This window comes from Tachypleus tridentatus, chromosome 7 (assembly GCF_004210375.1).
Source record: "Tachypleus tridentatus isolate NWPU-2018 chromosome 7, ASM421037v1, whole genome shotgun sequence".
NCBI lineage: Eukaryota > Metazoa > Arthropoda > Merostomata > Xiphosura > Limulidae > Tachypleus > Tachypleus tridentatus.
The window spans coordinates 43441269-43513357 of record NC_134831.1 but is presented as its reverse complement, the minus strand read 5'-3'; the positions used below and the strand labels follow the sequence as shown (position 1 = coordinate 43513357).

The following is a 72089-nucleotide window of genomic DNA, read 5'->3' as shown; positions in this document are numbered from 1 at the left end:
ATAAACGTAAAAAATAAAGATTAAAATGATGATAGTTGAAACAAAAACAAAAATAAACCCAAATAATAAGATATCATAAAACCTCGATCGAAATAAAAACTGAAATGAACCCCAAATGAAAAAGCATTACATAATAATAATTGAAACAAAAGCTGGAATAAATCTATATAATTAAGCATAAAATAACGATAATTGAAACCATAAGTGAAATAAATCCAAATATTAAGGTATAAAAATGAGAAGCATAATTAAATTAAGAGTGTGTATTTTTTCATAGCAAAGCCACATCTGCTGAGTCCACCGAGGGAAAGCGAACGCCTGGATTTTAGTGTTGCAAATCTGTCGACATACCGCTGTACTAGCAAAACTGTAATATACCCAAAGAATAACCCATAAACTAACAATAATCGAAATAAAAACTGAAACAAACACCATTACGATAGAGATAACTGAAAGCAAGAGAGAAATAAATCCAAATAACAAAAAAAATAAAATAATAATTATCGAAATCAAGTCTGTAATATACCTAAATAATAAGGTAATAGAAATCAAAATTGGAATATGCCGAAATACGAAAGAATAAAATACAGACAATAAAAACTTAAAGTGAAATAATATACCCTAAGAGTGCGTCGTGATATAAAGATAATCGAAATCAAACCTGGAACAAACTCATATAATAACATAATGTTAATTGAAACAAAAACTAAAATGAATCCAAATAACAAGGCATAAAATAATTACGATCAAAACCAAAACTGGAATAAACTAAAAGCTAAAATATAAGATGACGACAGAGTAAACTAGAATTCGAATGAATCCAAAAACTTAGGAATAGCATAACGATGATAGAGATCACGACTGGAATAAACCGAAAAAAGAAAACATAACATAGCGATAATAAAAAAAAGAATAATCTCTAACAATAAGGAATGGCTTGACAATAATCGAAACCAAAACTAGAAAAAATAAATGATAAAATCAAAACTGGAATATATTCAAATAACAAGTTATAACATAACAGTAATCGAAACCAATACTGGGATAAACTCGAATAATCAGAAATAACACAACGATAACTAAAATTAAAAATGGAATAATTTAAAATATAAAAACGTGATAAAATGATAATCAAAACAAAAATTGGGAAAGATCAAAATATTAAAGCATGAAATAACTATAAACGAAACCAAAACCATTAGAAACCCAAATAATCAATTATAAAAACGATAATCAAAAGAAAAACTAGTATGCACCAAATAATAAAGCATAAAATAACCTGAGTAAAGAAAAACAATATTGGAATAATGCGTAATAATAAATCATAAAATTATGAAAGCTGAAATCAAAACCAGAATAAACTCAAACAGGAATACACCCAATAATAAGGTATATCATTAGAATAATAGAAACTAATTCTAGAATAAACCTAAACAGAGCTGTTGTTCATTCAAAATAACGTGGCAATACTTTTACAACCATACCAGAGTATCAAAATTTAATCAGTAATATAAGACGAGTGATAATTTAAATACATATTGCATAAATTCAGATACATACATAATCTAAACATTATATTACTGGTTTGTAATATAATGCATTGCGAAGAAGTAAATAATAAACAAAAACAAATTATTTTTTTTCATCTATTAATAAAAGAAATTTTGATATCAAATTACTATTATTCTAAGGTTTGGCATCTCTTATAGTTTATCAAGTTAATAACACAAAACCATATTTTTCGCATTGCTTTGCATTGTTTCCCTGGTTTTATTTTTCTGCAAATTTCTTTTCCAAATATAATCTGATAGGAATAATTGATAATTATAATATAAATTATTTACAAATATTGAAAGTAAGTGCAGAAGTGGCAGCAATCTTAATATAATACAACGAAAATTGGCACCAAAACTGGAATAAACCAAATGGATATTATTTTTGTATAAACACTACTTGCATTTATATTTTAAAGTTGGCTTAAGGAGTCTACATTCTGTTTATCAAATTAAAGTAATATGTCTATGTATGTGTACTTGTAAATATACCTAATGATCATATAAACTATCTTTCAATGTTGCGCTACTGACGTTTTCAGTGTTATTCTTCTTCTCTCGATAATTTCCATCTTTAGGAATTGCCAGAAAAATTATTACTTTTATTTCAGCCACCAACTTATTCAAGCCATCTTGAATAACAACCACATTCGGGTCACTTGAATAGGTCAGCTACCAAGAATAGTTTATCAGAAAGTAAAGCCTTGGCCTGAATAAAATGTCCTAGATTTTTATAGAGAATTAAATTATGTTTAAAATAAAACTAATAATTAAAAATATCTTAGTCTTTGGTAAAATTAGCTGTAAAAGAGCTCCCAGTGATTGATGTCAGTTCATTAACTGAAAGGTCGCGCCACCTACATATAAACCTGTAAATGTCTATAAACACGTATGAACTCGATTTAAACGAACTAAAGAAAATCAATTAAACTTAACAGGTCAGAAAATACTTGATGACGAGAAACCCACTTGAAACAAAAATTTATTTCAGAACGGCTGGTATGGGTGTTAGCACTTTTATTGATAAGCAGAGAACAACTTTTCGACCTTTCTAGGTCATCTTCAGATTAAGAAAGAGAGAGTTTGAATGTTACCGTTGACGGACACAAGTCTTAAGGACGAGAGTATAAGCGGGTACGGGATGGTAGGGGACATTGCACATGGATGTTAGATTATTAATTAGTATAGGTATGAAGGTGTTCCTTTATATTGGTTATAGACAGAGGAATGACGATAAAAATCTAGAAACTTTTCAGAAAAGCCAAATGAAAATCGTTGCATATTTCTCTGGTGAAAAATATCACGTACAAAAAATAAATAAATGTAAATGTTATCAGGTTAAAAACAATTTTGATCAAGGGTTCTCAAACACATAAAATACACAACACCGTTAAAATACTCAACATCCTCATTTATGTATAGATGTTACTTGTAAATTATTTTAATTCTGGACTAGTTATCTGCAGCCAGTGGTTAACATGCTTAAACTGTGAATCAAAGGGTCATTGGCTTTTGGCCTGTTGCTCAAAACCATACTCTGTACTTTAAGGTCGTGGATGCGAATGACGGTAAAATCCAACTTTTCGATAAGAAAAGAGAAGTTCAACCATTAAACGAGGTTCGTTTCATTAACTGACATATCACTCCCACTCTGACCGCTCAAAATTAAGGACGGCTATCACATTAGCTGTATTTAAAGAAACATGGCCACAAAGCCTCCTTACTGCGTCTAGGATGGTTTGGTTTGTTTTTAATTTCGCGCAAAGCTACACGAGTGCTATCTCCGCTAACCATCCATAATTTAGCAGTGTAACACCAGAGGGAAAACAGCTAGTCATCACCACCCACTGCCAACTATTGGGCTACCCTTTTACCAACGAATAGTAGGATTGACGGTCACATTATATAGCCCCCAGGCTGAAAGGGTAGGCATGTTTGGTGTGCCGAGGATTCAAACCTGCAACCCTTAGATTACGAGTCGAGTGTCTTAACCACCAAGCCATGCCGGCCCATGAATGATAACGGCTAAAAATGCTTTTACTGCGTCTAGCATGATAAGGATGATAAATCAGAGATAAAATTCAGACCTTAATTCAACTTACATTTACCAGTGCCAACAAAGTTTGATCATGTCTGGTTACCAAGGTATTCTTAAATCACCCTCCCTCAAAGAACAGAAATAATAGAACAAAATCGCAAAAAATCTAAAATCAATGAGAAAAATGAACTAAAAAGAGTATTATTCAAAACTAGTCGATGATTGATTTGTTGTCTGAGGAATACTCCAGTGCCTCAACTAGCCAACCAGAGTTGAATGATAAAGATAAGTTAGAAATCCAACTATAATTTAAACAAATCGATCTTGAACAAGCTCGTATCGAAACCCAGAAAGAGCAAGCCCATATCAAACCTGAAAAAGAAAGTAAAAATCTCTAGACCAAACAAACTAGTATCCAAGTTGAAAGAGAAAATAAATGTCTAGAGGGCAAACGAGCTCATATCAAAGCCAAAAAAGAAATTAGGCTGAAAAAAATGGAAAATTGATTCATCTCCAATCGACCAAGGAAAAATTACAACTTTGAACTCGTTCGATGTATTAAATTACTACCATTTAATGAAAATGAAGTTGATAAATGCTTCCATCACTTTCAGAAGGTTGCCCAGACCATGGAATGGCCACCGAAAATGGTCATTACTATTACAAAGTGTTTTAACAGGTAAAACACAAGAAGCTTATGCCACTTTCTCCAGAAAAGACTGTATGGATTATGATATGGTTAAAGTAGCTATTCTTAAAAGATAGAAGTTAGTATTATAGGATTATCGCCAAAGGTTTCGGGGTTATCGCAAACAAGATAGTCAATCTTATATGGAATTCGTCCACGAAGAAAAGGGGTTTAGTTTATTGATGGCATAATTCTGTGCATGTTAGCAACAGTTTCGACAAGTCAAGACAATTTCTTCTAATTGAGGAGTTTAAGCGCTGTACAAGTAACGAGCTCAAAACTTACTTGGATGAAAAGGTAGTTGAACCATTACAGGAAACAGGTGCTCTTTTCAATGATTACACTTTAACACAAAACTCCTTTTCATGAAAAGAAATTCCTTCCATCTCAGCAAAAATCTGTATCTGATGAATTCACTAAACATGAGGAGTTTTATTTTAAAATATCAAGCTTCTCTAGTTTGAAATATTCTGACAGTCAGGACAAAACATCAACAAATTCAGCAAAGTCTGTCTGCCATTTCTGTTAAAAATCTGTCGCGTTATGTCTGATTTTTGGAGTTTGAAAAAGAAAAAGGAGTGGAGGCAACATCCAGTGCGTTGGTACCCACATGTAAACATAGTTACACCAGATCACCCAATGTTATCGATTTGACTACTGATAAAGAGGCTGAAGTAGTTAGACAGGAATTTATATCTCTTCTGTCTGTTAGTTCTGTGTTTCGATAAATGACACTGCTAATTCCACATTCATATGTATTATTCATGATAGTGGGGAGATTCAGTCACTGTTATTAGAAAGTAAACTGCCTCTAAGTTCGAGGTCTGCCACTGGTGAGTCTCTTTTTCTTCAAGGTATTGAGGATGAATTTGTTAATGTTCCTCTTCATAACATTTATTTAGCATCGTTCCTAATTTCGGGACCGGTTTTGGTTAGAGTAAAACTTACTCTGTCAATTATGGGTGTATCATTATTTTTGGGAAAGGATTTGACTGGGGGAAAAGTAGTTGCCGAACTTAAAGTGGGTAGTAAGCCGATCACAGTTTTATATAAGGATGATGTTGTTAGTGAAGAGAATCCAGGCGTATTTCTCTCGTGTGCTGTGACTCTAGCCCAGACTAAGAAATTAAATTCAAAACAAATAATAGACACGTATTTAGAGGACGATATCATACATTTGTCTCAGATAATTTTTGGATCTAACAGGGATATTGTGAATAATAGTTCTAATAGAAATTCTTCGGTGAGTGAGGAATCTGGTGAAGTTCCATTTGCTAGAATTAAACTGATTGCTGACTAAGAAAAAGATCCACAGCCTTTTCACTCTTTACTATACACTCCCAAACACTCCCAAATAGATGAGCTGGACAATGTTTCAAATGGTTACTTTTTCAAAAATGGTGTGCTCATGAGAAAATGGAGATCACCAAATTTGCCAAATTCAAGTGACTGGGTTGTAGTTAATCTAATATTTGTTCCAAAAGCACAGCGTTGTAATGTATTGAATGTACCCCATGAACTCCCCATGGGAGGTCATTTAGGTGTCGACGAGACTTGTGACAAAATTATGTAATATTTCTTTTGGCTTAAAATTAGGCAAGATGTTTCTCAGCTTTGTAAAAGTTGTCACACATGTCAATTTACTGGAAAACCTAATAAAAAAGTTCCTGTTGTTTTTTTAGCAACCTATCCCAGCTTTCGAAAAACCCTCAGTCGTGTGATTGATTGTCTCAAGACGAAAAGATAACGTTTTTAAGCACTTTCACGTGCTGTGTAATTTCATCATCATCAGGTTATTTGCATTGATTATGTTATATACTGTCATCGATACTGAAGTTCTATAAATCTTTGACAATGTAATATATTTAATGTGTTATTCGCAATGTATATGTGTATATATAACATTTGAGTGAAAAATTGTCTAACGCTAATGTTTAATTCTTTAAGGAAGGAGGTGCAAGGGATTTATCAATGTATAATTATATTAATTTATAAGTTTATTTCAGTTTAATATATATTTAGAACTGCATGTAAAATAATAAATCGGAAACTCGTCCAAGACAAATAAAAATACGCCACATATTCCATTCAGTTTGTTTTTTTCATGGTACTAACTTCCGGTAATTACTGGCTAAGTTGTTCCTGTATGTATTTGGGGTCAAATAACTTTTGATTGATTTGCAACCACCCAACTAAATCATAAGAGTTTAAACTCACTCACGTGTATATATTATTACTATATTTTCATATTAATAGTTAAAAAGCGTTATGAATGAAGGAAACTGAAGATGAGTTGTATTCTTGAAAAGAGCATGTGACCTACTAGCCAAAGTCCTGGGTGGTTGCAAATCAACCAAAAATTATTTGACCGTAAATACATAGATTAGTATGAAGTTTCATACTCATAGTTAAAGAGCCTTGTGAGCAAAGGAAATAATGGCGTCTGGAAGTGTTGGTTAGTTCAGTTGAATAATCAGATCTCTTAACTAAATGATCTGGATTCAGACCCCAGTCCTCGAGTTTCTTTTCATTGATTTGTGTTATGATATGCATTATTGACTTGCTTATATGCTGTTCATTGTGGGTGGAACCCACATGTTGCATCATATAGAGTAATTTTATGTTTTCGTCTGTTACAACACTCAGCTTAAAGCACTAACCAAACATAAAGGAGTGGGTTTCTGTTGATGTTGTTTTGTGGAACACAGAGAGATCCCTACATTAAATAGAGAAATTAATTGGAATGTCGGTGTTACTTTTGTTTAAACTATTTGTGTGACTTTTATGTTACGTTACGTAAGCAACATATTCTTGTGCCACAATAATAAAAAAAATGTGTTTATAAAACAAAGTTGATCTCTGTGGGCCGTTGTAGATAATCTCAAGATTTTGTGTAAAAACACTGTTATTGTGTAAAAGGTATTTAGTAGTTCGTGTTTATTCTTTTTAATCTATAGTTTCGCTTTTCCTTCACCTAACTTTTCCTTTAGAACTGATCCGTTCAGAACTCCAGGTATTTATTAATTAACAAAATGTTTTGTATACTTTATGTTTACAAATTAAGATCGTAACAAATATTCTCATTTAGATCATCAGTTTCTTCTGCTCTATTTTCCAAGAGGAGTTGAATAAAACTGTTGCTTATTTAACAACACAAATTACTTTGGTTGTTTTTGCGCAAAACTACACGAGAGCTATATGTACTAGCCGTCTCTAATTTAGCAGTATAAGGGAAGGCAGCTAGTTATCACCACCCACCACCAACTTGGGTTACTCTTTTACCAACTAATAGTGAAAATGACCGTTACATTATAACGTCCCCACAGCTGAAAGGCAGAGCAGGTGTGGTGTAATGGGGACATGAACCAACAACCCTCAGATTACAAGTCTAGCGCCTTAACCATCTGGCCATGGCAAGTCAAATACTTTTGATATAGTATGCACTTATGAACGAGTTGACACGGTAGTCAGTAAGTAAGTCTTAGTTAAATAAAATAATTAATAAATAAATAGTTATAAGAATTATAAATGAAATAAATAATGTTCCCTTTTTATTAATTCGTACCCTAAAAGTCTGATTTTTAAATGACATAACTAAATTAACCATGACTGTAAGTAATTTTCTTAATTTTGTTCAGCCCATAACAACTACTATTTATGAAAGATGATACTGTTTGTAGCGCCTATACTACTACCCTATTCTTTTCAGTGGCTCAGCGGTAAGTCTGTCGGGCTTGCAACGTTAAAATTGTGGTTTCGATAACTGCAGTGGGGCAGATTGCAGAGGGCCAACTGTGTAGCTTTTTTTTATTTAGTACGGGTTTTATTCTTCGTTTTTATGAGTTTCTTTCTTATACAGCTGAATGTTCGAAGCTGTTTCGTATTCTGTAAGCTATTATAACTACTATTACTTTACTACTGTTTGCTTTACGTGTAGTTTTATTAAATAGAGTTACGTCTACTGACATTGTTTGTTGCATTGTAACGTTTTTGTCAAATACACCGTGATTTATTGACCTAACACATAATTCCTGCAAGAAAGCGTAGGTTAAATGTGCATGAAAATGGTAGAATAAAGAAAATTCAAGCGAATGGCATGAAAACTACTACAAACACTTTACGGGTATCTGCTAGTACATATATATTTATATAGGTTCCATAATAACTGATTTTGTGTTCCGTTGTTTCTCAGTGGTTACATTGTTTTGTGTGGCCTTGCTTTGTGTTTTATATAGCTTTGAATTTCCCTGTTTTTCATTATTGTACTAATTATTGTATTAGTTTGTGCCTCCACGTTTCACAAATGTTTTGTATATTTTCTTGTGTCTCGACGTTGTACAAGCTTTCATTGCCTCCATTAACTTTTGAATGCGCTATTTTGTTTTGTGTTGTCATATTCGCAACAATCTGTGGCAATTTTATTCCATAATAATGAACTGTTTTATCATAACACAAGATAGTATAAAAACAGTTCATTTTTATGAAACAGAATAGTGTGATAATGAGCTGCTTTAAACCAACTTATGTCATAGTAATGACATTATATTTTGCTATAATGTTGGATTCTTTCTTGCACTGTACCGTATATTGGACAATTTTTATTAAATTTTTGCTAGAATGTCGCAAACGTTCGTATTGCATTGTATTGCAGTATTATACAACTTTTATTATATTTTTCCACAGGATTTAATTCTTTTATACTATGCCATGTTATAATACTGGATTGTTTTTGCTATGTTTTGCCACATTATTGAACTGTTTTGTGTCTGCTTCACATCACAATATGGCAGTAAACTGAATCTAGAATATTGCACTGTTTCGACAGAGATATATTATGCTGTTACCCATGCAGCATAATCTAGCATCATCTATACAGCTATAACAATTAATAATATTATTTTAAAAGTGTAGTGAGGTGTTCCGCACCATTACAAATAGGAAAAGTTTTCTATTCACGTAATGATACATAAGATCATTAGATAATTTACAATGATAGAATTTTGATCACAATCCTGTAAAACAACACTTAAGAGTAACTGTCACGTTTAATTTTGATACTTTTGTTTTTCTAAATTAATAACCTAACGTTTACTGAGAATTCGGCACGTAAGTGAAGACTTTGCTCAATCCACACTAGTATGACAAAGTAGGTTTAGGTTGAATAATAGCGATAAATAATTATATGAGACCCTAAAGAAAAGTAGAAACATATAAACATTGTCTTCAGCGAGCTGGAAACAGAAGATGTAGCCCTCTCCACTCCTCAAAAAAATAATTTGTATTTACTCGATATAAATCTTTTCATTTCCTGTTTAACAATCTATTCGTTAGGTGACATCTTCCTGTTCTCAACCCCAGTGCTCATATACTTTAGAATACTTCAACTGTAAAGAAAAAATTACCATTATTTTTTTTTCGGTAAACCAAACAGGTTCTCAAGGTCGACCCAAATGTTATAGAACTTAGCCTAACTATATTTTGTTGGAACCTTGAAAATGTTTGAAATGAAACAATAGTTACACTTAAGTTTAAAATACGCTCATTTATGAAGTTGCAAAATAAAATTGAAACTAGCCAATTACACATGATTTCAACCAAAAATTTTAGTTATATATAACATTTGGAATTACAGCGTCATAAGTTTGTCTGTTTATGTTTCAGTGCCTATGCAATAACCCCCCCCCCAGCCTCTCTCAAAAAAGAAAAAAAAACGATCTTCAAGTTTTGTTTTTGTAAAGTGTATTTTGTTATCCACATGTAAAGTTCATAGAGTGAATACAGAACGGCTAAGTTATAACCATTACTTACTAAATGATACAAATTGAAAGTCTAAGCTTAAGTTTAATAAAAAAAAAGAGTCAACTTTCAAAATCACGTGAAATAAAAATTCAATTGAAAATCACCAATGAAGTTCACCTAAAAATGAAAAGTTTAAATCACATAAAGATCGGTGTTGAAAGTTATGGGTGGTTTCTTATAACAAAGCCACATCGGGCTATCTGCTGAGCCCACCGAGAGGAATCGAACGTCTGATTTTAGCGTTGTAAATCCGTATACATACCGTCTGTACTAGAGGAAGCATTGAAAGTTATATAATAGATCAAAAGTTATAAGACCACATATAAACCACATATTTTGTTGCATACCCATAAGTCTGAAGTGTTTACCTGTTGTTTTCCATGAGCGTGTGAGAAAAATTGAAATTAATAAATAAGTCTTATTATGATAATATCCTACATGTGTTGTGCGATTACTATGGTAGTCGCTGAACTTGGTCTTGTAATCGTTTGGTTGTAATTCTATAAAAATGCTTTAGTGTAGATTACGTATGGATCAGAACGCGAAATTAACTTCAATAAAAACGTCGTGATATAAACAGGTTTTACTTAATTTTATCTGATGTTTCATGGAATTGGAATTTTGGTTCTTAATGATTACTCTGAAGTTATATGTACGTAGGCTGAACAACCAAGTTAAAGACCCTTAAACGCTTAAATTTATTCGTTCCTAATTTTCAACAACTGACTATAAGAAATACAGCCAGTTAGCTAGCAGCACGCGCCATCACGAGAGCTATCTCTGACTCCTTGAACCATATAACAGGACTAACTGTCGCTAAAACTTCAATTCGTATTCATCGGAATCTCTTCTCTAACCCTACGTTTTGCAGCTTCACATATTACCACTGGGTCACTTTGTAACGCAAGTACGAGAAACGCAAAGTTGTTTATGAACAAATGTTTTCTCAAATATTATTGTATATTTTCTGTCTTTATGCCACCCAAACACGAAAGGAACATTTTTCAAAATCTTAACAGTGTATACACGCATGCTTAAAAAAGAGACAAAACTTAAAACTTCAACGATGTTGAGCCCCGCATGGCCAGGTGGTTAAGGCACGCGAGTTGGCGTTGGGTGGTGATGACAAACTGCCTTTCCTCTAGTCTAGTCTTACACTGCTAAATTAAAGACAGCTAGCGCAGATAGCTTTCGTGTAGCTTTGCGAACTTCAAAATAAACCAAATCAAAATCAACAATGTTGACGCATTTACTCCTAGAAACATGTAATTTTTCAACCTTGTTTTTAATTGCTTTCCTAAGCCGTTTTCTTTCTCGATATTAAAGATGAACTACTGTTTGTTTGTTTTTTTGAATTTCGCACATAGCTACTCGAGGGCTATCTGTGCTAGCCGTCCCTAATTTTGCAGTGTAAGACTAGAGGGAAGGCAGCTGGTCATCACCACCCACCGCCAACTCTTGGGCTACTCTTTTACCAACGAATAGTGGGATTGACCGTCACATTATAACGCCGCCACGGCTGAAAGGGCGAGCATGTTTGGCGCGACCCTCGGATTACGAGTCGCACGCCTTACGCGCTTGGCCATGCCGGGCTTGTTTGTTTGTGAATTTCGCGCAAAGATAGCGCTACCGGGAGCTATCTGCGGCTAGCCGTCCCTAATTTAGCATTGTAAGACAAGAAGGAAGGCAGCTAGTCATCACCACCCACCGCCAACTCTTGGGCTACTTTTTTACCAACGAATAGTGGGATTGACTGTAACATTATAACGCCCCCACGGCTGAAAGAGCGAGCATGTTTGGTGCGAAAGGAATTCGAACATGCAACTCTCGGATTACGAGTCGAACGCCTTAACCCACCTGTCCATGCCGAGCCTACGAACTACTGTAAAGCAGACGTATATAATTCCTTATTACAAGGTCTTTTTTGTTTTTTATCTGTTCCACTGGGTAAATATATGGCTGGTATTTTGATGCCGAATGCTTTTAACTCAGAAGACGCTTCTTGTAAAACAGAAATCGAGAAGGCCTAAGGATGACTTTAATTTGTTGTCATATATATTTTTAACTTTTTGTTATTTAATAAGAATAACGTTAGATGAGCTGAATAGCTTTATTTTGCTTGAGCTAAACATAGGGACGGTGGTAAACAGAGTTTGCTGGAGCTGAAGCTATCTCAAAATGTGCCTCAGCGCCCTCTGTAGTATACGCACCCAGCGAACAATGCTTATCGTTAAAGTTTTAGTTCCTAAACTCTAGAATATGTGTTCCCAAAAACTATAGCTTGTAAACTTTCATCCCTTTCTCCGGGAAGAGACAGGAGACACCCCTAACTAAAGAAGACCAACATAAAAATTTGGAATGAAAAAAGTACAAAGATATACACATATATATATGTATATATATAAAACAAAAGTTAGATTTCTTCCAGAAAGTTCAAGGAGATTGTAGTCAACGCTGAAAGTAAAATTATAGTTTATAATTATTCTTGAGTATGCGTGAACACCCTCAAAATGGTATACATGTTCAGTATATTTACTAACAACGATAAATAATACGCTTTAATCTACTTTTGTATTCTGTGATAGTAATTTTTTACTAACCGTTCATTGTCGGTGGGGTCTATATATTATATTATATTGAATAATTTCATCCTTAAGCACGTTGTGTACAGAATGGGTCAAATAACTGGTTGAAATAACCTATTTTATAATAAAAAAATTTATTATGACATCTCGACAGTAATTAGAGAGATTAACTGTGATACAGTTAGTATTTTCTTTGCATTCCTGTGCGGCTCATATGTTATTGGAGACTTATAAACAATACAGACATGCTTCCACAAACATTTTAGTGCATAAATATTTTGGAAAACTGTTTAAACCTTCGATGAGGTCAATATATACTCTTCAAAAAAAGAAACGCAAAAGGCAAAATATGAGACAAATTGTTAACAAGTTTATTCCGGGTAGTTCTGTATGACATGTGTGAAACTTTGCACATTCACTGCTGAACATTCAAAGTCTGCAAAGGCGAAGTTCACGCTCACTAGGTGAAGTTTAACGTCACTCAACGTCAATAACGAGTATGCCCCCCGTGAGCATCAATAACTGCTTGGCATCTCCTGCCCATGGAAGCGATGAGATGACGAATCACATCCTGTGGAATGGCTGTCCACTCAGCCTGCAAAGCTGCTGCAAACTGAGGTAGAGTCTGCGGTTGAGGTTGTCGCCGTCGCAGACGTCGGTCCAACTCGTCCCAAAGATGTTCGATGGGGTTTAAATCTGGTGATCTGGAGGGCCAGGGAAGAACGTTGATGTTGTGGTGTCTCAAGAAAACAGTGGTGAGCCGGGCTGTGTGAGGACGGGCGTTGTCATGTTGAAAAACGTCGTTGACATTCACCATGATGGGTTGCACATGGGGCCTAAGAATCTCGTCGACGTATCGTTGATCCGTAAGATTCCCTCGAATGTGCAAAAGGTTTGTTCTGGCACTGTAGGCGATGGCAGCCCACATCATGAGGCAGCCACCACCAAATCTGTCAACATCCTGCACACAGTTTGCTGCAAAACGTTCACCTCAGCGATGGTAAACACGGGTCCTTCCATCCTGCCTACGAAGCATAAAACGTGATTCATCGCTGAACCAAACATGCCTCCATCGTCGATGAGGCCATACCCGATGTGCCCGAGTTCACTGCAGCCGTGCTTGACGATGTTGCTGGGTGAGGATGACGCCTCTGACTGGACGTCGAGGTCAGATTTCTGCATCTCGTAGACGGTTGCGTACGGTCTGATCGGAAATCCTACGCAGCCCTGGTATGGTTGAGGCAGTAGACGTCGCAGTGGTGGTCCTATCCCGAAGGTGACGTAACCGGATGTAGCGATCTTGTGCGGGCGTGGTCACACGAGGTCTGCCAGATCGTGGACGGTCACGAGTTGATCTATGTTGTTGGTGACGATTCCATAGTCTTGTGATGGTGCTTGGGTGGACATTCACAGCTCTGGCAACATCTGATCGAGATTCGCCTGCTTCCAAGCGACCAATGGCATTGATGCGTTGTGCTTCAGTCAGTCTTGACGTAACTGTATTGCGTGTCGGTGGCTTAACACTGAGCTATGGAAACCGAGAACCCGTCACTTTTATAGGGATTTTGCACATGTTGCACTTGCAGAACATGCAGATCACTCAAACAAATTTATTGGACACGCATGCGTTTTGGCGAAAAATCCGATGTTTTCCTCCGTTTTCAAAGTGCACAACTTTTATTGTCATTTTGGTCTGACAATCAGTGCCTTAACACGTGTAACATCACATACTCTGAGCTTGTAACGTTATTACATATATTTCTCTTTAAAATAAAAAAAATATCCCTTTTGCGTTTATTGTTTTGAAGAGTATACATCCCGTCGATCATTTTAGGATTAATATTCAACGAAGCTTAGTCTTAGCATGTCTCTAGGCCTAATGACTGTTGATATGAAGTTATAATACAAGCTTTGATATGCCAAAAAAAAAAAAAACATTAAATAGTATAAAAGCAGAAAACTTGTTTCTCACAGCTTTCTAAATGCTTATATACAGCAATGACCTCATGAACGAGCCATATTTAGTTGTGCGAAGTTGAAATGAATCGAAACTAGTTTTTCCTTATTGTAAATATTTATTAGTAATACGTGTGTGTGACGCTTTGCTCCAGCTAATAGGTTCTACCCAAGTAGGAACTATTTTTTTTTTTTTTATAAACAACAGTAATAACAAAAACAGGTTTAACTGAATTGAATCCTTTAAAACATATTTTTCTTTAGCGTTTTGCTCTTGCATTTACTTCAGTTAATATTAACAAGAAGGTTCACTTATTTCTACTTACGTAATAAAAGTAAATAACCTTTGTTTTTGTTTAAAACCTTCACATTCTTTATCACAGCGAGTGTCAAGTAAATGTAATGATGTTTCTACATTTATTTATTCAGTCTAAAACTATTTTTAGAAGATCAGATCTACTATTTCGTAAGTAGAAATATTATTTTTAATTACCAGTGGCGCAAGTGCATCAGATCCGCGTGTGACATTTCATGACGTCATATCTGCATCCTGAGAATAGATAAAAATAAAGTTCTCCGTGATGGGAAAGAAAAAGAGGTGAAACAGGAAAATCGTAACCCCTATTGCAAATTTACATGCACGCAGAATAAATACTTCGCGAAGTTGGGGGTTGCACATCGCGAAGTAAAAATGGTTTCCCAGTATCATATAAGCAAGGTTTCTATTATAATATCATATCTAATGCGTAGATTGAAAATATAAAAATAATTAAGTTTAAACTATTTCACTTGAACAACTTTTAGACTATATTAACTGGTATAAAAGACATGGAAATTTCTTCTTGCTGTCGTAAACTTAATTTCCTTTTACCAGTTGTTTATTTTAACTTTATTAATAGCCGGATACATTTATCTTAAAGCTGACGTATCAGTAGTATTAGCAGAAAAAAAATCATCGATTAACAACACTTAGCTGCCATAAGTTTATAAAAAAGAAACACTGTACACGTTTATTCTGAAGGTTCAAACGAAAACGACTGAATTGTTAAATATTCTGTGTGTTCTTTATTAACCCATATATCATAAAAATATAAAAAACAATTCAAAACTGTCAGAACAACCCAACTGATTTTTTACAACGATGAACCGTAGGGAACTCTATTTTGGCTTCACTCCAACACATTTGTAGAGTTAGTGATTTTGTAATCAATGATACACTCCACAATTTGTTAATATTTGCTGTTGTTCGTTCATTACATGTAAAGATGACAGCTATTTCACATCCCAGTGTTTTTGGTATATCTTGTTGACACGACTCGAGAATACGACTCTTAGTTTCTACATTTTTGGTGATTGAAGTATTAATTAAAACCAGACGCTTCACCGTGAACTAGCTTACTCCAGGACTTGTAGTATTGAATTACTACTTTCCAGTTGTTAACATTAATGTAACAGAGCTTTTTTTGTTAGCTTCAAGGAATATTTATATCTCTTATGTGTCTTATCTTGTGATCCCTTGCCTTTAATAAGCTCTTCGTATAATCTCGTCTTTGAGAAGCATCTTAATGAAATCCTGAATTCATGGTCTGGTCATCTTAGTTATACTTTCATGACTATAGCACTAACACACAACGTTCTTACATGTTGTAAAACATCTGTATGAGAAGCTTTGTTTTGCCATCTTATTCTCATCAGTCGTCTGAGATAGTTTAGATGAAAATGGTTAATTTTCTTCATAAGACAACTGTATGTTTCCCAAGACTCACATGATTAAAGCAAAGATGAAATAGCTACGGCTTTATAGACTTTTCAACTTGATCTGTAAACTGATGCCTGTCCAGACTCAAAGGCATTCACGGAGCTTTCCAAAATCCGCGCTACCTTGAATAATTATATTAATATTTCTTTATCACTGATGGTTTCTTTTGAGTGTATGCTCCCAACGTCTTGAGCACATGGTCTCTTGACCTTATGCTCCTCAGATAAGTAAATTTATCTACTACCTTCAGGATAAGGTATTTTGACTGTAAGCTACTCAGGTAAGTTAATTTATCTACCGCCTCAAGGGCAAGGTTTCATGGCAGTGGGCTCTACAGGTAAGTTAACTTGCCTACCATCTTTAGGAAATGGTCTCTTATGGATATTACCGGTGACAAAAAGGATATGCCTGGAGCTTGTTCTACATAATCTGTTTTATTTTAAACTGAGAGTAGGCTGCAACAAATTAACTCAGTGTCTTCCCGTAATTGAGAGCCACTCTAATCAACAAACATTAGTTCACCCTCCCGGGACTGAGAGCCATTCTAATCAGGAAACATTATTTCACACTCCCAGGACTGAGAGCATTTTAGTCAGCAAACATTAGTTCACCCTCCCGGGACTGAGAGCCATTCTAATTAATAAACATTAGTTAACCATCTCGGGACTGAGAGCCATTCCAATCAGCAAAAATTAGTTCACCCTCCAGGAACTGAGAGGCAATCTAATCAGCAAACATTAGTTCACCTTCCAAGGACTGAGAGCCATTCTAATCAGCAAACATTATTTCACCCTCCCAGGACTTAGAGCCATTCAAATCAGCAAACATTACTTAACCCTCCGGGGACTGAGAGCCACTCTCATTAATAAACATGAGTTCACCCTCACGGGACTAAGACCCATTCTAATAAGTAAACATTAGTTCACCCTAACGGGACTGAGAGTCATTCTAATCAGTAAAGATTTGTTCACCCTCCCGGGACAAAGAGAAATTCCAATCTGTAAACATTAGTTCACCATCCCGGGACTGAGAAGCATTCTAATCAGCAAACATTAGTTCACCCTCCAGGGACTAAGAGACATTCCAATCAGCAAACATTGCTTCTCACTCCCGGGATTGAGAACCATTCTAAACAACTAACATTAGTTCACCCTACCGAGACTGAGAGCCATTCTAATCAGGAAACATTAGTTCACCCTCAGAGAACTGAGAGCCATTCGAATCAAAAAACATTAGTTCACCCTATAGGAACTGAGAGCCATTCGATTCAACAAACATGAGTTAATCCTCACGGGACTGAGGCCCATTCTAATTAGCAAATATTAGATCACCCTAACGGGACTGAAAGACATTCTAATCAGCAAACATTAGATCACCCACCCGGGACTAAGAGATATTTTAATCAGCAAACATTACTTCACCTTCCTGGGACTGTGAGCCATTCCAATCAGCAAACATTAGTTCACACTCCCGGGACTGGGAGCCATGGAAATTAGCTAACATTAGTTCACCTTACCGGGACTGAGAGCCATTCTAATCAGCAAACATTACTTCACCCTCGCGGGACTGAAAGCCATTTTCATCAAGAACATAAATACACTATCCCTAAACTGAAACGTATTCTAATCAACAAACATTAGTTCACCCTCCAGGGAATGAGAGACATTCTAATTACGAAACATAAGTTCAACCTCCCGCCACTGAGAGCCTATCAAATCAGCAAACATCAGTTCACCCTCCAGGGACTGAGAGGCATTCTAATCAGCAAACATTAGATAACCCTCCCGGGACTGAGAGACATTTTAATCAGCAAACATTACTTCATCCTCCCGGGACCGAGAGACATTGTAATCAGGAAACATTAGATCAACCTCCCGGGACTGAGAGCTATTCTCATCAGTAAACATCACTTCATCTTACCGGGACTGAGAGACATTCTAATCAAGAAATATTAGTCCACACTCCCGGGACTGAGAGCCATTCTAATCAGCAAACATTAGTTCACCCACCCAAGACTGAAAGGCATTTTAATTAGTAAACATTAGTTCACCCTTCAGTTTCTAAAGGTCTTTAGATATGGCCTGTAGACGTCTAAGGTTGAACAGCTTTCCGTCAACTTCAATCCTGATCCATAAGCCAATGTCGAGATATTTAAAGGCATAGCTGCAAATAGGATACCAAAGAATATCCCGTTCAAGAAATCAGCCCTGTTACTATAAACTAATATGTGTGTGAAAGATGTGATAAAGTACAGTGGTACATTTCTTAGAAAACGTATTATCTACGATGCTCATAACCCTTCGAAACGATGTGATAACCGAATACATTCCTTATTCGCTCTGAAGCAACAGTTCAGTATGGTTTTAAGTTCACATTTAAACTAAGTTCAAACATTTCACTTCAAAATCTTGTTGTTCTTGTCTAGATAAGCTTTTTTCCCAATGCATTAAACGTAAGAGTAACCTCAGCATAAGTAAAAAAAGAAATAATTTAGTATTAAACTAGTTCTTCTCGGCACCCAGTCCCACTTCTCGGTCACACTTGCTACTATTCCACGCAGGCAAAGCAACTATAATCTGCGGTTAATGAACCACTGGAGTTAACGACAAAAAAAATGTCCCTTGAATTGCTTGAATGCTTTTGTGATGGTTGACTTAACTTTTCTACAAAACGATTTTCTAACAATCAGTTGTCCTTATCCTTTCTGAACAATAAATGGTAAAAATAATCTTATGATTAAGCCCAAAATGTATGACGTACCAAATGTTCTGACCAATAACCTTTTTAGAGGTCTGAAGATGCTTTTCCATAAACAAATGTATCGCTTTTGATTCTAAAACAAAATTAATATGATATACACCCTGATTGGAAATATCAAAATTTATTCGAACTATAAATTACAAAGTGTGTAATAAAAAATTTACAAGTAAAGATAAATTTAATTCTAATGAATTCAAGACATCGTGTGAAAGTTATTAATCCCCCATAAATTATCACTTAAAAACAAATTAAACACATTCAGACACAGTACACACTTCACAGAATGTCTCTGCTACATTTAATTACCGCTGTATTGCCACGAAATATTTGAATTTCAATCTACAAGGGTGTTAAGAACTTAACCTAAGGGTTTGAAATTACAAACACATATATCCCCCCGGCGGTGGCACAACGTTATGACTAAGGACTAAAAAGGCTAAAACTGAGTTTCTATACCTGTTGTGAGCGGAGCAGAGATAGCCCTTCGTGTAGCTTTGTTAAAATCTAGCTTCTTGTTGTTTCTTTACAATTGATAAATAATAATATAGATGGATTTATATGAAAATATGTTTCTTAGTCATACAATTTCATCGCCTTACGACTTATTCTTAATTTTTAGGAATACCTTGAATTTAAAACCTACAATTCCAATTTCGCAAGACGACATGTTTATAAACATATGTGATAGAATTGCATTCCTCACATAAACTGTTCAAATTTGATAAAGATTAAATTTTAGGTACTTGATCACTTTACAAGCACTTTACAGCAGCAGTTTGCGTTCCGTAATTTTTTAGACAAGTAATTTTATAAGCAGTAATGCCAACGCCAATTGTAGAACTTTAAACCTTTCAAACTGCAAAACTACATGTCACAAATATTACGAACACTAAAACTGTATATTACCAAAATCAGAGGTGTACATAGTCAATACAACAGTACTTTATACTATTGCGACTAGACAGTGCTTAAGGTCTTAAATCCAATAAGCCATTTCAGGGCATGTTTGACAGCCAGGGGCGCACAGAAATACTTATTTCACTTCAACCTATACTTTATACTACCAACACCTGTCGTGAATACAGGCAGCATCAATACTATAAGTTACGAACACCTTTTGTTTATATATTCAGCATCAACGCTGTAAGTTACCAATATTTTCAGATATATAGGCAACATAGGTAAATAACAAACACTGGACCTGAATATTATCGACAATTCAACATCAACACTGTAAGTTATCAATATTTTCAGATATATAGGCAACATAGGTAAATAACAAACACTGGACCTGAATATTATCGACAATTCAACATCAACGCTGTAAGTTATCAATATTTTCAGATATATAGGCAACATAGGTAAATAACAAACACTGGACCTGAATATTATCGACAATTCAACATCAACGCTGTAAGTTATCAATATTTTCAGATATATAGGCAACATAGGTAAATAACAAACACTGGACCTGAATATTATCGACAATTCAACATCAACACTGTAAGTTATCAATATCAGTTGTGTACATCAGTCATTGGAAAATTATTTCTGGATTTCTGTATAAAAAGGTTTTGTATGATGAAATTAGATTTATTTTGATGAAAGTCAAATTAGCTGTGGAGTGTTCGTGACACCGCAACGTAACAATCTCAAACAGCGAAGTCATCTCCTTGAACTGTCTGTAACATACACAGATGGTACAAAATACCTCTACTGAAGTAGGGCACGCACAATGATAGGGTTGTTATATTGTTACACAATCTTTTAGTACACTTGACGGAACCTAGTCAATCAACAAAACTAAGGTGTATGATAAATAAGTGCTGACAATGACGTTTTCATTTTATGTTACGAAGAATTTTCTTACAGTTGACAATTATAAGCAAGACTGTTCAAGAAAAATTACGAAATATCATTAGTAACCAAAGGAAAACATATAGTTCTTAACACAAAAACTGTTACCATAAAAGCACTGTTGCCTGCTTCTCGTCACCTTAATTACAATTTTGTGATTATTACGTGTGAAACTTTTCGATCCTTAATACCATAAAACAGCGCCCTCAACCATGCGATTGTAAAATAAATTTTACGAGTGCCACCAGAAGTGGTTAAACGTAGTAGCTAACAGAATGATACTAGACCTATACAAATATTATTGTACAAATGAAAATACACAAAACTCTAAATTACAGTTCCAATTTTGTAAATTATCCTTATCCAATACTCACTTTTGTACATTTTGAAGCTATAAAACACATTTTAACTGCAATGATTTCAATATACATTCATGTTATTGTTCAAAATCCTGGATTTTTCTCACAGTTTTACATATTATTGACTTTTTTCTATTCTCATGACTTCCTGTTCATTTATAAAAATACTCTTGCAAATTAAACGAAAAGTTTTAAGTCCAAGATTCTATTAAATTAAAACAAGATAATAATTAAACAAAGCCAAAGCACTTGGTCCAAGGAGAACGGTTGGATAACATTATTTACATTCCTACAACAAGAGGGTTACTATGGCAACATTATTTGTGGCACATCAATCATTTCAGCTTGTAGCAACAAAGTATATTTAGCTCTAGGTTAATTTTAGAAATTGGAGTTTATGGGTAGGCGACGATGAACTGACTCTGTGAAACTGTGTCTATAATCCCTGGTATCAACTGGGAGATCAAAATATCCAGATCTCCTTCGCTCATCTAGAAGGTACTCTGGTTGCGAATGACGCTTATCGATGTATCGTTCCACAGGTCGTCTCGTAGGTCGTCCTGGATACGGTTCAGGAGACAGGGACCTTCTGCACAGGTAGCTACCAGGAATGAACGTGCTAGGATCAGTAGAATGACTTTGGCGCGAGTGATGGGATCTCTCCATTCGTCTGTTGTGCTCCTCTAACTGATTCGTTGTTTCATATGCATGATCCAAGGAATGCCTATCTAAGCGTCTTTCGTACATATACAGACGATCCCTCTCTATGTCTGATTGATGACATTCTCTTTCCACTTTAGTAGGAGTATATCGATCCAATGGAGGAGAAAGAGTCCCAGCTCTATCCAGGGACCTTATATTTGACTGTGAAAAAGAAAGGTAGTTTCTAGTTCCGGGAGATATCACTTCTGTGGTCCTTTTTTTCGTATGTATCATTTTTTCATCTTCTTTAGAAGAACTTCTCACTTTGTAAGGGTTATGATTATTCGACACAACTTGCTTATTAAAACGGTTATTTAAATCGGTTACTTGCGGCAAATGATACGAAAAAGGCAGAGGATTATCTCTATACTCTTTCCAGCCTCCATGTATAGGCTCCTTGATTTTGTCTTGATTACTCTTGAATCCGTTAAGCCTCTTGACACTCTCATCATCGTCTACGGATAACAGTTTGAGGTCTGAGAAAGCTGGAAGGACTGGCTGAGGGGTATGAATGGTGGAGAATGACGAACGGAACGGTCCAGGAGGAATATCTTGTCTCCAGTTTTGGCGTGCCACTTCATCTTCAACAAGTGCCTCTGGTTCTAACCAGTCTTCTTCACCTGAACTGGTGTCTGGATCAATCTCTTTATTTTCAAACTCCGGACGTGACGCTACTTCTTGAATTGCGGAGCTCAGGGCTTCGTCAGAACCAATTCCGCTAGATTTACCACTAGAACTTGATTCCTTTGCTGTGGTAGGTCTTCCATTACTAGCTTGAGGACGTCTTTGCATCCCAACAATAAAAGCTGGTGAAGTTTTCTTTTGTTCGACACACCCAACTTTACTTTGATGCTTGAAGTCAACATCGTAGTCTTTGGGAGGCAACAAAATCGGACAATTATTTGGATTGTTCAGTCGCTCACGCAGTTCAGCTGCTAGCGAATCATACAGATTTGTAATGTGTTCTTTGCGTACAGGGAACTCAGTGTCAGATCCAAAAGAGTCCTCCAGGGGATCTGACAAATCTGTATGTGTACTACGACCATCAGAGTTCAGTCTGCGAGAAGGCAAAAGACCTTTGACCGCTAGTCGGTTTTCAATTTCTTGGAACTTCTTTTGGTTCTCCGGACGGTCTATCAGAATTTGTAGTTGACTTCTGAGGGTGGTGGCCGTTTCCACACTATCGCATCGATAAGCGTGAATGTGAACTGGACACTTTGTTACTGGATTGTACAAGAGCAGGATAGCACACACGATATCGTCGTCCGGCTTCTCTTCCTGGACAACACAGGTGATGGCATGGTGAGGAATGAAATGCTTTATCTGCTCTGTCTTACACCTATTGTTTTTTCTCGGAACGTTCTGTACTATCTTTAACCCTTTGTTACTAACCTGAAGGGTCACTTTCATAGGTTCTAGCTCTCGCTCTTTGTCTAGAAAATAATTAAGAACGGGTCGAATATATTCTTTGCCCCTTAGCCCCTTACTCTCCTTAGCTCCTAGAAACCACACGTAATAGGACTGTTTCTTTACGTCTTTCCGTTTGGTGACACGAAAGGCCATGGTCAGTTGCAACACGTAGCTATCTCAGAAACTTGTCTAACTAAATTTAACAAACTTCCAGACACGAAAGTGTTAACGCACACACCACAATTGGCTTTGTGTGTCAACTTCGATTTAGCCCTTCTGTTAGCACTTCCACGGACAGAGGGAGAAAATAGCCGCAAGGCACACAACTTACACTACCTACTTCTGATAGGTTTTGTCAATACGTACACACACCTGGAATACCTGACCTATTGGGCCTGCGGCATCCGATCAAGGCTAGAACCACATTCGGTACCAGTGTGAGTTTGTTGCTTCCGTAGACAACCCACAATAAGAATTCCAACAACCGAAGGAAGTCAGCGGTTGAGTTGGAGTTCAAAAGAAAAACGCCACCTCTGAGAGAAAAAAGAATAAATAAAATCAACATACATTAATTTGATGCTATAAATCAAGTATCTGTAAAACATGATTATACAGAATGAAAAAGGCTATGAACTATAAAAAGTTACCTGAACTAATAAAAAATTGAGAGTATTATTGGTTTTTAATATTTTACAGCTAAGTATGCAATAAATACAATATACATAAATGCATAATTACTATCGGATATAAACTAATTCAATAAAAGTCAAATATACCATTTATCACGAGTATGAAAGTAAAAAATGTATGTTTAAAAAATCACAGTACGTAAAACGGACTGGAAAGAAAAATAATAAATACAAAACATATATTTCAATTTTATTTCTGTCCGAATAATTGGAACAAGAAAACGTAACTGTGAAAATCTGTAATCAGATTTAACGTTTAGAGTGCGTGACATGTAAACAATAGCCTAAACATGCCTTATTTACACAGAAGACACAGAACAGAACGTAATTTCATATAAAATTAACTTTTACCAATTATGTCAACGTTCAAGAATATTTGATGTGGTAAAAGAAGAATTTTGCACGGCTTTAAATCAAAGTACAAGTAAGGAGACAGACAGGACTTGATATCTTTCAAAAACAAAATTGTCACAGAACTTTAAATTAAGTTAAAGTAACTACTCGTATGCTCTGTTCCGTATGGTGGCGTTAAAAATCAACATATTTGCTAAAGAATTTAATGGTTTTAAAGTTGGCCACCGAATGTACACTCCTTAAAGCCGGCCCGGTATGACCAGGTAGTTAAGGCACTCGACTCGTAATCCGAAAGTCGCAGGTTCGATTCCCCGTCACACCAAACATGCTCGCCCTTCCAGCTGTGTGGGCGTTATAATGTGACGATCAATCCCAATTCAATGATAAAAGAGTAGCCCAAGAGTTGGCGGTGGGTGGTAATGACTAGCTGCTTTTCCTCTAGTCTTACACTGCAAAATTAGGGACAGCTAGCGCAGATAGCCCTTGTGTAGTTTTGCGCGAAATTCAAACCAAACCACTCTTTAAGTATCCGAATGTTTTTGTAAACTATTGCAATGTCAACCACAGCAATAAAACAGTAATCACCAGTACGTTGATCTGAATAAAAACCTAAAAGTTGTGTTAAGAAAATAAGAAGCTAAGAATAAGTATTTCAAAACACGAATTAACACATGATTTTAAAAAATCACATTTCAGTTTTAATAATTTTTGAAACGTTTTCAATATTTCATATTAACATGTTATTTGTTCCAAAATAACTAAGAGATATTCCCAATGATTATTACTAATTACTCACAAAGTCAATGGTTATTACTAATTATTCATCAAGCCATAGATTATTACTAAATACTCATCAAATCAATGATTATTACTCATTACTCATCAAGTCAATTATTATTATCGTCTAAACTTTTCATTTCAAATGATGCATCACGAAGCCATATAAAAAGTACTATTTCTTGGACTTAGCTATGATTTTGTCACACAAAATTCTACAGACAATGTTTTTGATGTTTTAAAATTACTCTGTCCAAATTCACAAATAATTTGTACTGTGAGCTAAAATAATAACAGTTGAAATACATGAAACAATTATTACAAATTATTACTTTCTTTTATTTGATGCACTGAACCAGAAGGATTTAATTTGTTTGTTTCTTAAGCCCAATATATATACATACACTCTTATGCAAATTAATTGAAACAAATGGTCATTTTACAATATTTTCAGCATGGCGGCCGGTATAGGCTCGCTGGACCCGCTGATTTTCTTTAATAGTCATTTTTTTCACACAGACGGCGTCATTAGTCATTTGCAGTACGGTCGATCTATTTTTGGGATATATGACGAAATGTTGAGGAATATTACGTCATTCGAAATTGCGTTAGAAGGGCAAGGAGACCAGTCAAAAAACAACTTCTTACCAACACAATGACGAAAAATTATCAATGGAGTCTGAAATACAAGAATTGGACGCAAGAACAATGGAGGAAGGTGTTATTCAATGACGAGACTCATTTCTTCGTACAGGGTCAAAGAAGTCTACATGTTCGCAGATCTCCAGGTGAGAAACTTCGAGAATCTAACATCAATCAGTTCGTAAAACATCCCTTGAAGAAGACGTTTTGGGGCTTTTTCAGCTACTATGGCGTCGGAGACTTACATATCGTAGAAGATATGATGCGAGGACCACAGTACATCGAAGTTTTGCAGAGAAGAGTCGTTTCAAAATTGAAAAAGAGATTTCCAGATGAATCTGGCATTTTTCAGCAAGATCTGGTTCCGTGCCACACATCGAAACTTCTGAAGAATTTTATGAGTACAACGCGAATAAAGGTGCCGAACTGGCCTGGAAACTCTCCGGATTTAAATCTTATTGAAAATCTTTGGGCGATTTGTAAAGAAAGACTTCAGGGAAAAGACTGTACTACGAAAGATAAGCTAATTGAGGCCATAATTGAGGTGTGGTATCGCGATCCAAAAATTAGTAAAGAGTGCATTCAACTCATGGACTCGATGCCAAAGCGGATTAATGATCTTCTGAAAAATAAAGGCGGTCATATTATGTATTAATTTGTGAGTAACTTTTGGATTCTCAGAAATAAAACGTAAAAAATTGAAAAAATCGTAATTTTTCGTCTTGTTTCAGCTAATTTGCACAAGGGTGTATATATATATATATATATCGGGCTCCCTGCATGTTCCCCGCTAGGAAACCAGTAAGTATTCGGACTTACAACGGTAAAATCAGGGGTTCGATTTCCCTCGGTGAACGTGGCAGATAGCTTGATGTGGCTTTGATATTAGAAAAACACACGTTACCTGCACTTTGGTCTTCTCAGGTATTGAACCTTATAAATAAATTCTCAAGTTCACCACTAAGCCACCAGGTGGATAAAATAAATAAAATAGTTTTGGATACTGTTTTATTCATTAGCAAAACATTATTGCTATACATCATGAGCTAAATTATTTTTACATATAATTACAGCAATAAGTCAGAGAGTTGATCAATGGTTAGCGTGCGGACTATGATTCAACTATGGTTCGCGTTTCGTTATCTCGAAAACGATACTTGCGCTCTACACATTAGGGGTATGTGGATGAGTCAAAAGTGTGGCGATTAGATCCCATGGATTGACCGTAGGTGCTGTCGACTAGCTGCCTTCCATCTAATCTATTAGTTCAAAATTAGTGATAGCTAATGCAGATATCCCTCGAGTAGCTTTGAGCGTAGTAGCTTCATGTGTAACTTTCCAACATAACGTAGTGTTGTTTGTATGTACACTAAATTGTAAATGTAACCTCAGACCGTTCTTAACACACTGACACCATTTAAAGGCGATGTGTTCTAATACCCGTTACATGTGACTTCTTTATTGACGCAACTCTAATTGACAGTGCACACAAGTTTTTAAAACTATTGTGAAATGCCTTTAGATAGTGTAACTTCAAACCAATGTTGTTATTTTTCTCCACTTAACAAAAATGTTTTCATTCGGTGGACAAATCTATTGATAAAAAGTCTTTAAACAGTCTTACAATATGTAACATGGAATTGACATGTTTACTGCGTATGCTTATTTTTACCACTTAGCTTGAAGGAAAATCTTGAACCTGTGTACCGTGTCGCGTTTGTTCACTATCGCTAACCAACTAACAACCTCCTTTAAAAATAGGTCATATTCCAAAATATAAGTATTACCTTTATCCACACACAAAAAAAAATAGTAAACCTTAAACTACTTTAGATATTATTTGATAATATATAACTAGATATTTTCTTAAAGATTAAAATGCTAAGCCTAAAATATAATGAGCAATACTGGTATTAGGCTTAAAAAGTTATCCGAACAATAATAAATACTTAAGAATTCTACAACTTTAAACAATTCAATAGTATAGAATTTTAAACTCTGGTAAACGTTATGCAGTACCAGAAGTTGTACAACGAATATTTGAAAAAAAAAAATTACAGTATTTAGAAATTGTATAATAGCTTATAAAGTATGCATAAACGTCAGACAAGACAACAGCGAAAACTATTATCAATTTTAGCTGTTATGAATATAAAAACATAGACATTTAGCCATAGAAAATTTCGTGTACGCTACCTAGTGGGCACATCAAACATCAGCGACTTTAATGAACACAAACAGCTACTCTTATTCTCCACAAGTAAGCAGGCTTGAGAAAAGTTTCTGTAATTTCTGGACAAATTAAGATCGTCTGGTTGATAAGGCGATTCCATTTTGTTGATTTCCACTTCAAATACAGTTAAGTACCAACCCTGATCATTTGGGAACGGAATTTTATAAACATTATTTATTGTGTAGCTCTCTCTGTTTCTGGAAAATTTACAAGCACAACTCTTGTCAATCAGAAAACACTTAATCCTGTGCATTAAAGACTATTCAGTTACTAAGTTGAAACAGTCAAAAAAGAAGCGTTTCAGAAAGGAAAAAAAAAGTCATACCAAGTTAAACAGATTTTTACTCGATAGTCAACAAGGATAAGAGCAACCACTACCAGGAAGAATCGAACTGCAAAATTAAAAAACTGAAAGGCTTAAAGTACTTTCCAGAATAAAAAAAGTGTTGCTACTGGAGTTAACTTGTTATTACTTTATTCTAGTAATATTTGAATATAAAGGAATTGCCACATACTTCTTCCTCTGCTATTGCAATGTTCTTTATAAAATTTATAGCGTATTAAAATGTCTTTCATTATTAACTGATTGATAAGATTGTTTGTAGAATTTTGGGCAAAGATATTCGAGGACTACTTGTGCTAGCCATTCTACATAGTATTGTGTGTGTGTGTGTGTTTTATAGCAAAGCCACATCGAGCTATCTGCTGAGTCCACCGACGGGAATCGATCCCCTAATTTTCGCTTTGTAAATCATTAGACTTACCGCTGTAAGCGGGGGCTACACAATCTTGATATGAGAGGTTAGGGAAAGGACAGTTAGCAAACGATGTCCACCACCAATTCTTGGGCCGATCTTTACAAACTATTAGAACTGACCATTATATTATGATGACCTCACAACTATAAGAGCGAGCTTCTTCGGTTACAGGTTTCTCCTCCGTGATCTGCAGATTATGAATCAATCGCTTTAGTCACTTATCACGCCATTTATTAACTGATCAGAAATTAGACCGTTTTTGTTATTTTGCTTGGGAAAAACTGGGTCGAAATTGTTGTTATTCAAGAACCTTGCTGTGGGTGACCTTGCTCACAGGAAGGACAGAAATATGAAAATGAACAAGACGTTTTGTTGTTGTTTTTATTTTGTTTTCTTATAGCAAAGCCACATCGAGCTATCTGCTGAGCCCACCGAGGGGAATCGAACCCCTGATTTTAGCGTTGTAAATCCGTAGACCTACCGCTGTACTAGCGAGGGGGGCTTGTTTTTATTTCAATATTGTTTTGTGTTTGTTTGTTTTTAAAATTTTGCGCAAAGCTACACAAAAGCTATCTGCACTGACCATCCCTAATTTGGGCTGCTCTTTTACCAACAAGAGTTGGTGGTGGGTGGTGATGACCAGCTGCCTTTCTTCTAGTCTTACATTGTTAAATTATGGACGACTAGCGCAGATATCCTCATGTAGATTGACTCGAAATTAAACAGAAAACAAAACTTATATGAACGTAACTACAGGGGAAGTGGTGATCATGAAAGATCTTATTGACCCTGTATCGAATGGATCATTGTTATGTGATATTGCAACGCCTACTCATTTGCGTTTCTGTACTACTCGTGGGAGACAAACCAAACCACCTTCAATTTCTTTATATTATTCAGCAATGATTTTATATAAAGTTGAAGGTTCGATTAACTAGAATCTCATGTAACTAATTTATAATAAGACAGGTGTTTACAAGAAGTAGACTGAGAAATATACATGTAAAAACGGCTCATTTGGGTTGAGAAAATTTTTTACGTAGAGGAGCGAACAACGTTTCGACCTTCTTCAGTCATCGTCAGGTTCTTGACATCACTGAAGAAGTAGACTGAAAAATTCCAAATAAAAAATGTAAGCAGTATTCTCTCAATCGAATAGCGTACATGTTATAAGAGAACATTTCTAGTTTCTGTAATTCTGACTGGACTACAAAAGTCGAGCTATAGAATAGTTTGAAAACGTTTTCACCATATAAAAAAATCTCAATATTCTAAGTGTTTGACTCGTTTTCTCTAAAGTTTGTTTTAAGGCATAACTAAAACGACTTCTCAAAAATTTTAAATGAGCTTCTAAGAGTAGATAGAAGTGTAATCAGTAAGTAGTGAATAATGAAAAACTACTTATTATGTAACGTTATTAATTTCTTAGCATAAGTAAGTAAGACTAAAATGCAGTAATATTTCAACCACTCCACACCTTCTACATTCAATGTCGACAAGGCCTTTTGCCCAAACCAGGTTTCATTAGGTCGAATGGAATGAAAAAGATACAGTAGTTGTCAAGGTGCTATTTATATCACCAATTTTATGAAGAATAAAGAACCATTTACATTGTGTGAACTATAAAACATAAGGGTTAATAATATAATATTATTTATTTATTAATTTTTGGAAACGATTAATACATACTTTAATATATATATATATATATACATATATATACTATTCTAATTGTTAAGTAATGAACTTTCTTTATGAGATAGCACTGATTAATCAGTTAATCATTCCTCCGAATTTAATCATTAATTAACCAAAAATACTTTTAGAAAATAGTGAAAAATGTTTAATTTTTCCCATCATTTTATCAAAAATATATTCCGCACTTTTTACATCCATAAACTGCCTGATCTACTTATGCCTGTTTTCTTGAACTAAAGCAAACTAAATGGTTTTACAAAATATGGATCAGCCAGTAAAGTTAAAGAAAAAAGCTTTGATTATCGATGTAATGCATATTTAGCTCTTTTTATATTATTTCTAGAAGAATTTGAGGTTTTGTACATTTGTGTTGATGTAATCGGCTCAAACTTAAGTTCGAGGACATACCAAAGTCCATCATAGAGTTGGGGAACGTGCAAAATCTCATCTCAACGTCCATTTTAAAAGCTATCAAGATCAAGCAACCCTCGAAGATTGAGGTCACAAAGATTCACATGGTTAAAGTAGAGTTAAGACTTAAAATATATAGATACTTCCACACCAATAAAACAGCTATATTGAAATTGCGAGCCAATCTTCAAAGCCCATCTGTAAACGTCGACATTCAGATATCAGCGCAATCTGAAGAATAATATCACCGTCATTTCTACATTTCTCGTTCCACATCTGGTGATACCCAGCCTTTAGTCTTTTTAGAATTACAAAGAGCCAACCAAACTTCCTCAAAATTAGTCCTTGTCAATTTGACTGCAGTTGATTGCATTCTCTTTGCCATCTTAGCCAACAAACAGAAAACAAGAATGAAAGGAAATCCTAAGCTTTGAATATATATGTAGCAGAGAAAGGCATCGGGGCAAAGGTCATTTCGTTTGGAAGACAACTTTAAGAGAAAATAAAGGCTGAACTCAAGCAAAGGAGAGAGGCAGGCAAGAGATTTTACTTGTCAATGGGTGAATGAAACTCTAAACAAAAAAGAAGGTGCATGTGTACCTTAATGCTACAGGCAAAAAACTCATTGGACTTAGCATGATAAGAATTAAAGGAAACATGCTACCAACCAAGTCAGATCATATTGTCACTAATAAGTTGAAGAGCTTTGAGTTGGACTTAAAAAAGAACATTATTTCTATCGTCACTGATAGTGCTTCTGTGATGAAGAATGTAAATCAGTTGATGGATGTGAACCATCAGCTTTGCCATAGTCATGAACTTCATTTGGCTCTTGTTGATGCCCTCTATAAAATGTCTGATGAAGATGACGAGGAAGAAGAAAAATATGAGGAAATTACCAATAAAACAAACTCAGATAAAATATGTTGAAGAGAAAGGAGACAAAGAACTGAGACGAGTAAGGAGAAGTCCCAAATAGGAAAATTAATTATATTTGCTTAAGGAAACTCGTATTACATGGATCTCTATGCTCATAGTGTTAAAGAGGTCCTTGGAATTGAAAGTCATTCTTGCAAGTTTTGTGACTGATCTTTTTTTTCATTGACCTTTTTCTCTCTAAAGAAGAGATAAAGCTTATTTCATGAATTGTCGAAAGCTTTAAATTCGTGGAAGTGATTGTCTGGGCATTAAGCAGGAGAAAATCTAGCTTGATCATGGCTGAAAAGAAATATTTGTTTTTTTGCTGAGGAAGTTAAGTGAGCAGAAGAGAATGATAAGGGACACGTTGTAGATGTTTATTATTAAAAATTAATAATAAATGTAAATCTTGTTGGCTTTTAATGCTACCTGGAGGACCCAAGTTCGTATAGCTCACTCTTGGAAGGTGATTCTTTGTTCTCACGTCAATCTAGAAACGAAACTTCCAAGTTACCAAAAATAACTTTCCACACCTCTCTTCAAAAAATCATGGTAATAAGAATGGAATCAAAGAGGACAGTGAGGACCAATCGAAACGTTGATAAAACAGAATCACCACAGAAATTGAACAAGGCAGAGGATATAGATGCTTTGATATCAGAAAAAAAGAAAGGAGTAAAAGCAAAAGTACTTGATCCACATCCTCACCCAAAGAAGTCTTGAAGTATATAATGAAGGAGAGAAATGGCACCAAGGAATGTCCACGTTCATTGGAAAAGTTGTTCAATGTTGTGATAACTATACCTTGAAATTGTAAAAAGGGAGGGAGAAATATTAGTAAAATATACTCATTTATTTCAAAATTGAGCACCGATTTCAATGATGACAAGATGTGTTTTTCTCAGTCCTATCTCATGCAGCGGAAACAATAAAGCTTTTTATTTTAAGAAAATCTTTTAACTTAAAATAAGTATTTAATTTTCAATCAATTAATTATTGATTAATTAGAAAATTGTATCACTCACCTATAACTAATAGTCTGTTTCTTTTGAATTTCACGACAGTTACACAAGGGCTATCTGCTCTAGCCCTCCCTAATTTAGCACTGTAAGACTAGAGAGAAGGCAGGTAGTTATCATCACTCACCACCAACTCTTTTATCAACAAATGATTGAATTGACTGTAACATTATAATGCCCCCATAGCTGAAAGGTCGAGCATGTTTGGTGCGACTAGAATTTGAAACCACGACCTTCAGATTACGAGTCGAGCGCCCTAACCACGTGGTCATACCAGGTCCTATAATTAATTAATCATGGTCTAATTTTCATATACCGTTCTAAGATGACTTACAATGTACCGAATAATAAAAATGTTATGCTGCATCGGAAATATAAATGAGTTATAGTGACTCATTAAATGTTCCACAATTCAACATAACAACATAAGTTTCACATGCATCAAAAAGATACGGTTTCCAGAAATATTTTACCCTCAGTCGAATCTGACTTCATGACATTGAGCTCACACGTTACTCAACACACTCTAAATATTTGTGAAGCCTACATCCTGATGATGCACTTACTAAGTCAAAGTAGTACTTGAGCACTAACTGGTTTGGAATTATTGTCAACTTCTACAAATTTTAAACAAGCAGATCTAACTAACTTTTTATTCTTTCCACACAAACATCTTAGCCTAATGAAATACACACTCGTCATCAAAACACATCTACAAGATATCTTTCATAAAACCTTGTAACACATACTTACCAATAATTGAACAGTTCATAGATAAATTAAAGAACAAAGGGAAATCCTTTTCAACATTTCACAAACCTACAACGTCATTTCGCTGCATGGCAAGGCTTCTAGCATTCAGGTTTTGAAATCAAGAGGGCAAGTTTCTTATAGTCGCTCTTATATACTTGCCAATTAGTTGAAATGTTTGCGTATGGACATGCACGAATATATCGAGAGAGATTGCACAAGAGTAGTGTTACTTTTCATATCAAAAGTAAGGAGAGAAGAAAACAAAAATCACTTCTTTAAGCTAGCCTGGCATGGCTAGGTGATGTCTTTCTGAGGATTTTATGGGATCAGACGTCAAACAACCCAAAAATATATATTTTGATATCCTGTGCGAAACAAACAAATGCAAATTTTCATGCGCTTAATGTATCAACATACAAAAAAAAAATTGAGTCTTCTTAAAGAATTAGAACTCGCCAAAAGTATATTTCTGAGAATTTTGAACGATTACTTGGCCATAGTTCGACCAATTTACATGGGATTTGGTACAAAGATACTTTCATACAGGACCCACAGCATAATTTTATTTTTTTGACTTCAACCTATTTCAACGAATTTACGCGAAATCTAGTACAAGCGCACCTTTCTACAGAATTCGTTTACATACATACAGGCCAGGCATAGCCAAACGTGTTAAGGCGTGCGACTCGTAATCTGAGGGTCGCGGGTTCGCATCGCCCTTTCAGCCGTGGGGGCGTTATAATGTGATGGTCAATCCCACTATTCGTTGGTAAAAGAGTAGCCCAAGAGTTGGCGGTGAGTGGTGATGACTAGCTGCCTTCCCTCTAGTCTTACACTGCTAAATTAGGGACGGCTAGCACAGATAGCCCTCGAGTAGCTTTGTGCGAAATTCAAAAACAAACAAACAAATACATACTCGTAGATACAAAAATGTCAAATATGCCCATTTTTCGTCATTTTAGAGGAATCCATGATTTTAGGATCTTCCGGTCATTTACTTATCCTTGTTTCGACTAAATTTTCATGGAAATTGGTAAAGATTTTTTTCTACAGGCAATACATTGAGAAGCAAAAATTTTGGATTTGTCCATTTTTTAGTAATTATAGGAAGGTCAAGGTACAACAGAGTATAATTTTATATATTTTTTTACGATTACTCCGCCATATTTCAGCCAATTTTTATGGGATTTGGTACACAGAACCCACACATATGTATACAAAAATGTCGAATATGTCAATTTTTGGTCGTAGTAGATGAGTCAAAAGGTCACTAAAACATATGTTTTTAGGATTTTGGTCCGTTTCTTGGTCGTATTTCGACCAAGTGACGTGAGATTTAATTCAAAGATACTTTTTGCGGGTCCCAAAATGGAGATATAGACAATTTTAGAATTGTTTTCTTTTGCTGAGCCTTTCAGCGAAGAAAGCATAATTTGAGGTTTTCGTGAACTATTTATGTACGAGTTAACCAACTTACATGGGATTTGGTGCAAATATACCTTCTTACAGGTTTCAACCAGTGATATAGATAGTTTTCGATATTTCTATGCTTTCACGATTTTCCTGGTATCAAAACTGGTCATGTTGGGATAGGATTATGTGGTAGGAACATGTTGCATTTGCCAGCGAATGTTGGTCTCCTTAACGTAAACGTTTATTACACATCAAAATCAAAAACCAAAGGCGATATTCTTAAAAGATAGACCAGTAAAAGGAGATATCGAAAACATAGATACAGAAAAAGTAAACTTTGCTTTAGAAAAAGAGGTATCTGTCGACGTAGGACTCAGACAGACGTAAAAATACAGTATTTCATATTTAATCTCTATTCGCAACGCTCAAGAAGAATAAAATAAAATGAAATTAAAACTTGTCCCACATTTAAAACTATCATTTACTTTCTGCAGCCGGTTTATTTAACAGTAGTAATATTTAGCCTAAAGATCTTTTTAAATGCTATGTATGAATTCTAAATTTAGGTTTGACTTATCATTACATTCATAGTTATATATTTTATTTATTTATTTTATTCCGTTTTATTTGGATTAACTATCTTCCCTCAATTAGCGGCAAATGGTGAATTGCGATTTTATTTATATGCGTATGTGTGTTATTAAAAATATGTCTAGCACCTTAGATGACAGGTTTATTTTTAAAGTATATGTTGCAAATGCTAGAAACTAGTTGTTGAGAATGTAGAGCTAACACTGCAAAGATTTAAACCTACTATAAAAGTTTGTTTAGAATTTCGCGCAAAGATACACTAGGATTATCTACCCTAGCCCTCTCTAACTGTAAGACTACAGGGAAGGCAGCTAGTCAACACCACCCACCGCTAAATTTTGAACTAATCTTTTACCGAAAAATTACGGGAGTGATTGTAACATTAGAGTGCCCCCACATTTAAAAAAGCGAACATGTTTGATATGACAGGGATTCGAACTCACGACCCTCAGATTATGAGTCGAGCTCCTTCACCACCTGGCATGCCGGCCCCCACTACAACCAAGACAACAGTAAAAACAAAACTAATCTGACACTATGCGAACCGTGTAGATACAAACATCAGCAACGAGGATGTTATCTGTGATATATCAAATAAGAGCCCACAGCTATAATAGACAGAAATCCGTAAATGATGAAAAATATCCGTAGGTCGTGCTTTCAATAGTTACCTTAAACACAGGAATTACAAGCTAAGTTTAGCTATTTATGACTAAATGTAACAGCTTATTTTAAAATGTTGTATTGAGAAATTCTATTTTTTGAAGTAAACTTCTGCTTTACATCATTATGTTTTTCAGAGCCTTCTAATTGAATTTGTTAAAAACGACAATTATTGAAGTTTAAAATTTTATCTTCGCTATAAGGGAAAATGGCTCTCTTAAAAAGGCTTTGAGAGAAAATATTCGTTTGGTTTTAAAAATATTGGAGTTTTGTATGGTCACGCAAAGCTTTACAAAGAGTTATATGTGCATAGCCATCCCAATTTTTAACTGGTAGGCTAGAGGGAAGGCAGCTAACCAACAGTACCTACCGCTAACTCTGGCCGTCACTCGTATAGTACTCACGATACCAGAACGCGGAGCACATTTCTGTGGCAACGGACCGCGAACTTGGGACCTTTATATTCACAAAAAAGCACGCTAAATACTTGGCCACGCCCGGTATTAAAAATGTGTTTATAGCCCGCACTAGATTTTCAATATTAGTGTATATGTATTTTTAGAAGCACAATATTGTTAACCTCATGAATTCATATGATATATATATATACATACACAAACTTGCCAATCAAGGTGTGTTTGAACCACCGAATGAGACCTTTTGTCATGGTTCCTACCTAGATATATCTGCCAGGTGCAACGTCCGCTGAGCCTCTGTAGTTTCAACAAGTGTGCGCTTGTCAAATTCGTTTGCTTCTTTATAAATGATTTGGTTCTGTTGAGTAGATTTCAAATAAGTAAAACTCTCAATAATTATAAAATAAATAAAACTCACCTTTATTAGAAAGACCAAAATAATCCAAGATCCAAAACTTAGCAAACAACTTCCACGAATTATAGAAAGCCTCTATCTCTTCGTATGAGATACCTCCCCACAAACATGCGCAGTGAGACAGTTGTGAAACCAACCAATCACAGTGGTCGGACAGAATTCCTAACCCAACCTGAGACATACATACATTGCGTGCACAAACCTGACTGATACTCATCAGACTGGAAATGCTATAAGTATATGTTTTTATTATTATTTAATTCGGTATACAGTTGGGAATGTAACCATGAAAGGAAGATCAAACAAAAATCGTTCTTCTAAAATTACTTACAGCAGGTAAACATAATTTCCGATAAAACAAATGGTAAATTAAAATATTTTAAACAAATTCTTCACCAATTATTTTAAAATACCCAAAAAGAAACTGATAATTTCTTTACGTGATTCTGTCTGCATATTCTGTTTATGACGAATTTTCTTCTACTTTTTTCTTGTACGTTATACTGAAAGCGTCACAAAGTTGAAAAGGCTGAGCTTCTTTGCCCTAACTACCCCTGAAAGTAGAATTGTACGTCCCCATACTATATAGCTTAAGCAATTTCATTATAAATCTGACTTGACAAGCAGTAAGTTGACAAAAGCAATACACGAGCGCACGTATGTAAGTATGTGTACAGTAACTGTTCTACGAGGGATGGGGCTGAAGAAGGTGTACTGTAAAACCTTGCACGACCACGTTGTTAATCTAATTTTGTTATCTATGTATCCCATAACCATAGCAATAAATAAAAACCTAATTTTGTAATCATCATATTCCGTATCACTCACTCACACTCTTTTCAATGCTCGAGTTGAAGAGAACTTCGTGTCATTTGTTAAAATAAAAATAGGTTTCGTTTTAATCATGTGAATAGGAATCTTAATGTTTCGAGAGTGATTCGCTAACTGGCTTAGCTTTAATAGAGGTATATGCTGATTTTCTTTGTTCTGCTAAATATCTTAATCAAATGTTGGTAACGTTGATCCTTAGTTTGCTCTCCATTATTGTTATATGAATAGTTATTATTAAATTATTATACTGATCTCATTCATGACTCATCGATAAGATAATTAAATTCATGATACATTTCTATACAGGAGAGAATCATATAGAGTGCACTCCCTTCATAATATTGATAGTTTATTGATTGTAATTCAAGCAAGTTTTATAAACAGGGAAGATATTTTAAAAATGTAATGAGCTTCCTCTTACATGATCTACAAAATGTGAACACAATTAAATTTGAATACTTCCATGATCATCATCTAAATAGAACGAGTTATTTTACATTTTCAAGCAAAGCTAGCGAGCTGGCCGTCAATAATTTTGAAGTCACGGACTAGGGAAAATGTAGTCACTCAACGGCACCCACTACCAACTCCTGGGTTACTTTTTCTAACTGAATAGTCGGACTTTACCGTCACTCTTATAACTCATCTACAACCCGAAAATACGAAGCGTTTTTGTTTGGTTTTTTGGAACTGATACCGCAGATCCACAGTCCGGCTCGTTGACCTCTATGTATGATAACCAGAGCAAGCAAGATCAAAATGCTTACCATAAGTAAACTAGCCAACTCCTGTGAACTGTGGGTGCTGTTGAGTGACAAAAGATTTAAAATGTAGTCAAACTCTTGCTTTATGTGTTATGTAATCGCCATATGATCTCGATAAATCAAACGACAAACAATTTGTTTGCGTTTTGAATTTCGCGCAAAGCTATACGAGGGCTATCTGCACTAGCTGTCCCTAATTTAGCTTACGTTGTTAATCAATATTAAATAACACATATCTAGGTTGTTAATATAAATTCAATAACAAGTGTCTACCGTGTTAATCTATATTAAATAGTAATGAATAAGTTATTAATTTATATTTAATAAGAAATGTTTATTGTTAGTCTATAGTTAATAACAAATGTCTAGGTTATTAATCTATACTTGATAACAAATGTCTTCATTATTAATCCAAATTAAATAACAAATGTATAGGTTGTTGGTCTATATTTAATAACCAGTGTTTACGTTGTTAATCAATATTAAATAACAAATATCTAGATTGTTAATATGTATTCAATAACAAGTTTCTTCGTTATTAATCTATATTAAATAACAAATGTCTGGGTTGTTAATCTACATTAAATAGCAATGAATAACTTATTACTTTATATTTAATAAGAAATGTCTATTGTTAGTCTATATTTAAAAAGAAATGTCTCTGTTATTAATCTATATTTGATAAGAACTGTCTTCGTTATTAATCCAAATTAAATAATAAATGTATAGGTTGTCAATCTATATTAAATAATAAATGTATAGGTTGTCAATCTATATTAAATAACAAATATCTACGTTGTTAATCTGTATTAAATAACAAATGTATAAGTTGTTAATCTGTATTAAATAACAAATGTATAAGTTGTTAATCTGTATTAAATAACAAAGTATGTTGTTAGTCTATATTTAATAACAACACACTACAGCATTGAAAGAGGCTAAACTATTAAAGTAGAAAACCATCATAGCTTCTTGTGTTATTTATGGTAAATATTTCCAAATAATTAAATTTCTTAAAACTTGTTTACAGATAACTTTTATACTGTCGTAGTTGAAGGTCTTATAATGATTCTGGTGGTTATATTTTTAACAAAAAAAAAAAAAAACAGCGTAAGTCGTGTCTTATGATACGGTAAAGTGCCAGTATATGTACAAAGACATTCTGTAATTTTCATTTCCTCTCTTACATGATACCAACGAGCTAACCTATATATAGACAGAGAGGATTCGGTACTTTAATTTTTGTAACCATTCATACCAAATGATTGTGAAGCACTAGTACCCAATGGAGAGAGCAGTCTCATGAGTTTAAAACACATTTCGTTGAATTACATATGCACCAAATTGAGTCTGTTTTTATGACTTTCTAGTTACTATAAAACCTAGAGTTTAAAATCCACAAATCTTTTATTTCCAAATCTCTGGATTTCAGTAGCTCAATTTTTGATATCCAGGCCGGTATTTTAAATATTTATGTATTCACGTTCTATTTCATCTTAATCAAAGGTAATTGAAACTTTCTAACTTAATTAATTAAAAATAATAATAATAGGAATATATGAAATTGGTGTACACCAATGCATTAGAGATAAGTTTACGGTATTACAATACTATAATCCAGGATTGAATTCCTCGCGGAATAGAGAGCGCAAATAAGCTCATTGAGTAGTTTTCGGCTAAAATAATCAAAATCCCTAAGAGATTTAAAAGATTTTAAACGTTTAATACTCTTACTTCACAGTATGAACGTTTGAAAGAAATAGTAAAAGGCTTATTCAATTTTCAGAGTGTAAGCCATCATATCTGAGTACGAGCAACTTTCTATTAGTTTTCAATGAAATTTAATAAATAAATAGTATCGGTTGCAATGTAACGTAATTTTGTTGACAGTCACCAATGTGAGAAGATAAAACTCAGGGGCATCAAAGATACCTCATAAACCTGTAGAGGGTTAATATAATCCCCAAATTCCATGATTTGGAAGTACTCGTTAGCATAAGGGACTGCAATCCCTAAAAGAATTCCTAAAATACCAAACAAAAATACCAGCAATGTTGTAGTTGATACCATTACTTACTATTGCGATCCCCTATGAAATTTATACGAAAAATGAATCAGCCAAATTTGTAATCGGTTCTCTACATTAAATTTTGATGTAAGCAAACATATAAGATTAAACAATTTGAAATAACATGTGAATCGTATCGGTAATGAACGATATAAAATCTTAATCACTTAAATGAGGATTTTCAATGTAAAAATATAATTAGAATATCTTGCAAATTCTTCACCTTTAACTCAATTTCTTTGATCATTTGTGAAATCTCCATATATATTAACAACTCGGTAAAACAAGAAAAAAGGATTATGACCTTTGTTAATCAGGCCATATTGTCCTCAGGATACATTTAATAGTCAACCTTAATCTGTTTTGTTTTTGTTTTTGAATTTCGTGCAAAGCTATTCGAGGGCTATCTGCGCTAGCTGTCCCTTATTTAGCAGTGTAAGACTAGAGAGAAGGCAACTAGTCACCACCACCCACCGCCAACTCTTGGGCTACTCTTTTATGAACGAATAGTGGGATTGACCTTTACATTATAATGCCCCCACGGATGAAAAGGCGAGCATGTTTGGTGCGACGGGAATGCGAACCCGCGACCCTCAAATTACGAGTCGCACGCCTTAACCCACCTGGCTGTGCCGGGCCCAACCGTTATCTTAGCACTTACATTAACAACTATTAACTCTGGTAAAAAGGGATAAAATACAACCTGTTCAGTAATTTCTATTTTACGAAGAGTTTACCTTACGCAACTAAAACCAGTTAATTTTGTCAGAACCGTATAATTTCTACTTAATGTCAAGGTCAGGATAGCTGGTTAACAACACTTATAATCTATAGCGCAACTACTCTAAAGTCATTATTCCATCCTCTTAACAATAGGCGTGGTTTAGGGTTAAGCGAGCCGGAGTGCGAATTCAAGAGTTCTGTATCAGTTGTTGAAAAATTGCTCTCCGTTCTTTGGGAACGAAAATGCTTTATGAGACTAACAGGTAAATTCCAGTATCCAATTAGAGTACCCCCAAAATCAGATGTAGCTGCAATTAACTGGTTACCTGCCCTTTAGCAATTCAGTTCAAAAATCAGGAACGGCCAGCGCAGATAGCCCTTATATAGTTTTGGTTGGTTGGTTAGTTGGAATTAAGCACAAAGCTACACAATGGTCTATCCGTGCTCTGCTCACCAAGGATATCGAAACCTGGTTTTTAGCAGTTTTAGTCAGCAGACTTACCACTGTGTCACTGCACGTGCATGTAAAATTATGGTTGTGGTATTTATCTACCATTATGGGATTATATCTTTACATTTCCATATACCGTTTATTTATTGGAGTGATGCCGGTCGTCATCCTGCTTTTCCGTCAGAGGTCATTTTTAGCGCAACACTTTTAATCACCTTAAACGCCTGTATAATTTTAATTCTTTATCTTTAGCGATACCTACATGTTTAGTTTAGCTAATACGTATACCTAATATAGCGAGTACAGTGAAGTGGATTTCCTTAATTCCCAAAAATCTCAAACATTCCACTCGAATATCTAAGAAATATGAAATAATTCAGGTATTACAAAGTTTCATTTTTCATCTTATGTTTTAGTCCATGTTACATATATTTGTAATATTATTATAATACGAGTTATAGGTCTCAAATAATGCTTCTTACGAAAGTAACAAATTATGTTTCTTCTAATAACAAAAAAGAACATTTCGAGGTGTTTGAATGAAGAATAGAATGCTTAAAATGTTTCAAGCTTCATTTAGATGATGACTTGTTTCTTTTGTAAAGGAGTGTAATACATTACTTCGAAACTTCTGTATGTTAGTAGGGCATCTTGTACTTGTTAGAAAAGCCAATTCCTATGAACACGCCTGTTTGGCTCAAATAGGGTCCTGCTTGACTGGTTAGGGCTAGTTATGGCGGAAAGTTTGTAGGTCATGCTTCGGGCTGTTCCTTTTACCGACAAATCCAGCCATTTAATCACAGACCATGCAATTCGTTGAGTATATACATTTCCTTAAAGACTGGTCCGAAGCTGCTATAATAATTACTGGATAAAACTAACACTGGTACAACACAGTAGGGGAGGGAACGATTACTTGTGGTCATGTCAATTAGGAGTAGAACGTTCAGTAATACATTGTTGTTTGTCTGTTCAAAGACGCCTAAAAACAAACAAGAGTACAGCTATAAAACCCGTTACATGAACTCCCAAACATAACCGGAGGGGGTCGTATTTAATAATTTAACCATCGTGATGCTAGCAAAACACGTTTAATAAGAAACTCAATTGAAAACAAATAAAAAGCTATAACATAAGTGCTTTTGAAAAGTAGAAGTTTCTTCATCAGGAGCTGTTCTCATTTTTGTTTTTTAGTGCTAAACAACACAATGTGCTATTTGCACTCTGTTCTCCTGAGGATAATCGAACCTAGAAATTTAGCTTTGTAAGTGCGAAAACTTATCCCTGATCCACCAGAAGACTCATCAGTACCAAACTAATGAAGAAAAAAGTCTATTTTTAGAAAGATCTCGAATTATAGGGTTTCTTAATTTTGTCTCTAACAGTAAAAGCCCTTAAAGTTAGGTTCAAAACACACACTATTTGATACACACAATTTATTTCTCAATAATAGTAATATCTAACAAGAAACGTTTCAGGCATACCACGTCATGGTTTCAATAATACTTTCTTCCTTCGTAGTGACAAAATACACCTTTAAGGACAAAAATCTTAACATTACATTTACTTGCAAAAGCATGCTTGGGTTAGTATATTCTTAATAAAGAAATATTTTAAGCTAAGCTTTAAAGTTGATGACATATATGTTGATATATAATTGCTTTTTCTTGATAATAATATGTAATAGAGAAACACGGGTATATTGGTTTTCTTCTTTATAATAATATGTAATGACGTAATCTTTTTTGCTAAGCCTTAAACCTCCATCTCAGAACTACACATTCATTCTTAATCTCATAGTCTTATACTACCTAACCCTAGGTTGCCTATTTTTATCTACCCACCAAATTCACAAATCCACAACTTTGACAGCCCCATTGTTTCCGCTTTCAAAGTGCGAGATCAGAAAATATTTGAAGGATTTTAGACTTGTTTTCTCTAATTGCTCTGAAATTTCCTACTTTTAAAAAAAATCCTCTAATGTACTTCAAAAGGTTGCAATTTTTTCGTTCATCTATCAACGTCTGAAGGCTTATAACGCTAAAAATCAGGTTTCAGTACTCGCGGTAGCTACAACTACAGAGAGCCAATTGTGTAAGTTTGCGCTTAACAAAAACCAAACTACATATATTAAATTAGATCTGAAAAGACGTATTTACAAACAAAAAACAAACAAAACTTTCGTTTATGTAAGTTTTTTGTGTAATGTGTACTACAAAAACAAATAAAAAATAACCTACTGATAAAAGTAAGTTATCCGTGTAATCTGTATTTAAAAAAGCTTTAAAAAAAGAACTTGCTTACAAAAAGTAAGTTCATTCGGTAATATGAACTAAACAAGCCATTAAAAGATGTATTTTCTTCACAACATGATAACTTCTAGTACTACAGCAACTACTACGCGATGCCGCACCAAACTTATTTAGAAGAAACTGTCAATTTTCACTATAAAAGTGATCTTCAAAGAAAGTTTGTTTTGATTGTGTCATACAGTCACACTCAGGTAAATTAATAGTTACTTGTTTGTTTTTAATATAATGCCATCTATTAGGTTCAGCACGGACGTAACATTAGATTAATAAATATATTTTATCGATATTAATGACATTTATTGTGAAAATTACTAAACTAAGCCTTACATGTTCCAGCCAACTTCTCGTAAATCCAAGTTGGCCAATCACATTTAATTAATTTATTTATTTAAGAAATTACGTTTCACCTAAGGGTTTCCGAATTCATATTCATGCAGTTCAGTACCCTGACTTTCAAGTAAAAATAAGCAGGTTTTTCAACTTATGCTCAAATAGTATTATACTTACTAACAATGTTTCGGAATATACGTGACAGTGGCGATTGTAATTTAAGTTTTTGCAGAGATCATTTGCACGAATCGTGAGGAAATTATCTTATAGTCTCTATTCATCAGAAGGTTCAACTTTATAACGATATTATTATAATTTTTTGAAAAATAATGAGGGGTCCAAACTCTGTCAGTTAGACCCACTTTTAACTTGACGCCTTGTTCAACTCTGCCACCATATATCGAGTCTGTGCGTAAGGGCATTAGAGATGTCAATATTCCAGCGGAATTAAAAATTTTAAATGCTGAAATGTCTATCTTAAGTACAAATTCCATTTTTTGCCGTACCAAAACATTACAAGATTAATATACTTTCCATGAACGCATCGTGCGGTTTCCGAATACATCATTTACAAGCCCATTCCCAGAATAGCAACGAGAGAGCAAATGTCAATCTCTCAAACACAAACGATGAGACCCCATACACACCTTCTTTTTCTTTTCAGTACAGTCATCTCACGTTGAAAGCGAAACACCCGAACTGCTAGAAACTTTCTAACAAAGATCAAGCCTATGAACCCCAACTTCTGGGATACTCCAACAGGTGTTGATCTTGTACACATTTGTCATGAATAGATCAACGCTGTCAACATTTCAGCTACAGCTTCAACACACTTCCATACAGACGAACGGGAAATTTCAAAGGTCATAATGGCATCATAATCAAACCAGCAGCTAAAGTAAAACCCTTCATTGTCTGAAGAAAATATCTATACATATGTTATCCTGAGAAGCAACTTTCTGACCGCCTTCTTTTTTGCCAACTTTTTTCTGATAATGGTGTTATTAAGACCATAGAGTGCCAAAGACAAATATGCAATAATCTCATTCTTTCTTCAGCTTATAGTCTTATACTATCTAACCCTAGGTTGCCTATTTTTATCCACTCCCCAAATACACAAACTCACAACCTTGATAGCCCCATTGTTTCCACTTTCAAAGTACCAGATCAGAAAATATTTGAAGGATTTTAGACTCGTTTTCTCTAATTGCTCTGAAATTTCCTACTTTTAGAAAAAATTCCTCTAATGTACTTCAAAAGGTTGCGATTTTTTCGTTCATCTATACCTTGTAATTCTACAGAATGAAAGACTTAAACATACTAAGTTCTTTCTTGGATAAAAGATCCATTTCCAGACGCAATCCTTAGCCTAACAGAATTGATCTTAAATATGAATTATTTGTCTTTCAACAACGATACACACAAAACATTATTGTGGAGTTAAAATGGGAACCAAAGTGGGACCTTCTTGCACAAAGGTGTTTGTTGGGCACGTTGAACGTATTTCACCTAACTTTAAGATTAAATACATCATGGACATTATTTCAGAAGAACACTTGTCGAACAAATTAATTACATTTCTTTTCAACTTTCACTCTTGTTTGAACTTCATGTAGCATGTTTCTCACTAGACCGTTTCTTTACTCAGCATATACGTCACTATTATAAACAAACATTTATGAATATCGGTGCACTACAAGTCGACAAACTCACAGCTCTCACTTATTTTGATATTACAGCAAACTTACCAACGTTACATCCTTTACTATCATTTCCTTCGTGTCAATCGTCCATGCATTAATGACGAAGATTATTTAAAACACATGTAATGAAATACTTGTTTCTTTCTTTAATTATCAGCCCCCGTAACAAAGCCGAATACACCTCCAAACCTGAAAGTTCCAAATGACGCAACAAAAACAATACTAAATTAACAATTTTCGTATTTTACAGAACGACTTTATAACAACAGATAATTCAATGACAGCATTGACGAACCCGTTTCCTGATATTTTTCCCTAAAACAATTATTTTCCTTAGTTACGAATATGGAACAAAAACCTACTGCAAAGGACAGACGCACACTAGTAGCTCCGCGGTATGTCTGCGGACTTACAACGCTAAAACCCGGATTTCGATTCCCATGGTGGGCAGAGCACAGATAGCCCATTGTGTAGCTTTGTGCTTAATTAAAACCAACAACAGACAATACGGGAACAGGAGAAACAACATTTTAATATAGGCACGTATCCCCTAATGGTACAAATAAAATTTTCTATATTTACAAAAAAAGCAAAAAAAACTTAGATTATATAATTATTATCTTTACAACGATAGTTCTTGTATACTTATCAAATATGCATGTAGAGAACATGCTACAACTGTTTTGTCTTATTCAAATTAAAGGTTTTTGAAAAATGATTTAAACTCGAAACAAAGAACATTACCGCTACTTACTGTGTCATCTGTTTAGTTTTTACACAAATGGCTTAAAATCACATTTTAATTAGCATGTACTTTTTGTTATGGTATCCTCTACTAAAATATTAGGCTATGTCTTCTCTATACATACGTATAAAGTAAAAGTTCAAATTAATAAATAAAATATTATTACTACTTTTTCACGATAACATCTTATCTTCAAGCTCAGTAAGGCCCGGGATGGCCAGGTGAATTAAGGCGTTTTACTCGTAATCTAAGGGTCGCGGGTTCGAATCCCCGTCACACCAAACATGCTCGCCCTTCCAGCCATGGGGGCGTTATAACGTGACGATTAATCCCATTATTCGTTGGTAAAAGAGTAGCCCAAGAGTTGGCGGCGGGTGGTGATGAATAGCTGCCTTCCCTCTAGTCTTACACTGCTAACTTAGGGACTGCTAGTGCAGATAACCCTCGTGCAGCTTTGATCGAAATTCAGAACAAAATAAATCAAAATCAAGTTTAATAATTTAACACCATAGCTCACCATTCATTTGCTGAAATTCCAAGAAAAGTATATCGCACCTGTTTGTTGTTTATTTGGTTTTGCTTCATTATAAAATTTGCAAGTTAAGTATTCTGTCCTTTAAACATAAAATGTGTTTTGATTACTTAATTTCCCATTATAAGGGTATTTGCAGCTTAAATATAATATATAAATTATGTATAAATATTTGTTTCATGTACGGAGCACAAAAACAGGGTCACTCACTAGCTGTTGGCAAAATGTTTGACTGGTTTAATTTAGAACTTACAGTCAAAGTGCAGTATTTAACTACAAGCATTCATTGACATAGATTTAAGGATATATAATACGAAAAAGTTTACTTCATGTTTCAATTTTTTTGTTCAACTATATTGGTTTATAACGATTTTTTGTTCCAGCAGAGATCAGGTTTTGTGGATACACAAAAAATAATCAATAATCAATAGCCCTATACATAGGTGAAAAAATAACTGTAGAAGTCTAACTAACTTATCGGTATAAGTAACTTCGAGCTTATTTAGGTCTAAGGATGTGATGACCCTTATGTTTATCTTTCCATACTGATTACCTCCATAAATGACCTACAATCATCCATGTTATCTTCCTCTCAACCTGGGACGTAACTTCTATATAACCATTGTTTTCCTGTTGTTTTTTTGCATAAATATTTCTCTTTCAGTCTTTACAGGTAAAAGAAAATTTTTTTCACACATCTACGATATTTTTTATTCTTTAAGAAATAATTCGTTTTTCGTTTTCGTTCGTTTTTTGAATTTCGCACAAAGCTACTCGAGGGCTATCTGTGCTAGCCGTCCCTAATTTAGCAGTGTAAGACTAGAGGGAAAGCAGCTAGTCATCACCACCCACCGCCAACTCCTGGGCTACTTTTTTACCAACGAATAGTGGGATTGACCGTCACATTATAACATCCCCACGGCTAAAAAGGCGAGCATGTTTGGCACGACGGGGATGCCGGGCCCTTTAAAAAAATAATCACGAACGATATCTGATAAGAGAGACTCATTAGCATTCAAAACAATATATTTTGAATTAAACCTTTAGAACCACAAAAAGAAAGGAAAGGTAAAACACTGATTTTTTTTTAATTTACGACTGTGTTTTTTCTACTATAAATATTTCACAAAAGTGAATATAAAAATTTAGTTCAGTCGTTTTGAAACTGTACTTAATTCTAGATCATAATATCCTTTCATGTTCTAAAACAGTTACTTAATTTATTTCGTCTGTTAATACTCAACTAATCTTTGAACATTAGTTTTATTGAAGGCATAAACCAGCTTCAAGCGTGGCCTATTAGCTGTGATGCGGAGTTATGAATCAGTTTGTTTATTTGTTAGTTCAAAATTAAGGACGGCTTTTCTTGAACCTCGAAGTTTCTGAACTGACCTTTCAGCCCATAAATACATAATGTGTTGAGGATACTGAGAATTTTATGAAGTTCATTAAATTGTATCCTCCTCTCCTCTTCACAGACGCACATTCCCCTTAGTTAGCCCATTATGAATTCATTAAAAATATTAAAACATAATTTTTGAGATTTACCTTTTAACTGTCACAAGCTGCTTCCCAGGAAGCTTTGAGTGTAATACCGATCGAAACTTTGTTAGACACTGCTACATGAAACCAGTTGGTGTCCTTAAAAAATGTGAATAGAAAACCATGATGGATGTCGTATTGAAACGCTGATAATTCTCGCACCCATGGGCCCGATCCCAAAATCTTTTAAGCAGCTAGTGACACCTTTGGTTTAACACCTTACCTAGAAGTCCTGAAATTTTAATTTGTACTGCATACAAACAGCATTCCGAATGTTTGTTTTCTGTGATATTAAACGAACATTTTCTTGGAAATTGACTTGCGACAGACAAAAGAAAATCTGTATTGGTATTTTTACACACACCTCTAATTTTAAATTCCTAATCAACCATTTAAAATAAATATACTGCAGTATATGGTGAATTTTATCGCTAACATTAATCTCATTGGTTCCATGGCTTCGTTATTTTTTGTAATTTAATATCCGATCTTAAAATTTTCTACAAAAATTCGAGTAAATGTTAAACATTTCACTTCAATAAATTACTGATTAATTGATCATCTGGAATTAAGAACCAAGCTACACAATGGGCTATCTGTGCTCTGCCCATCACGAGTATCCAAGCCCGGTTTTATAGTGGTGTGAGTCCACAGACATGCCGCTATGCCACTAAGGGGGGAAAATAAAAGTGGTAGAGGTACCTAAAGTAAGGCCATTATAAATGGAGATTCTAAACAAATGAATTTTTATATAATTAAATACAAACAAATTCTTAATTAATATATTTGAATTTTTATTGGATTCAACAATAAAAAATGTGAAGAGAAGTTTAACATTTTGAAAAATATTTTGTGAAATTAAACAAAATATTTTATTTATTTGATAAGCACTCATTACACCCACACCATATTTTATTAGACTGATTGACCAAGAACGTTCAGCCAATTGGACAAAGGACATATTAATGATATTTGTATATTTAACATGTCCTACTTCTTGTTTCGATATTAAAATGTGGAAAGAACATTTACATAATATTGAATTGGTTTTTCCGTAGAGAATTTTCCCTTTACGAAGTGATAGGTTTTCTTCTACAATTCATTCTATTTTCTCCTTTCTTCGTTTCTTGGTATCACATTTGTATTCTAATCTAATGCAATAATTTACATTTCTCATTATCCATTTATTTATTACTATTTTAGTTCTTTTTATTTTCTTCTTTTACTCGTTATTCTTTATAATTGCATATTTCCTCCATTATTTTTCCTACATATCATCTTCTTCCCAGTTCTGATTTCCTTAGTTTCCAGTCTATTCGTATTCTTTCTTTTTTGTAATTTTTGCATCCATTTTCAATCCCATCTTAGTGGCAGTGCTTAGTTTGTAAGGATGGGCCAAGAACAAAATGGCTGCAGCATTCAGTTTGTCTGTTTATGGTACATACATATAACAACTAAAGTTGAGTTATAATCTTAATTTGAGTACTTAATTGTCATCATTGAGTGTTTCACAGCTTGTGAAACTTCTAATATTATTGAGAAACGTGGATAAAGTAGAAACTGCCTAAAGAATCAAAGTGTCCACCTTTTTTATGTTTTTTTCCTTTCTCCCGCTAAACAAATGTGTGAAGAGTGACAGAGTGCTTGAAAACAGTCTATAACTAAGCATGATAGTGCTTAATATACGCTAAAATAATCATAATTCTAATATAAATTACACCTTGAAGTCAGCTTTCTTATAGAAATATGGTGTTCCTTTAAAAGGCTTAAATACAGAGTGAGACCGGAATTACTAGTCAATAATAAATGAGCATTAGGTGACTGTAATACATAAAGTACTCAATTCATATATTATATGCGATTAAAAGAATTAAAGAAAAACAACCCATATATTATTAAATGTTATTACACACATTCATACAATATGCTAACTTTCAATCAGGGTGAAACATTACAAAGCAAGTAATAAAAACATTTTGTAAAGTGATGCAGGAATGGCAAGGGCAAAAAGAACGCAAAACTGATATGATATTAACAATATATATCACCATTGGATTATAAAAATAAAAACAGTTTTCACTTATCAGGCTACTACAATAAAATTGTTTAAAAAAACAGACGAAACGATTAATAAATAAAATTTTATAACATTCAGTATATATGGTATAAGGATGTCAATGTCAAAACGTACAAGTTAGGGATCAGTATACAAAACCTTATAAAAACCAGTACAGAAGTTGCCAAATCTTTCCAAGAATAACTTGTATCCACAACTGAATTGATGAATTCCTACTAGTTGCATGAATTCAGGTTTTAGTGAAAGGATTTCAACTGAATAGTGCTATACAGTCTTAAGAATAGCTAATAACGATAAACTAGTATGGTTTACTCAGTACTTATTGACTACTTATGTAGGGATTTCTGTGTGGTTTTGCAGCTTGTTTTTATCAATTGTACATGTAATAATGTCCATTCATTTTCCTTTCGTCTCCTATTTTTCCAGTCTTCCAGATTCCTCCATTTTTCTTCACTATGAATATTTCCGTATCTTAATCTGGTCTATAACTAATATATTTTCTATCATAGCTAGTCTGTTATGAAGCTTTTCGCTTAACAACATCCAAAAATAAAGCCACCAAAGATTCCATACATACCAATATTTCCTTCACTTCTTTTTCACAAGTAAATGAGTGTTTTGTCTAATAAGACGTCTCAAGTAAAGATACTGTAAACAACGCTATTAGTTTATGGACAGACTGTTTTACCACCCACATCACAAAGTAGAAAATGTCCACTAAAACCTGATAACAAGAGTAGTTGTAATACAAGTCTTAAGCAGGGAATCAGTTTTTATCACAAATATTTTATCAAAGCAAAGAATATTTCAATCACAAGTCACATGAGAAAATAACTCTATGTTGTGATAGATTAAAAAGATCACATTTTATAATTTGATATTATGATAATAATAAATGTAATAAATATTACATTGATAATACACATGAGAAGATCAACGTTCTTTTACAGGCGATATGTAGAGATCAGTGTTTTGTCACAAGCCAGTGGTGTAGTTGTAAATCTATGGACTTGCAACGCTAATGCCCCCCAGTGGCATAGCGGAGTATCTACGGACTACGCTAGAAACCAAATTTCGATACCCGTCGTGGGCAGAGCACAGATAGCCCACTGTTAGCTATTTCAACTAGTGGAAAGACGCTACAATTGAAAATGTATAACAATTTTAGATAGTGTCACCCCATTTTCCTTCTATGCAAGCGATACTCGCTACATTTTTAATAGTAAATAAATCATTCGTATAATTTTATAAAAATAAATTGTCGGCCTTAGGCTCACTTTTGTTACCTGACATATTCAGTTGATTCGATCTTCAGCGACGGCTTTCCGGCTATCCATGACGTAATAATATATAACGTATATAGAGCGTTCTTTGTGTTTGTTTGTAATATTGTTATATTTAATATTTACTGTCTATATATTCAGTTTAACTTAATATTAACTTAGAATATTTATTAATTTACTTTTATGTAAAAATTTAATTTAGAAGTACTGCTAAATGTTTGATTAAATAACACCTGAGCTGGACAGGTCTAACACAAACTTTTCTTGCGTTTCAGTTGATAATAGACTATATTTGTACGAACCAGTTAGTTTATATTTCATGCAGGGTAATTACTTAAGAAAGTTTCAAACATACATTATTATTGATCGTGATATATCATACACAACGTGAAATACCCATCAACTGATTGGGAATGTTTAAACTTAATTAAAACAATGTTACTATAACAGCGATCATGCATTTCGAAATAATAACTTTAACATAAAATTTATCTTAAAATTTTATATAAATGACAAAGCTTCTTCATAAACAACATTTGCTGTTTGTTTTCCTTCTACCAACATATAAATATTTTAAGATTTTTACGTAATTCTACCCTTGAACAACCTAAATCTCATTGGCAATGAAAAGCATTTTTGTTTCAGAAATAATCCTACAACTTTCATACTTTGACCCTGAATTCTTTTAGAATATTTAACATAGTCTAAAGCGTCAACCTGCCAATGCTATTTGAGATTGACTCAATGGGTTGAAAGAAATTAGTCAACATGCCTTACAAAACAGAAATATGGTTAAGTTCGATTTTAACCCCCTAATAAGAATTCCCATAGTTCACAGTGTTCTCATAAAAGTTTTGGTTGAGGTTGACACAGTAGACTCAGAGAAGTTTGTCCTTATATATTTAAATAAGCTGAGAGCCCCCCCCTTCGTTCGAGCTATGAACTCTAAAAATGTGTATGAGTGGTAGGATGCTATGATAAATAACACAATAATTCCAACTTCCATATAATTTATTTATAACATAACATATTATTACAGTATTCATTATTACCTTACTAAAAGTTTTGTATAAGGCTTAAGATCTCTGTATTTATATACTTAAAGCATGGTTTTCGCTGTGCAATGGTCAAGGTGGCTTTGTAGTAAGATGTAGCGTCCAAGGTAATGACATTGAAAGTGCTTTCTGTTATCCGCTTTCAACGCCCAGTTCTTAATGTCCTTTCAAAGTCTTTCACGTGAATAATTAAGATGACTGTTATTGGCCGAAGAAATGTCTTTCGAAATTAAATTTTCACAGGTCAAAGAACAAAGTAGGTATAACTTAAGAAACGGCTCTTCATATAAACCTTACTGTGGCTGTTGAAGCAGAAACTTTAGTTGAGTTTATGTATTGTTGGATAGTAGCGGCCATTTTTTCATCGCATTTCCCCACAAAAGTGCTAGCGCACTCATCGAGATATATAAGACATTTGTCTGGCCTCCTCCACCCTTTGTGTATTGTAGGATATTCAATATTTGTTTGCGTAAGGATATGGCACCATCTATGTCTGCAGTTAATATAAGTAAAAGATAATAAATGCTCAGTTACAGCAATAATAGGGATAGAAAGAGTTGTTAACCCCCATTAACATGCCCCTTGTACTAAACTATCATAGCACAAAATTTGGTTGATATTGGTTCAACGACCTAGGAGTAGTTAGAGAATGGACAAACAGACAGACAGACAGTTTTTTCTTTTGTGTTTTACGTATGTGTATTTATTATATTGTATATTATCATACTTATATCCTATACATTATTATTTATAACAAAATATATATGAACGTATTTATTTTATATATTATTACATATCTGTTATAATAGATAATAGTGATATATAAGTTTCTATATTGTGTTTTGTATAATCATTGTATATAATCATATTTACATTATATATCGCTTACGTAAAACAATCAAATGTGTTATATGATGCACTTGCTGTCGTGAATCTATTTTCTGGACAAGCAGGCGTTATTTCGTCATTTCTCTTTATTTTCTTTCGTCATTCTGTCAAATAACATTTAGCGCAAGATTGCGTCTCTATATATACTAACTAATATCAATAGATAGAATTTGGTAAAACAAATGATGAATCAAATTTTTCAGGAAGATTGAAGATAGTGATGATGAAAGTTCAGCAAAAACTGACTTAAATGGTTTTTCATAATTTTCAAGCATCTGAAAAGATGACAAAGAACACTTATTCATGTATGTTAAACAGTAAGCAAAATCTGCAAGTAATTCGTCTTAAAGTAGCAAAGACCAAATAACAATGTTCTGAATAAAGACCTCTCAACTTCATAAGATGCAGAATCAAGCATGTTCCCTCCATCAGCTTTTAAATATCTCATTAGTCACTTCAATACACCCACTCCATGCAGCGCATTTTCTCGATAGAAAAAGACATTTTGAAACTAAAAAAAAAGCTGAAGTGATTAATAACAATTTCAAGAAGTTGATTCTACTGAAATTAAATAGCAAATTAAAGCAATAATGAAATCGAACAAATAGTAAGGGAAACAGTGGTTTCTAATATTTGAAAGTTGTTATGTCATATTAGCGTATCAGGTCAGTTATTATTATTCCTTGTATAACGTTCATTTATTTTTGAGGTTATGTTATTTTAATACTATCATTGAATGGTTGCCAGCTGCTTTCCTCTCACTATTCTGAGAAGACTGTATTATGTTATTGTAACAATAAAGCATTACCATTTATCAATAAACTTGCGTTTTTCATTCTTGCATCATTTATTATTAATAAATTATCATGAAAAATGTCGGTTTCAAAAGTAGCGGTAGCGAAAGCACCGCTATATCTATAGATATCTAGCAACAACAGTACAGCCTTTGTACTTTTATTGTTGTAGCGGTAACGGGGCTTCATTGAAGAGGCATGGCGCACAGCTATGTGAGAGTGTACTATCAATTACCTTCGACCAACCAACCTTATAGTGTTCAGCACAACTTCTCAAATTTTCATTTCTGCTCCATACGTTAAACAAATTTCTTGTAAATAAAGATTATTAAGTTAGTTTGGCGTTGTGACAGGCCACTGTTCTCGCTTTTCAGAGATTTCCACACAATGTTTATTTGTATGTTTTCCAATTTTGTGCAAAGCTACGTGATGACAATCTGCGCGAGCCGCATCTAATTTAGCAATGTAAGACTAGAGGGAAGGAGTTAGTCATAAATATCCACCGCCAACTCCTGGGCTACTCATTTATCAACAAATAGTGGGATTGATCGTACATTATAGCGCTCCCACGGCTGAAAGGGCGAGCTTGTTTCGTGTGATGTGGATTCGAACCTGCGACTCTCAGGCTACAAATCGAGCGCCCTAATCACATGGCCATGCCAGGTCTCCGCACAATGTTTTACTTATCCCAAATCCATGTAAGAACATATGAATACATACGTTCAAATATTTTTATGTATTATAACTCAATACATTAATAAAATTAATAGTGTAAATTTAATAATAGAAAAGTAAAATGCGCTTTATTTATTATTATATGTATAATCATTGTTATTAACCCACCATTAGTAACAAAAATTACTTTGTTAGCTGACTTTATCCCAAAAGAAAGCTGCATGGCAATTAGTTTAATGCATCAAATAAATATGTGGCATAAATGCTTAGCAGGTTTTGTTAATTATGGTTTGAATTGTTAAAATTTCTTAACAATATTTCCGTGAAAAATAAACACAATATTGTTTGAGTTGGCAGTATTATTTCTGCCATAAAAAGCGTTGCCATTACTCAGATAGGTCTACAATCAGTAGTGCACAAAGTCCAGCCCGCGATGTCCAACGGGAAAAACAAACATAGACAGTTCGCGTGCTTAGGGTTCGCGCCTGCGCGAAGATTAAGCGCTATAGAAGAATATGCATTAGATTAAATACTGGATGGTTCCATATTTGTGTCGAGCAATAAAGAAAATTTAACAAGCAAATCTCGTTAATGCATAAGCGCAATGACGTAATATTTCCGTGATTAGGAAATCCACGCGTTCCAATTGTTCTTCGAGATTTACTTACGAGCCCTATTTTAATTTTATTTCGTAAAAAAATGACAGCTTATTGTAAAAGAAAATTTGACGACGAAAATCGATAGTTTCATGATGATTGGACTACGCAATACTGTTTTGTTCAAAAACAAAAGAACGTGATTTGTCTGCTGTGTTATTCGACAGTAGCAGTGGCGAAGGTATCCAATATAAAGCGTCATAATGAGTCGAATCATAAAGATTTCCACAACGTTGTCGGTGATGAACGAATAGCTCGAACTGATTCTCTGCGGCGGTCGCTGAATCACCAGCAGAACGTTTTCTCAAAGCAGTCAGCAGATTTAGGTGCAGCATGTGAGGTCAGTTACGATATTTCGTTGATGATAGCAAAATCTGGCCGACCATTCACTGATGGTGATTTTGTCAAGCAATGTATGATTACTGCATCGGAAAAGTTGTGTACGGAAGCAGTTCGCGAGCTGCAGATGGTGACTTAGAATCGTATAACAGTTCAACAAAGAATTTCACATCACTCAGTAGACATGACAAGACAGCTTACAAATATAGCAGCCAACTTTGTCTACTTCTCGTTGGCAGCAGACGAGTCGACTGACATCATTTCAGCAGCACAGCTAGTAGTTTTTGTTCATGGTGTGTCGTCATCGTTTGATATCACAGAGGAACTAATCGGCATGGATTCCATGAAGGGTGAGACAACTGGGTCTGCTCTATTCAAGGAGACAGTACGACTGTGTAGTAGTGTTTCATTGGATTTCACGAAACTGGTGTGTCAACTGATGGAGCACCAGCCATGACCGGAGAAAGTAGCGGGCTGGGCTAGTAACACTGTTGATGAAGCATCGAGGAAAGCAGAACAGACAGTTGGTGAAGTTGCACTGTATTATTCACCAACAGAACCTGTGCAGTAAAGAACTTAGTTTTCAGGCACTGATAGCATTGGTGACGAAAACCATTAATTTCATTAAATCACGAGGGCTCAATCACCGTCAGTTTCGAAGTCTTCTTAAAGAAATTGATTCAGACTATGGTGACCTTGTGTATCACTGTAAAGTACACTGGCTGAGTCGAGGGAAGATGCTCAGAAGATTCTGGGAGTCGATTAATGAGGTGATATAATTATAATATGATATAATATAATGTAACCATCCTCAGAAACAAGAACAAAGACACAGAAGTGATTTCCATGACTGATCCAGCATGGCAAGCTGATTTGATCTTTCTGGTCAACATGACACAACACTTGAACGATCTGAATTTGAAGTTGCAAGGCAAAAATTAGCTTGACTGTCAGCTTTCAAATCACGTGTAAGCTTTCAGGACAAAGTTGCAGTTGTTGCGGCAGCAAGCAGCATCAGACAACTTCGTGCACTTTCCCACTTTTCAGTCATAGCTACAGAAGAATCAGGACATTGACACACAAGTTTATGTTGGGAAGCTAGATACCTTGATTCAATCCTTCAATTCACAGTTTCATGACTTTGACCAATGCAGATTGTTGAAACTTTTTGCTGATCCGTTCAGTGTGTCAGTGGATGACTTGTCAGCAGAATATCAGCTCAAACTTACACATCTCCAGGTATCTGATGAACTGCGTGCTATTTACCGAGAAACAGTTTGCTTGACTTTTACAAAACGTTGCCTGATACATTTGCTAATCTGAAAGAGAACGCACTTGTCCACACCAGCATGTTTGGCAGCACGTACTGCTGTGAACAGGCTTTCTCGCATATAAAACTGCACAAAAACAACACTCGCAATCAGCTGACTGATGATCACCTGGAAGCAGTCTTGCGTCTTTCAACGTCAAACATCAAGCCGGATATTTCTAAGCTCGTAGATGACATGCAGCACCATCCATCGCACTGACTTTGTGACAGTTGACGTATCATAACATTTCTTAAAATAATGTGCAAACTCTTTGATATAATCGTTATTTGTGTGTTCTCAAATGTGATGTCCATCTTGTGTGAAACAACTGTGGAACGATTTTAATCTTCACTTTTTTGTGGCCCCCAAAGGTTACAAGAAGTCTGTTTGTGGCCCCTGACTCAAAATGTTTGTGCACCACTGGTCTACATGCTGTGAGTTTAACAGATTGTAGTTTACGTTCTGCTTGTAAATTACAAGCTCTACTACAATACTGTAATGTAATAGGCTTAGTTCATTAAAATTACTATATTATCAATATTCAATCTATTTTGACAAAATATGCTTTATTAACAATTGACATACGTTAAACCAAAACTTTTAGCTTGAAACTTGAATATAAGTTTTTGCATAAACTCAAGTATAATTTAGGACTCACTAGCATGGGTTATTTTAAGAAAATAAGTGCTCATGTAATGTTTTAATAAACAAAGTGACAGAGCAATCAAAGGGTGCCGTTTGGACAAAAAAATGGTGAAGAGTTTATTCCATATGAAGTTTCAGCAGCATAAAAACAAAAATACCTCTAGACTGAAAAAAAAGAAAGTCATTTCATTATCAGGTTACGTTACTTGCAATATTATACGTGATTCGATATTACCGGGTGTGAATTATTTGACAATTACTATCGCAGATTTTAAGCCAATGAACAAAATTACATTGGCTTGGTTTGTTTTTGTTTTGAATTTCACGCAAAATTGCACGAGAACTATCTGCGCTAGCCATCCCTAATTTAGAAGTGTAAGACTAGAGGGAAGGCAGTTGGTCATCACCGCCCACTGCCAACTCTTGGACTACTCTTTTACCAACGAATAGTAGGATTGACTGTCACGTTATAACGTCTCCACGGCTGAAAAGGTGAGCATGTTTGGTGCGACGGGAATTCGAACCCGTGGCCCTCGGATTACGATTCAAGTGCGTTAACCACTTATAGATATAAGTCAGAACAACGTAACAGTTATTTTACTGGAATTAGAAAATACAGAAATCCGAGTAAAAGAATGAGTGAGTAGAAATCAGTAACATACAATTTTTATTAGATATTTTAGTGTTTATTTAACCTCATATTAATAAAATATTGAAAATACAAATGGAAATATCACAGACCTCAAACAAAAACATAATAAGGAACGAATCCACTTTGGAAAACCTCTACCATCAAATGCATGTGTTATTATTTCTGCATAAGTAATTTTGTTTCGGAGAGACACAATTAGTTTTAAACTGAAAATGCCAGAAACAGATTGGACACAGCTGATGTTGCTTTGTTTGGTTTGTCAGGAACTTCGCGCAAAGCTACACGAGAGCTATCTGCGCTAGCCATTCCTAGTTTAGCAGCGTAAGACGATGGAAAGCAGCTAGTCGTTACCACCCACCACCAACTTTTGGGTTACTCTTTTACCAACGAATAGTGGGATTAATCGTCACAGTGCAACGCCCCTCCGACTAAAAGGTAGAAGATGATTGGGAAAGGTTTTTCACTATATTTTGAAACATTGATGTGAAGATTTGCTCCTATACAACTACAAGACCATCAGTGAGGTCGGGCACTGATGTCGGACGACTACTGCCTGGCTCGCAGTAGTTGTCTACATTCATCCCAAAGATATTCGATGGGGTTAAGGTCAGAACTTTGTGCAAGCCAGTCACGTTCTTCCACACCAACCTAGGCAAACCATGTCTTTATGGGCCTCGCTTTGTGTACGGGGTCATTCTCATGCTGAAACAAAAAGAGCCTTCCCTAAATCGTTGCCACAAAGTAGGCAGCACACAATTTTTTAAAGTATTATTGTATGCTGTAGCATTAAAAGTTTCCTTCACTGGAAGTCAAGAACCCAGCTCAAGCCATATAAAACGGCCCCAGACTGTTATTCCTCCTCTATGAAACTTTATAGTTGGCACTATGCATTCAGCCAGGTAGCGTTCTCTTGGCATCCGCCAAACTCAGATTCGTCCATCAGACTGCCAGATAGTGAAGTGTGATTAATCACTCCAGAGAACACGTTTCCACTGCTCCAGAGTCCAATGGCGGAGTGCTTTACACCACTCAAGCCGACCCTTGGCATTGTGCATGGTGATCTTAGGCTTGTGTGTGGCTGCTCGGCCATGAAAACTCATTTCACGAAGCTCCCGACGAACTGTTCTTGTGCTGCTTGCTTCTAAAGGCAGCTTGTAACTTGGTAGTGAGTGTTACAATTGTGGACAGACGATTTTTACGCGTTACACGCTTCAATGCTCGGCAGTCCCGTTCTGTTAGCTTGTGTGGCCTACCACTTCGTGGCTAAGCTGTTGTTGCTCCTAGACATTTTCACTTTACAATAACAGCATTTACAGTTGACTGGGACACCTTTAGCAGGGCAGAAAATTGACGAACTGACTTGTTGGAAAGGTGGCATCCTATGACAGTGCCACGTTGAAAGTCACTGAGCTCTTCAGTATGACCCATCCTACTTCCAATGTTTGTCTATAGAGATTGCATGGCTGTATACTTGCACCTGCTAGCAATGGGTGTGGCTGAAATAGCCGAACCCACTAATTAGAATGGGTGTCCACATGCTTTTGGCCGTGTAGTGTAAGTCACTTATTAAAAAAAAAGTGGTTTGTCATACTGTAATTCTTAATATTAAGTCAATATGGAATAAGATTTTATTACGAATTGTGAAAAACTGTTTACCACACTTATAGAATTTACTGTAAAATTTAAAAGACCAGGTATAAGTGTGAATCTGGGAAGTTGAAATCTAATTATAGATCAGCAGTATGAACATTTAAAGTTTCGAAGTAATCTGTTCTTTTAAACTTTAAACTTGTAGAAAATTCTTGCGAGTAAGAATCAACATTATTTGCTTCATAAAACGCCAGCTCGTTTTCGAGCATTGTTGAAACTTCGAGAAACTCGTGTGAGTCATATGAAAGTAGTTAGCCAAGAGACAGAAGAAGATTATTATTGGTCAGTTACAGGCAGTGTGTTATAGGTCTCGGAAACTGTAATTGTGATCAACATATATTAATAAAGGAACTACAGAATTCGACCATGAATGTTTATAGATTTCGAGCATTTCAAACCGTTTAACTTCAGTGAATTAACTTCGGACGTCACTGTCTCTACAAGGCGAAAACATACATGTTTTTCTAGCTTAGTCAGCCGTCAAAAGAAGTGTACAGGTGTATTAACAAAGAATTAATTTGCTCTCTGTGAACGTAGATAAAAGATTCAGTTCCAGACCGCATAAGACTCAGTATTGTTTGTACCTTTGTAAAGGTCTTATATAAAAACCATTATTTGTAATAACTACTAGTAATAACCGTTATTAAAAATCGTATTGTTTTTCTTGTTTATATATTAAAGGCATTACATGAAAAGCTTCAGAAAGAGATAAAATTATTAAAAGTCATTTTTTTTTTCAAAACACTTGGAGAACATTTATCTACACGTTATATATATTTTAGTGTGTTACCTCGCTGTCTCAAAGTTAGTCTGAGATATCTACACGAATCTTGATCTTAATACAAATAAACTCTTTGCTTAGCTTATGACCTTGGTGGTTACTGTTACACTTTCAAAAAAAAAGTTCTTCAACTGATTAAATCATCTTCTTGTCGTAACTGGTTTTAAAACTCGACAAATTTACCAAAGTGTAAGTCAACGCTTACCCACTACAACATTAAACAGATACTACTAATCAGAGTCACTGATAAACCACCTTCTTATCATTCATGCTGAGTGATCTGTCTAAGAGCACCATGTGCAGTTGGAACTATAGAAGAAAATATTGTGACCTATTTCGATTCTTATTTACTTCAATAGCTTATTCACTGTAGAGCCATGTACCATGAACCGTAGCGTTTCGCTTTAAACAATCTTGATGTACGGTAAGTAACACATATAAGTTAAAGTACGTAGAAAAAAAAAAACAGAATAAGGAAATCTGATATCATTTGATTTTTTGTATGATTTATTACCATTATTTTTAATTTAACTATCAATTTGAGAGAGTAACGAGTTTCATCACGTTGAGGTCACTCGCCAGTATTATTGTTCTTAACCTCATGTACAATTTGTAGATGGAAGATGTCACGGTGTCATGATATCCGTAGCTGGTTCTCGTGCTTGATTTGCACGGGATATGAAGATATAGCGTGTCACATTCGCAAATTTTACACTTTGAAGAGAAAATCAAAATTGTTACCATTCACCATTTTTACTAAATCTTTATTCAAAATCTCCTTCCGGTAAGTAACACAACAGGCCCTTTCCTAGTCCCTCAGTTAATTAAGTAGCAGAACAGGTCCATCTCTAGTCTCTCAATTAAGTAACACGAGAAGCCCCTTCCAGGTAAGTTTCACTATTCTCTGCTTGGTTTCCGGATACATAGCACTCTTTTACCAATAATCAACAATCAAATTTTGTCCTTTTTAGCAAATTTCAGTCTCTTGAGAACATTTGGAGAACAAATATTCTATTCTCGTTTAGTCTTCTTGATACTGTAGATGTGGACATGTTTCTGTCATTTAGTACATGGTTGTTTATCTCATATTTGAGATCAGTGGCGGTCTTCCTTTTTCTTCAAAGGCAGCATAAACGAAGACACTTAACATTAGTATCATTGAGTTTAGATGTTCTATTCCTTCCTTTCCTATTTTCAAAATATGCCTGTATTGGTTATCATTGAGTTTAGGTGTTCTATCCCTTCCTTTCCTATTTTCAAAATATGCCTGTATTGGTTATCATTGAGTTTAGGTGTTCTATCCCTTCCTTTTCCATTTGCAAAATATGCCTGTATTGGTTATCATTGAGTTTAGGTGTTCTATCCCTTCCTTTCCCATTTGCAAAATATGCCTGTATTGGTTATCATTGAGTTTAGGTGTTCTATCCCTTCCTTTCCCATTTGCAAAATATGCCTGTATTGGTTATCATTGAGTTTAGGTGTTCTATCCCTTCCTTTTCCATTTGCAAAATATGCCTGTATTGGTTATCATTGAGTTTAGGTGTTCTATCCCTTCCTTTCCCATTTGCAAAATATGCCTGTATTGGTTATCATTGAGTTTAGGTGTTCTATCCCTTCCTTTCGCCCCCCGCTAGTACAGCGGTATGTCTCCGGATGTACAACGCTAAAATCTAGGGTTCGATTCCCCTCGGTGGGCTGAGCAGATAGCCCTATGTGGCTTTGCTATAAGAAAAACACACAAAACACACCCTTCCTTTCCTATTTTCAAAATATGCCTGTATTGGTTATCATTGAGTTTAGGTGTTCTATTCCTTCCTTTCCTATTTTCAAAATATGCCTGTATTGGTTATCATTGAGTTTAGGTGTTCTAACCCTTCCTTTCCTATTTTCAAAATTTGCCTGTATTGGTCTCACGATTTAGGATTTACTTGATAGTATTTGGCAAGCATTTAAAGTCTGCAGCAATTTGTCAGAGTCCAACCAGCATCACATAAAGCTTTTATGCGAACTTTCTACTCTACTAACAATTCTCTGTGTTTCTTTGGGTTGTGGCATGACAACACAACTTAATATATATATATTATCAAGATTAATTTGTTGGGTGCTATTAAATTGATTTATTCTAACATATACTGATACCATAAGCTAGTTCCTTGCTACATTTTCTATATACTTTTGACACAGCATGGGGCACCATAACAGTTATTTCAGACCCTAAGTTTGATCAGTATGTTCATTCAAGCAGAACTCTTTTTAGCATGCCCTTGATACAAATATATAGGAATTCACAAGAATGATAAGTGTTCTAACCTTGAGTCATTAATTGTCGGAAGGGATCAGTGAAGCATTACCATAGTGTTGAAATTTACATCATGTAAAAGCATAGAAGAATTATCCCCATAAAATAGTAAGAATGACAAAATATTCTCCTGTCTTAACACTTTTGCATGGTACTGTATTTAATATTACTAAAATATCAGTATTGTATATACATTTTTACATATTTTACACTGTTGCCTTGCATTTAAATTTACGGTGTTGCTAGAATGTGTTTGTTCTGAAATTTTCGACTTGAATATGGACAAACATTTTGATATATTTGTACATTAACATGCTTTAATCGTTCGCGTGGTTCTTTATCTAATAAAACAATTATTTCTGTCTCGTATATCTAGTTCTTCGGTGGAAGGACTTACAACACTAAAATCAAAGGTTTGATTCCTCTTGGTTGGCAGAGCACAGTTAGCTCATTACGTTGCTTTGTGCTAAAATAATACAGTTTACTTTCGAGGTGAAAAAATCGTGCAAAAATACCTATGGAATATCAATCCTAAAGCATATGAAGTTTTACCTTTGGGTTAACACTGACTAATAGTTCTTTTTCTGTGTGTACATCAGCTTTTAACTCCTAATAATGTGATATTTTAACTTATGTAGATGTAGGGCTGACATCGTTGGGTATATGGTTTTTACACACTTGAAGTTTTCATCACAATCTATATAACCTATTAACCGTGTTCGCCACCACTTGGCCCGGCATGGCCAAGCGTGTTAAGGCGTGCGACTCGTAATCTGAGGGGGGCGGGTTCACATCACCGTCACGCCAAACATGCTCGCCCTTTCAGCTGTTGGGGGCGTTATAATGTCACCGTCAATCCCACTATTCGTTGGTAAAAGAGTAGCCAAAGAGTTAGTAGTTGTCACTTATCTTAAGCTAATGACTTTCTTAGTTACGTCAACTGTTAATTTTGCCGCTTATTATAAGGTAATACCTTCTTGAGCTAAGTTAACTGTTAACTTTGGCGCTTATCATACCCAGGTTTATCAATTACCTCAACTGTTGACTTTACCGCTTATTTATCGGCTTTCATGTTCATTTCATGGATTCAGCTACTCATTTATGTTTTTGTCTAAAATTTTTCGAGTATACCATAAACACTTCTCATTTTTTGCGTTTTTCACTCATAAGACCTTCTCAGAGCTTAATATTTTACACAAATGTAGATTTACTTTCTACATCACTACCAAAAGATCCAATTAACTATTTATTTCTGTTTGGGCAAGCTGAAATAAACAACAACTTGTTATTCCAAGATTTTCCTTTTGAAAATACTAGAAAGGAATATCAAAGTAGGTCAAAGTGTGACGCCGCCCCACAAGATGTTTGATCACGCGCTTTTAGGCATGCAAAACGTGTCCCATCTAAACCACAGTATATGTTTCGGCACTCAGAGGTCGTACAAGGGGTTACAAGAAGAGTACCTGTTTGACAAGTGTAGATACTTTACATCTAAACGATACAGATAATAAGGTAGCTTAAGCATTTTTTTATTTATTCGTTATGTGTATTTATCTCAACAAATGGAGTTAGCTTTTCCACAAAATGTACAAGATATAAATTATCATCCCATTGATGGCAACTAGCGAAAAGTTGGTGTACGATCATTTGTTTCGTTTTCAAAATGGCCTCATAATAATCACAAATACCATTTTATATTGTAATCTTTCTTTATAAACATGGACCTCGACACGTTACTTAGTGAAGTTGCGTGTCTAGTGTGTATTACAAAAAAAAAAAAAATAGAACTGCGATATCCTAAGCGCCTTATTTTGTTAATTTATGATTCTTGTTATGATAAAAGACAATAAATAAGTTTTGCATTTTTCCTGTCGTTGACGCCTCTCGCAGTACAATGGTAAGTCTTCGGACTTATACTGCTAGAAAACTGGTTTCGATACCAGTGGTGGGCAGAACACACATAGCTGTTTGAGAAGCTTTGTTCTTGATAACAAACAAAAACCACACCTTTTAGTTGAGAGCAATGAACATTCAAAATTATACTTAACCTATAAATTTTGTTTTTTTTAACAAACAAACGGATCAAGAATTTTTCAGATTAAGACGTTGAATCTTTAATTGTTTGTTTTATAATATCAAACATTTGTAGTCAGCCTTTACTAAAGTATATCATAGATCAGATTCTTTGGGTTAAAAAATCAATTTATTGCACTTCCATAACCTGGAATACCGTCACATTCGGAAGGAGTTAACGGGCAGAGATTATCCTCTGCTATATTTATTGCTAGAGTTATTCCTTCAATAAATAGATTTTGGCTTTTAATACCATTTGGTGTGGTAAAAGTTCTGCAATTTTGTGTCTTAAGAAAGCCAAGAATGTCGAAATAAAGCTGTCGGTTTTCGTTGTCGTATTATAAAAATACTTTGTCAGCAAGCAAATGTTTAGTTTTGAATCGTGTTTCGTTCAGTTTTTTTAATTAGTTCAGATATATGAATAAATCAGAACACTCAAAACTTAACTGATGATAAAAGCACGAGGAAGACATGGGAGTTCCCGGAGGAGAGGGTGACACTTGGAGATTAGGTAGGAATGTTGACCACTCCATGTCACTCCTCTGGTTGTCCTAAGGATACATGTACCTTTAAAGTTTGATAACGATAAGTAACACAGCACAAGAAACATAAAGAAGCCCGTGGAGGGTGATATGGAGGGGTCACTTTCGAACATTTATTACACACTCTTTCTCGGGGGATCTAACAGATGCTTCTCAAGTTTGGTTTAGGTCAACCAGAAAGTACAGACGCAAAAGCAAGCACATTGACGACATTTCGCTCTATACACTTCTTCATAATAAATAAACTTTCGATCATGGAAATTACCTCATGGAGACATTAGAGATTGTTAGCACTAGTATTTAAAAGTAGCTAACTTTTAAACTATAATTTTATTCAGTATACTGGGACGAAAAGACTAACCTCAAGTAGCTAGACTTTTTCTCGTGTTATACTTGAAGGAAGAGATTGGGTATTTAAGAACTGTATAAAAATTATTGAAGTAAGTTTAGAGCGGAAGTAAGGAGCTTCACATAGTATAAATGTTAGTGTGATTTATTTTTACTTTAATAACTCTAAGGACAACTGCATTTCCACAACTGACTGCAACACTGAAAGGCGCTAGGAGTTGATATCTTGTGGGTTTAAGCACTCAATTCCGTACCCTTAATTGATTTTCCATGATAGCTTATTATCAGTTTTTGGATTTTGTCTGGTAGATGTGATATCCTCAACGTATTTTGGTGCTGTTACCACAGATATTCTATTATAATATAAAGTTGACCACTGGGACCGACAACAGAAATTCCGCCAGTGCTTTTGTATTAAGTTCATTATTGACTTAGAGTGCTGATTTTAATCGTCTATTAACAGTGAATGTAATTAAGAGTACTAATATATATTTATTAGAACAAGCTTACAGTTCTTGCTATTTTAACACAAAAGTACAAAATGGGCTATCTGAGGTACGGACAGACCCTCCAACTCTAGTGTTGTAAGCCTTCGGGTTTGCTGATGAGCTACAAGAAGATAATATTCAACACAGCTCATCAATAGTTTTCGTATGTTCAATTTACTTATTGTTAAATTAAATCCCATATGAGACAGGTAAAACTCACCATTTTTAAACCTAAGTTTTAAGCTTATCAAATTTTTAGTATGTTTATTTTCCATAACTTTTCTACTGTCTGTCGTTCTAGTGCATAAAACAATCAAATTGAAACAACTTCACATTATCAAGAGTGAAACGTTTTTAGAGACAAAATAATATGGTGCTCTTTGAAAACCTTAGGATGTAAATAAGACTTTTATAAGTGAGCATTTGGTTTATTTTTGATTAAAAATAATGGCAATTAGCTTTCCAGATCCTACAGAGAAGACATAACGTGTTTTACATAAAACTTTAACAATAAATATTTTCGTCTTGGAGTTTCAAAAGATAAGTAAATAAAGTACAGTGAAAAGTATGTCGTAAGAAGAAGAAAAGTGATACCATTTGAAAAACGTTGAAAACACAAGAGTTTGTGTTTACAGATTAAAACCACTAAAGTTCCAAGTGGTTTGAAAAGGGTTCCTTTTAAAAAGGTTGGTATTTTCAAAGAGTAAAAGTAATGATTTGAGGTAAATATATTACAGTTGCAAAAGCACAGAAATCAAACATATTTTCGTGTGAAACCAAATAGTGTCTGGCAATAGAATAATTTTACTCTTTTTTTTTATATTTTTGCCGGTACTCCATACTGGTATTCTTTTCTTATCAGTATAAATACCGCTTCACGTTATCCAATGGTGATCACCAGCTTAAATGACATAATGATAAAATACAGATGAGCATCGTACATCTGCAGTGTTATGGCCAAAGGTCGAACTACTACTCCATTCATTATTCTACAAAGTTTTTAATAAGCACTTAACTTCCACGTACATTACTTAAATTCTTTGTATATAAGAAAAGATTTTCCGGGTTTTTACTAAAAGGATAAAGTGGTTCACAACTTTAAAAGTAACTTGATATGACATTTATGAATATAATAATAGAGTTTCATAACTTTAAAAGTTCTGTTCTCAGATACCTAAATAAAACACATTCTGTTTGAGAACATCGCTCTCTGTGAGGAAGAGTTATGAAACATATTCATATTAATTACAAACACATCAATGGAAATAAATTTATTATCTGTAAAGAGAACTTACTGAAAAGAAATATTATTTTGAAACACTTTAAGGTAAGACCTGTTTTCTTTTAAACTTTCTCGCTTTTTAAAGATTCTCGCTCATAGCATTTCCTAGAAACGACTTAAAGTGAAACCTGATTTTAGAAGATTTGATGTGTGTATATGTGTTTGTGTGTTTTCTTATAGCAAAGCCACACCGGACTATCTGCTGAGCTCACCGAAGGAAATCGAACTCCTGGTTTTAGCGTTGTAAATCCGAAGATTTACCGCTGAACCAGTGGGAAACAGAAGATTTGGTTTGGTTATTGTTAAACGCAAAACTACACAATGGGCTGTCTGTGCTCTTCACACCTCGGGTATCAAAATCAGATTTTTAGTTTAGTAAGTCAGCAGCCTTACCACTAGAGGACACTTTTAGAAGGAAGGAGCATAGAGATGATAATATTTTAAAGTAAAATATGTTATTTAAATGAAGAAGTCATGAACTAGATGTTGTTTACAAACATGTTAGTAGTGTATATATGGGTTTGTGAGCTACCTAAAGGTAAGCGAAGATTTAAAAATGTTAAAAAATACCAGACATAACCCCAAAACACCAAAGAGAGTGAGAAATAATCAAATATGACCCCAAAATACAAAAAACATCGAATATGAAAATAAAAAAAAATGATTTTTGTTTTCTCCAGATCTGATTTGGTCTCTCCAGCTGAATTATTTCAAAATGCATATGTAAGTGAACAAGAAATTCTACATTCAATTATGTGAGCTTTCTGATTATTTCCACAATCTTTTGGACCCGGCATGGCCAAGCGTGTTAAGGCGTGTGACTCGTAATCTGAGGGTCGCGGGTTCGCATCCCCGTCGCGCCAAACATGCTCGGCCTTTCAGCCATTTGGGCGTTATAATGTTACTATCAATCCCACTATTCGTTGGTAAAAGAGTAGCCCAAGAGTTGGCGGTGAGTGGTGATGACTAGCTGCCTTCCCTCTAGTCTTACACTGCTAAATTAGGGAGGCTAGCACAAATAGCCCTCGAGTAGCTTTGTGCAAAATTCAAAAACAAACAAACAATCCACAATCTTTTATTACCTCATAAACAAGGGTAAGATCTTTTATTTTCTTTATTACTTTAATATATTTCTCATTTAAATATTTATTGAAGCGCCTAGATAAAAATATTGGAATTTGTTCCAGTTTTCATCTATTAGCATGGCTATAATTCCATCATCAAATTGAGATTTAATCCTTTTTAATTCAGAGATAGAGAACCGATACCATGATTTTAGATCGCTCAGCTTACGAGTTCTAGTATTTTGAAGTGATGCAATAGCATTAACTTTCATAAGTGCTTTTATTTATGTAAGAAAAATATGACCACATGTTAAAATATCACTACCGTCTGTAAATATATATCTTTTATCATCATTCGAACTTATTGCTTTCTTTTGAATTCAAACTGAATATATTTAATGTTTATACTTGTTATTAGATACATAGTTTTATGTATATCGTTTTTATTAAATAAATAACATTAAATTTATTTCTATTTTGAATAACGCCTTTCTTCACACCTATAGTCTTCTTACAAATCTTATGATATTGTATGTTTAACATCTTATTGTTATACCCTACAAATTCAGTCATTACTTGTCAATGTTTTCGATTTTAATTTTACTCAAACCCGTTTTTCTTAGCTAACGGAGCGGTATAAGAATTACATTTTGGATAGACTGAAGTACAAAACAAATTAATGTTTTCTTTTATATTTTATAAATGTCGTCTGTTTCTTATCTTGCAAATATAAGTTGGTTGGGTGGTTGTGGTTTATTGCTGCAAAGCAACTAGGAAACCAGCACCAAACAATCGGTACAAAACTAAAAATAAAAGTAAAATTGTCAAAATATACAAAATATCAAAATCATGTTAAAACAAAACAAAGGCCAATTTTCAAATTATAAACTTAAATAGAATTAAAACTGTCAAGGACCCTTAATAATTTAAAAACACAACTGAGGTGGACAGTGTCACCATCGCCAATGGCATTGACCAAAGTCAATGGTGAACCCATGGTAAAAATATCTAAAATGGTGCCGTCGCTCACAGATGTAACAAAAGCACGACAGTAAAACGTGAGGTTTTCTGAATTGAGTATCACACAGACCACATATTAGTACATCAGTCCCATAAAAAAAACAACAATAATGATGACCAAAGCGTAGCCTAGTCAAGAAAACGTCCTTCTTCCGATCCTCACGAAAGCAAGACGGCCAAAGAGCATCATAAAGCTCAACATGGAAAAGCTTATTATTATGTTGCTCACTTCAAGTCGATTGCCAAATGGTGCGGAGCCGAGCCTTGAATACAGTACTGTAGTCCATGTATGGGACAGGCAAGGCCGTGATAGCACAAGAGCAGACGGACTTACTTGCGGTGTCAGCGAGCTCGTTCCCGCGAATACCGACGTGGCGTGGTATCCAGAAGAACTGGATAGAAATGAATGATAAAGAGAAGTGGGACAATCCGTTTTGAATATCAACGAGAACGATCGTGTAGTGATTCCAGGTCAAATAGAGAACTAAGCAAATCAGTATAAATAGTATAGTATGTGTACTGCATAGCTTCTACGTGATCTAGAGCGAGAGAAATGTCTTACAACTAGGCAGTGAACACAGAAACTGTAGCTGAGATCCTGTGTGCAACCACAAAACCACCACGAACCATAGCAGAGCCCACTGAGTCACCTGATTTCGGACCATCTGTATAAGTATGAATGAAAGGATGGTTTGAAAGATATTTGGCAAATAGAAAATGATACTTCAATCAAGAGTATCCGGCTTCTTCAGATTACTTAAAGAAAGTTCACATTTGGGCATGGTAATAAGTCATGGTAGGGTGGGCTGACCAGTGGAGAGAGCAACATCATCCTAAAACTCTGGACTGCAGAAGTGTGGAAAGCCCATGATGGTGAACAGAGTCTAGCAGCTTTAAGACCAACCTTCTTGCAGAGCCATAGATCAAAGACCCATAGTTCAGTTTCTATCG

General features: G+C 34.7%; 1 protein-coding gene across 4 annotated transcripts; it reads right to left on the bottom strand.

Annotated features, from left to right (window-relative positions):
- Nucleotides 1–19243: 19243 nt before the first annotated feature.
- LOC143255537 (uncharacterized) lies at nucleotides 19244–37338 on the bottom strand. Of its 4 annotated transcripts, none has more exons than XM_076511360.1 (3): nucleotides 37220–37319; nucleotides 28926–30028; nucleotides 19244–23999 (listed from the first exon to the last, which is right to left on the bottom strand). In XM_076511360.1, the coding sequence occupies exon 3, from the start codon at nucleotides 23617–23619 to the stop codon at nucleotides 21736–21738; it is 1884 nt and encodes a 627-aa protein (XP_076367475.1). In that variant the 5' UTR covers nucleotides 23620–23999; nucleotides 28926–30028; nucleotides 37220–37319; the 3' UTR covers nucleotides 19244–21735. The 4 variants fall into 4 exon arrangements, with proteins under 4 accessions (XP_076367475.1, XP_076367474.1, XP_076367473.1 ...); XM_076511359.1 differs by lacking the exon at nucleotides 28926–30028 and adding an exon at nucleotides 28125–28300 and having other exon boundaries at nucleotides 37220–37294; XM_076511358.1 differs by lacking the exon at nucleotides 28926–30028 and having other exon boundaries at nucleotides 37220–37338.
- Between the last annotated feature and the right edge of the window lie 34751 nt (nucleotides 37339–72089).

Bases quoted from the DNA above. Each gene is read 5' to 3' on its own strand.
- LOC143255537 (XM_076511358.1), bottom strand. From the start codon at position 23,619: ATGGCCTTTCGTGTCACCAAACGGAAAGACGTAAAGAAACAGTCCTAT.